This window comes from Rhyacophila brunnea, unplaced genomic scaffold (genome assembly GCF_057557595.1).
Source record: "Rhyacophila brunnea isolate RB1 unplaced genomic scaffold, BYU_Rbru_1.0 scaffold_20, whole genome shotgun sequence".
Classification (NCBI taxonomy): domain Eukaryota; kingdom Metazoa; phylum Arthropoda; class Insecta; order Trichoptera; family Rhyacophilidae; genus Rhyacophila; species Rhyacophila brunnea.
This window is the reverse complement of record NW_028232860.1, coordinates 12,400,842-12,472,930: the sequence shown is the minus strand read 5'-3', so window position 1 is coordinate 12,472,930 and position 72,089 is coordinate 12,400,842.

The window sequence follows — 72,089 nt, the reverse complement described above, 5'->3', positions numbered from 1 at the left end:
GAATGAAGTACACAGATAATTACAAAACAATCTGCAAAGGTTTTAAAAAATATACAACAGCGCGCCATCTGTCTTGAAGTAAATAAAGGTCAGATTATGTTTCAAATAATTTTTAATTTTTTTTATATGGACTTTACGTCACCTAGCCCCGCCCAATCTATCGAATTGTATGAACTAAGGTAAGCTCCGATCGCAGAGCCTAAAACCGAAAAAAATTATAATTTCTATGGTTTTTGATCGAATATTAATAAATATAGACTGTTTTTAAAAATAAAAAGAACTTTTATCTAATGATTTTTGATGTGTATAAATGTTATGAAAAAATACGTAATTTAAACTGACCGCTTAATTTTATGTCGTCAGTGAGTTTTTGAAGTTTCATTAAATTAGTGTATTGTTGTCATTAGTGTGTACCTATTCATTAGTAGTAGTATCGTATTATCTTCTTATTTCTCTTCTTAGTGTGTTCTTTTTATCAGATCTCCACAGCCTACCTCTTTCGAAAAGTCACCCTTCGCCACTGATAAATAATATGCATATAATGATTCTATAGTGTCATATTTCTATAATTGTTAATCCGGCAATGAAAAATAAGTGACTGAAGATAAAAATGATTTCACATAGCATTTCATAAATACTAAAATATAAGGAAACTTTCTACGAGAAACACACAGACTATATGCGTAAGCCACAATCAACAGCCCCTTGTTTGCTCATGTAACACGATGTCAACATATTATATTTTATTTCTTCGGGTACATTTTGTTTCATTAACGAATTACACGGAATAATTTAGAGTTAGACACAGCATCCGAAATCTAGTCGGCGGAACGGGTACTAAACGCGGGAAGCGCGCGATTCGTTCGCTTGTTATATTGTGGTTATAGCGGGAAGTCTGGGGATTTAAATCAACTTTCGACACGTGACCTACATGTTGCAAAATAAACAAATTGTTGTATTATCACTGAAAATAATATATAACAAATTTATAAACGTAATTCTCAACCATCAACATTTTGCCCGCTATCACGAGGGATGGTTTTCCTGGCATCCAAAAGAATTTAGATTTATATGCGCCTGTCAATTACCCACGTGGTCGTAGCCATGACCTATTCTGGATCAGAACTGTTTCCTCGAGTCAAGCCTATCAGGCACCATTAGCGAGGGGTGCAAGATTAGTAAAAAGACATAGACATTTTCAATGATGTACTTTGCATTTTGTTGATGAAACTTTATTTTATTGTATAAAATTTTTCATGTTTATTAATATTGAGAGAGTAATATTTTTTATAATGTAAATCTCATGTTGTGGACGTTCTGAATTTTGATTTGTTATGTCCACAATGTTTTGTTTTTGTAAATAAATCATCAGATGGGGTCGATCCAACGCTCTGTACGTGCGCTCGAGTTATCGCGCGTCAACTCATCCTATCCCGGACAACACTTCTTCTTAGTACTGGTTACGACCTGTTCTGACCGCGCGAGTTCGGTAATTGCACGTTTTAGAACGTGTAATTACTTAACTGGCCCACGGTAATACCAGGCCTAGACTAGGACGAGCGGATGAGTGTGGTAAGAAACAAACCCAAATTATTCTTATTTTCCCATAAGTAAACAGGCACAATCAAAAAATAGAAGGGGCATATTTCCTCCCCCCTTTCGCCCTCACCGGTAGCCTGCCTAGCAAGCTGCCGGTTAGGATAAATCTCTAAAAACTACGATGGAGAAAAATATGAAAAAAGCACTTTCTTCACCTTTCTTTCAAGCATCTTCAGTGCGAAAACCCCTCCAAATACCCCCTCTTATAAAACCCCATGATAGAGTCATAAACCCTACTTTTTCGTCAAGGTCTCTAGCCCCCACTGAGGACACCGCTATTGAGGTCACCCTCAATAACCTCTCCCAGGATATGGAGACGGAATTTCCGGAACTTCAGATTCCCAAATATCCTTTTAAGTGGCAGAGAGTCACTGCAAAGGCCCCAAAACGGCCGCTCTCGACTTCCCCAACATTTGTGCCAACAGCGAACAAATTTATGGCACTTAACCCAGAGGAAATACTCCCAACTGCCCCACCAAAACTCCCCCCCTCTTCTGCAAATCCTCCCAAGGCTCGCAAAACCCGAGTCCCTCCTGTCATTCTCTCAGTAATGGGAGAAAACCATAAGACGGTAATAGACCGTCTCAATACATTCCTGGGTGAAAATAAATGCTCCATCCAAATTAGAGGACCAAACTACTCCGTGCAAACGGAATCAGTAGTTGCGCACAAACTTCTTGTTAACGGTCTACGAGATTCTGGAGCCGTTTTTCACACATTCACCCTTGCAGAGGATAGAACCTGCAAGGTAGTTATAAAGGGACTTCCCAACATAGAACCGAGAGAAATCTCGGAGGACCTCAGAGCGAGAGGCTTTGAGGTAATATCAGTCTCTTTAATGAGATCCAAAAATCCGACCACCACCAGAAATCCCCTCTTCCTGGTGCAAATGCCCCCTGGCTCCGACATGCAGTTTATGTCAAACAAGGTTAGAGAAATTTTTCATGTCAAGGTGTCCCTGGAGAAATTCAGGGGCAAATCAAACAATGGTGGCACTCAGTGCTATAGATGCCAACAGTTCGGTCATTCGGCCCATAACTGCAATAGAGACGCAAGGTGCGTCAAATGTATGGATGCTCATGCATCAAAGGAATGCCCCCGCCCTAAAAGTAGTGCCATAGGTTCCCCAGGAGTCAGGTGCTGCAACTGCGGCGGGGACCACCCAGCCAATTTCAGGCAATGCCCTAAGCGTATTGCCTACGCTAAGGCAATAGCAGCTCGCAGAGCAGCCTCAGCGACTCCTAAGACCAAAGCCATGCCGCACAAATCAGTCTCCCGAGCGGCAGACCCCCAAATACTATCATACACGGCAGCTCTCACGGGACCGCAAACATCTGCTTCCGCAGCAGCCAATCAGTCAAGCCCCCACAGTGGGACCATTCCTTCAACTCTGGTAGAAGCACTGAATTCACTCCTTCATGGAGGGGATGGTGTCACCATTGATGACATTCCAGCCATACTGGAATGTATCAAAATGACTCGCTCTATCCGAGCAGAGCCTACCCTGTCCATGGAGGAAAGGCTTGACAGAGCCGAATCTCTGCTTATTAAATGCGGCATGTTGCCCTAAATGGCTAACACACGCCCACTAAAAATAATCTCCTGGAACGCCCACAGCATTGCTCAGCGCGATAAGCGACCGGGGTTGACTGACCTACTCCGGGTGCTAAACGTGGACATTGCTTTAATTCAGGAGACATTCCTTAAACCAAAAGACCGTTTCTCCGTTCCCGGTTTTGACTGTTATCGTGAGGACCGCCCTCTCCCAGCGAAGGGTGGGGGTGTCATGATACTAGTCAATCAAGACTTAAAACATGCTCACATCCCAATTAAGCCTCTCATTGGATTTGAAGCCACGGCAGTTGAAGTAAACTTAAATGGACGCCTACATGCCATAATTTCGGTATATGGGCATGCCAAAGAAAAAATGAGCGAGGCAGAGGTGGTCTACCTTGCCAACCTCAGAGGCTCAGTCATCCTAGCAGGTGATTTTAATGCACATAATAAGATTTGGAACTGCCATTCCAACAACGCCCGTGGCAATGCCCTCTTAAAGATTACAGAGAAATACGATTTCTCAATCTCACATCCTGACGAGCCGACTCGTGTCCAAGCTCGTTGCAACCCAGCAGTTTTAGATTTTGTGATAGCAAACAACTCCCCAGAAACCGGTGTCCCGAGAGTTGTTAATGCTCTGAAGTCGGATCACCTGCCAATTTATTTCGAAGTTGGAGGCGAATACGATAAAGAAAGTAAAATCCAATTTGACTACTCTAAAGCCAAATGGCACCTATTCAAGAGGCATATTAATCGATGCATTGATCTCACGCCTAGAACCTTTCAAACGGAGGTAGAGATAGAGACAGCGGCCGTCGAACTCACTGAGACTATTCTCACAGCGAGACGTCGCTATATTCCGAAAATCAAGAAAAATCCCATCAGGGTGGATCTTAATGATGAGGCCAGAGAGCTCATCAATACTAGAAACCAGCTACGCAAGGACTGGAACAAAGCTAGACGCACAAATCACTTCATCAAACGTGAGATCAATACTTTGCAAGGTAAAATCAAGAAGATAGTATCAGAACTACAAGCCGAGCATTGGGACAATAAACTCAAGGACTGCAGAATTTATACAGACGACCCGCGGAACTCGCTCTGGGCACTATCCAGGGCGATTAAAACGGGCCCGTCTGTTATAAAGCCCCTCAGAGAGAATGCGACTAGTCGAAATTTCGTGTACTCAGATCTCAAAAAAGCAGACGCACTTGCCGATGCGTTCGTCAATAATACTAAAATCCAGTCGGACACCGATTCAGCTACTAAAGCCTTGGTGAACAACTCAATTCTTGCACTTGCGAAAGAAGACATCGATCCCGATGATGTTAAAATTGTTGAACCGCGCGAGATCTCTAGATCTATCAATACTTTGATCGCCAGAAAGGCACCCGGACGAGACAATATCACAAATTACATGTTGAAACGACTTCCCGAGAAGGCGCGGATACATATTGCTAAGATCTTCAATGCATGTCTGCTGCGCGGATACTTTCCAAAGACCTGGAAAACGGCTCACGTTGTCGCTATAGCAAAACCCAAGAAAGACCACTCTTTGGCTGTAAACTACAGACCTATAAGTCTACTAGATGGCATAAGCAAACTTTTCGAGAAAGTGATCCTTCGACGCTTTCTCCCATCCCACAATCAAGTCCTCCCGGACACCCAATATGGTTTCAGGAAGGGTCTATCAACGACCCTACAACTCTCCAGAATTACCGGGATTGTGATGGCCGATATGAGGCAACGCAAGACCACTGGTATGGTTCTGTTGGACCTCGAAAAGGCATTTGATACGGTCTGGCATGACGGTCTAATCCACAAACTTTTTACCACAAACATGCCCGTGTACATCACAAAAATCATCCAGAACTACTTGAGCGGTCGAGCGCTTTTTGCAGTGGTCAAACGGGAGAATTCATCTCACCGCACTATCGATGCAGGGGTACCACAGGGCAGTTTGATGGGGCCTAGGCTCTTCAATCATTTCATAAGTGATATGCCAAATCCCGCCAACTGCACACTGGCGCTATACGCAGATGACACAGCCATCCTTTCCACCAGCCGCCAGACTGACACGGCGATTAGGAACTTAGAAAAGGGCACTCGACAGCTAACTGATTATTTCAGTCGCTGGAGACTTAAAGTTAACGCGGAGAAGACGGAGGCGATTCTCTTCTCGCGGAGCCAAAAATCCTATAAAGGAAAAATTACTGTTTGTGACATCCCCTGTTCATTCAGTAACACTGTGAAATACCTCGGGGTATACCTTCACCATAGATTGAACTGGACACCTCACCTATTAGAAGCCAGGCGAAAAGCCTTTATGGCGATGGGGGTTCTTAGACCCATCTTCAACCGTAGAAGTTGTCTCTCAGAAGAAAACAAAAAGGCACTATATAGCATGGTTATTAAACCAACCATGCTGTATGCATCCCCAATTTGGACTACTGACATCACCAAATCCAATTTAAAGATGCTGCAAACAATAGAGAACAGATGCCTTCGGATCGTCTACGAACTCAAGCCTCACCATAGCATCAAACGCATCAATGCTAAACACGATGGAATCGACATTGCCGAAACCATAACTAAATACAGAGAGACCTTCTTGAATAGACTGACAGAAGGGCCTCATAAGAAACCTACACTATTTGCCAACAAAATTCAAAATTTTAAGCACAAGCGCAAGGAAGCTAGGCTCCGTCATAAGATGATGCCCCCTGACTCTCCAAATCCTGATGATCCACCCCCTCCTCACTCAATTACAGGTACCTCTTTCACAGCGGATGCGGCCGGCAGTACTCTGACCCCGCCGGATCCCTTCCAGGGTCTAGCGGTAGAGGTAAAAGAATGTTTGGAAGCCCTAAGAGTTAAACTAGGTAGCTTTAGAATGTACATCAGAATGAGACTCGGGCTCAAAGCCCAGGTGAGAGCTAAACTTGTGGAAAACAGAAAACGGGGTATACCCCCTAGGGACTGGGCGAACATCTTTGATGTTATAAAATGATCCACACAAGATCATAATCTCAAGCCGAACATCCCGCTAAAGGATGAACTTTTTGTTTGTTGGACCCATAAGGACAATATTCGGAAGAGGGTTTTTCTTAACTGTTTTCCCTCGAAAGACTTGTTTGAAAAGCGAAGGTAAATTTAAATTCAACAGCTCAATACTTAGCTAGATTACATGCGGGAAAGGGCATTAATGTACTTACAAGACCCAACCCTAGAAATAATAGTCAGGAAACCGAGGTCTGCCTCTCAGACCTCACAAGGTTTCAGTTAGAAGAAAAGGTAGAAAAAAAAAAAAAAAAAAAAAAAAAAAATGACACGACGTGTGTGCATGAGTGATCGGAGCCAAACGTTCGAGACCTCCTCTGCTCACCAACAACTAAAGGTTAACGCCCGGAGTTTCCCTGTTCATCCCACTCATCTAAACCATACATTACAGTTCACTTAAATTATGACCGAATAATTAATGTCAACCTCTGTTTCTTCATGTGCAATAACTCTCATAACTGAGGGTCGTAATCACTCCGAAAAGATACTGCGGAACTCCATATCAGCCGTTACCAATATTTCATATCCTCTACAGGCCTTTTTCAAGCAAAATCACGTCATAAAAGTTATATTAAAACCATATTATACGATATTTATTTTTTCCAAGGGAAAACTTCAAAAATATGCAGCATTAAAGCTGTTCTTATTTAAAAAAAATAATACAAAATATTCATCAGAATTGTCAGGATTTTTGAAAGATGGTTTCATATGCCCTGGCCGAATTCAAATTGGTAATACCCGATGCGGGAAGACCATTCTTAAGCATTTTCCTAAGCCGGCACAAATTTCATTTGAGCATCAATTAGAATAGTTATCTTGCCAAAATCCTTAAAAAACGATAGAAAATAAAGTGATGGCACTTGGTCAAAAAGTAGTTGGTCTTAGTACCTACCGACCCATATAATAAATCATTTGAGTTGCCTAGAGTCATAACTCACATATTCCAAAAATCGAGATTTGTTTTAATCGATAAAACCACTAGAGTACTGTTTTTTGTAAGTCGAAGAAAATTATATATAGACTCCCTTGAATATTAATGAGTGAGTTAGTCAATTTACATTAGGCTTTACAATTTACATTACCTCTAGGCGACTAATTTTATTTCAACTGAATATCAAAATATTGCGTATGCTTGGACCAACCATTACATTCCAATCAAGTCATGTTTTGAACATAATATTTCATAGCTCACGTGTCTTGGGTTTATTGGAACAAGTGCTCCGCCATGATGTGGAGTTAATTCAATTAACAGCGTACATATTTAACGCGGATTCCCATCCACCACCGTTTGTTCGCGGCATTGCCCCGCCTCACCGAAAACAATAATTTATGTTTCCACATAACACACTCAATTCTAGCAAACGTAGCATCGAGATAATCCAACAAGATACACAGTATTTCATTTTATCTATCTAAATCAACGGCATATAAGGTGACTATGGTATTATCTCTTTTCTCAGTCAAAATTTCCCATTAGATTTTGGTTGGGCCAATGATTTGAGTATCCCCATCTCCACCCGCCATGTATATGCACCCGCGGTATGTGCACGGCCGCCTTCCATGACGCTATACTTAAACGTGTCAGAATGAAAAGATTTTAGTGCGACACTTCCTTGTCTCGAAGCAATGCTGCACAGAACTGATGTAACAACCATGCACCTTAGTGCTTAAAGAAAGAGTTTTAGATAATAAAAAGAATCTTGACTTGCTCTGCCGTCATTTATCTTTAATGACATGAAGTGTCCTCTGTACCCGTGTACTGAAACTCTGCCGAAACAGAGGAGTCAGGAGTTGAAAGTGATGAATCTATGGAGGGATCGGAATTATTCCATTATATTCGCATTCATCCTTTCGTTCCAACAACCTCAAATCCCCAATTATTGTCACAAGACCACCAATATACCCTGCTCCACCCACCGTATCTATACAGCCATGGATTATGCATGGCCGCCTTCCACAGCGCTGTATTGCGACAAAATGAATATTTAATTGCCCACTTTTCGTCCCGAACGGAGCCGCACGGGACCGATTATTTGCAACCATACACCTGTCACGGCTCATGATCGACCGTGATGCTGTCACCGACTCCAAGACAGCGCGTAGGCTTGTTAAAGCTATAGCGCTCTATCTGATACGACAGGAACGAGGCCACGTTAACTACAGAGTGATTCTTACAAAATGCATCTGTCTTGACCTTCGTTGCGCTAGATCTGACACGGTTAGAGCGAAAATCACGTCTATCATCCATTTTGAACTTATCATCATCATTCATCCCAAAAAAAAGTGAAATCGTGAAAATGACGAACCGTCCGTTTACCACTGCGTGAGTGCGTGAACACCGAATCGGCGCCAGCCCTCTCAACATAAAAGGTCAGTGTCTGGCATCATGTGTAACCCCCTCCCTCTAGATCCGTAATCCACCAATCAGCATCTTCAAATTACAGTCCACTGTACAGTCCACTGCAAAAGCGCCACCAGATTTTTTTTAAATGTTTCAGTTATTCCATAAAAAATAGAATGAATTTGTATGGTATACTGTGTTATTATGTTCCTCCATTTATTTGTTTTTTAATGACCAGGGTTGGATATTTTGTGTTATTTTCGTTTCGTGCCTGCAAATAGCTCGGAGAGCACATCGCTCATTTTCTATTAGGCAGTCGTTGATGACATGCATTTGAGACGTGTTCCTGTCACATGGGAAGCAGTAAAGTAGTAAAATTGTGCTAGCACAATAATATATTCCTCGTCTTCTCCTTAATCCATATCCGCTGTATATGTGAAGCATATAGACACCAGGTGTAGGTAAAACATGTCGGAGGACCAAAAAGTACAACTTAATACTAAATACTCTGCTTGAATTTAGTTTCTAAAATTTACTTATTATTTTTAGCAATTCTAGCAAAAATCACACAGGTCACAATATATTTATCAAAGCTTGGATGTATGTGATTGTTTCATTTCGTCTCGTCAATACTACAACTAGATAACTCTGAATTGGTCATTGTTGGGAAAATGAAATTTAAACTTTAATTGATAATAATAAAATAAAAAATGGAAAATTATTGTGCTTGGCTAATTGGGAACAATTAGATAATTTTCAATTGTACGACAAAATATTGTAGATATATTATTTTATTTATTTCATGCATTTATGATTTTAAAGCTATCTAAAACACTAAATTAATACAATTTCCATTAACTTCTGACTTGCCTAGCTTTATCATTTTGTAGATAAGTAAATGAATAATCATATTCAATGACTATCTCAAAAACAGTGAAAATCAAGTGATAAGATAATAAAGTTGTAGTACCTATACTGAGGTGACGATTTGTATAACATAGTACCTACACTTCTGTCGTTGGGCCTCGTGGCCTATTTCAATACTAAAATATTATTATATATTAATATACTTATATTATTTTAATTACTATAAATATTGTTAACTTATGTATAACATCCAAATTTGAAATAAAAATGGAACAAAACACTACTCTTATATTATAAACTACTTTTCTATGCAATGTTGTTAGAGACAATATATCTGACAAGTTATTATTGTGTTAATGTTAAATTTGCAATTGTCTACACAAAAGAAGTTTCAATCTACAAAATTTTCTCGTAAAGAAGCGACAAATGCTCGAATTAATTCGAAAACATCTAATTAAACGGTATCTTTTACAAATTTGCCCGGAAGCGAAATCCTTTTCATCCGAAGTTTAATTAAAATTTATGACGCCTTCATAATATAATTTACTATGAAACGAACAAAGATATGTTTCCCAAAAATCATCCTATTGTTTAATTTATTGCAAAGACAATTATTTTCAAAAACATTTACTAAAAGTAAGTTAGTTTACAAGCAACTCACGTCTTAATTTATTTATTTATTCAAACATTATTGCTGAGCCAAAACGGCGTAAATGACAATTCACAAATTTACAGGAGAGCAGTAGTTAATTATTTATAACAATTTCACCAATCGCTATGGCCTAATGGAAAAACAATAGATGACTAAATAATACTAAATAATATACATTTTGCATTATAAGTTTAAGCAAATTCAAATTTAACTTCAATAGGTATCAGCTAAAGTCTAAACGTATATCATTTTTAATAATCTATTAAAATTATTAGCAAGAATAAGTACGTTATAAAAACTAAATAACGGAATGATCCGCGACGTCGGTTAGTTTTTAAGAAATTAATTGATACCTACCTTAATTTAATATACTAAAACCGATAGCCAACATAATAACGCAATTCGATAAGCATTTCATGTAACAAGTACTTATTAAAATTGTCGTGATTCAATAAGATTCCCGTAGCTTAATTGTAAAAGCATTCTGATGCGAATCCAGCAGATACAGGTACGTCGGGTGTCGTATTTTTTCTACGAAATGATTTTTTATAGTGTGTATATACTTGAGATGATTTCAAAATATGTATAAACGTATATTCATTTCTCAGCACTCACTCTGCCACTTTGGTTGAAATTACATCTCATTCGCCAATACAGTCCACTACTTATAATGTTTGAGGCTTTCACGGTTGTTTTTTATCGTAGTAGATTTTTTGGTTTCCACCTTGTGTCATGTGTGATATGATGATATCATCTTTGGATAATGGCACGAATATGCAAGATGAAATAAATAAAATATAATATACCTAACTCTTTTTATACATCTTAATTAACATCATCATGATAATTCATCGATGTGACTTATATACCAGTGTATAATTATGGTTGGGATGATTATTTGACCTAAACATATCGGATAAAAATTTCTAAATTTCAAATGTCCCGCCATTTGCATACAGAACACAAAAAGACAGAAAAAGGAGTCTAAGCGGCCACTCTATCTGATCTTTTTTAGTCAGTCTACGCTTATCAAGCTTTGAAATATATATATTTTTTTAATGTTTAGCATTATTGTATGTGTCATATATTATATCCGTGTAAAACCCATGTACATAATATATTTCGTGTACGAGTTTAAAAGCTGCGAATAAATAAATATTAAAAAAAAAACTTATGTTTCCTTTCAAATACACTACTCCCTAGAGATGAAATCATGACGTATAGTTTTCTGCCGTCTATTATAAAGTAACATATAGCCTAAACTTGAAAAGAATGATATCAAGTTTGTTGTTTTTTTTTTTTAAATGCGACTTTTTAATTTAGTATTTCACAAATGAATGCTATACCAAACAAGCCATGCAGCAATTTTGTTAAGTAATTAGTGATTTATAATTAGTATCACTTGCTTTTATTTCCTTTGATCTTGTTTCAAACAGTTAATATAGCAAAATTTATGAGAGAAGAGCAATGGGTGGATATTTTCATAAATTATCAATTTTCATGGAGATTATTGTCCTTGTCCATGAGCATTAATATTATAATGATTATGGATTTAAAAATAATAACATTTCAACATATTCAGAAGGTTTTTATTTAATATTAAGTCTACCTAATAAGTAACTTATGAGTTATGATACACAAAATTACCAAAAATTGTTCATAATATTTTATTGTAAAGATTTTCTTCAACGTGTTTTTTGTAATAAGATTGTAATAAATAATGATTCATTTCAGATCCAGTAATTGCAGAAAAGTAAGGATAAAAATATGCTCAGAATATCAGTCCTATACGACATTTCTTTTACCACGGGAAAACCTCGGTTATAAATCGCAGTTATTAGTTCGCAATGAATACGACGAAATATTCATCAGAATCCCCACCATCTTTTCATTTAACAAACCTCATAACAAAGAATTTTCCAGGGATTTTGCAAAGTGGTTTCATATGCCCTGGCCAAATTCAAATTAACAATATATTATGATGCGGGTAGACGAATGGTTTTCAATAACGCATCTTTATCAGCCGGCACAATTTTCATTTGACTAGAATGAAGTAGAGTAGTTAGTTTGTGTGCGAAAGTCCTTAAATAAATTAGTAAATTCGATAGTAAATGCGAGGTATCCATAAAGAAATCTAGAAAAAAAAATAAGAAAAATATAACACCTACTCAGTAACAATAAAAAGGTTCTTAGTAAATAGTGTATATCAATTTCTATTAATACTACCAGAACCCAAGGACTGACCCAACTCCGACGTCAATATTTTCTTCCTTTATTTTGACTTTAACTACTTCGTAGCTACCATCAAATCTGATAAACACGCTTCCATTGTATTTGAAACAATAATCTAACTCAGTGGCAACTAACGGCTCGTGGCAAATGTAAATACGATTCTGTGGAATCTTTTGAATATTTTTGAATGTTTATTTAATAATATTATCAATGAAAAAAACCCACTAAGGATGGAAATTTTAGAATTATAGTATAATATAATTAACATTTTTGTCAGGCTTACAAAAAAAAGTAAAAAGAGATTAATAATTTATAGTTACTAGTAACCATCTTATAAAATAATTATAAGGCCAGTGATCACTTATGGCTGTGAGACTTGGTGCTTAACTCAAAACGAGGAAAACAAATTAGCTGTCTTCGAGCGCAAAATATTCCACAAAATCTTTGGACCCACGTTGGAAAATGGTAACTACAGAATAAAAATGAACCACGAGTTGGAAGAGCTGATTAAACAGAAAACAATCATAAGATACTGTAAGTCCCAAAGACTACGATGGGCGGGACATGTGGAGAGAATGCCTGAAGTTAGAGCGCCAATGATCGTGACGAAGTGGCTACCCCAACGGAAGAGACCCAGAGGCCGTCCAAGAAGGAGATGGTCTGACGCCGTAGAAGTGGACTGGCTTCATATAGGAAGACCCGGTAACTGGAGAAGTGTGGCGAGAGACCGGAGTGAGTGGAGGACGGTTGTGGAGGAGGCCAAATCCCACCCCGGGATGTAGCGCCGTGGAAGAAGAGTAACCATCTTATGTCTATGTGGTAAAATATAATCAGTAAAATACCTGCAAAGCTAGTCTATACACAAGGCGGCGGGGGAGTTAGTTAGTTTAGTTAGTTAGTTAGTTGAGGGAGTTAATTGTTACAATAAGTTAACCGTCTAAACTGTCAAAAGGTGCTATATTTTAACAGTCCTTCTCTTAGCTAGGTTAACTTTTAGAGCGAGATAGACAGTTTTGACACTTTATACGGTTAACTAATAGTAACAATTAAACGCATCAATACATAACTATGATAAAGTGATAATATTGCCATCGATAGCCGCCTTGTGTATAGAATAGTTTCGGTGAAATAATGTTAAAACGCTGAAAATGTTGAAATCAAGTTTTTATTAGTAATTCTACAAGATTTGGGTTTTTTCTGTTGACAGTTGATTAGGGTTTTAAGCCCGTCTTCAGAACGACAAAATACATAATAACTGTTGGATTCATAGCTGTCAAGATAAATAATTCAAAAACCGTAGAATTATCCAACTACTTTGTAATAAAATCATTATGATGTAGTTATACCACGTAAACAACAATGGATTAATAAAATATTGACTTTTCGCGTGTTTTTACGAAAAAGAATAACTGTTTGAAGAGAAAAAAAATGTTTACTTACGTCATTGTTCACCTATCACAAATAATAGAACACTAAGCTGTCAAACAGAATCTCAACCAATTGAATGTCAAAGCGCTGTGTTAGTTTTAATTAAGTGATTAACTTGGTCCCTCTCCGCTCAAAAGCCCGCTCGACCTGCCAGTCAATATGACGGGTTTAGCTACGATTCACAACACTGTAACCAGACTATTGAAGAGAACTGTCATAATACATCCACCAAAGGATGTTCGATTTTTGAAATCTATTTTATTCAAGGAAGTAAGCATGGATTCTTAAAAATACCAGGTATTATAATCATTTTAATATAAATTTGTCTTCTATTATATTATAATGTTTGAGACGCATGTCCTTCCTCTTTTTTTCTTCGACGTTTCTTGATGCAATACACCAACACCCATCGTAACTCTAAGCAACGTTTGTATTCAGATAAACAGACCTATTTTCGATATACCTACTTAGAGCGGCGTTCGTATTCATACACCTGACAGTAAAATTCAATATTATCTTTAAGAATGGTTTCTGCAACGAGCTAGAAATGTCCAAAAAAATAATGAGCAAGAACATGAGGTGACAACACAACATGAGGTGACAACACAAATCTATTATAATCAGCTGTTATTACTATTTTCATCACAAAAATATATAAATACTTTTCTATGTATATTTTTTAAATCACTAAACGCCCTAGTTAAAAATATTATAAGGTTATTATGAAATACCGAAATAAGTACATAATTTTTATGTTAGATTAAAAAAATAAATAAGTTTATTAATAAACCATTTCTTTTATTCAACGAATAATTCACAAGATTTTGAGAATGTAACTTTCCATATTGAACATACAAAACTTGAAAATACCTCAGATATATATAATATATATTATACCCACTAGAAAAAACCATATTTGAAAAAAATACGACGCTCGACGGAATTTGAACCCGTATAACCACTGGTATCGCGCCAACTGTGCATTAACCAATTATGCTACGAGTCTCCTATCTAATTACGACAGTTTAAATTGGTTGGTTATACATAAAAAGCTTATAAAATTGCGTTATTATTGACTATCGGTTTTTGTGTATTAAATCAAGGAAAATTAATTACCTTAATTACTAACCAACGCCCGGCTCTCGCCATATATTTTAGTTATAACCTCTAATTGAACTTGTACGTTCAAATAAGATTATGATACGATTCTCGATTCTATCACTTTTGAAAGAAAATCAATTACATCGTTAGTTAAACAATTGGTTCAAAAATCGCACATCTTTACAACGAATGATATTAGTTTTATTCTTATGGTTAGGTTTATAAACTATATTCAATTTCAAATTATTTATTTTTAACATATTGTGGAAATTACAAATTATAAGTTTAAAACGTTCACAACATGACATTTAGAAACAAAGAAATATAAAACAGTATTACATAAAAAGAGATAGATCAGTATAGAGATAGATAGTAAGTTATTAAATAGTAGAAATGTGTAAATACAAAAAACATAAATTAGATAGGTACAAAGAAGTACACCGGATGTGTTTAAGCAGACTCTATTTTAATAATTTATAAAACAACGTCCACCTATACTCACTTCACGTAGGTGGAATATATCAACACCCGAAGAAATTTCGTTGAACATAGTTATCGCCCTCCCAATTGGCATTACCAGTGGCAGGTTGGTTCTGCACCTTGGGAGAATAAACAACCGATGCTCTCTATTTCTAAGATAGTTATCAGGGACACACAGGTCAACACTGCCCAGAATGGCAGAGTTCTCATTTATACCACGTATAAGTCGAAAAAAATACGTAGCCAAATAAATGTTTCTTCTAAATTGCAAACTGCAGTATGTAAGCATGCCTAAGAGAAAGTCAGTTGGATAAAACCACGGATAGTATCTATACAATCTCAAGTAAAGGAGTCTCAAGAATTTCTTCTGAACTTCAACTGATGCGGTGCCCAAACAATAGACCCACTCTCAAGTCTGCTTCGAACTAATTTTATATAATGGTTTTATGTGTCTACATTTCACTGTATAATAATATTTAGCCTTTTAGTTTCAAAGAAAATCGTGTACGAGTTTATTATATTATTTTACCATTTACCAAAGCAAAATGCGGTGAATGCATATACCTACATTCAGAATGGAAAATATCTACTATTTAAGTATTGAAAGATGCACTTAGTATCAAGTGCTTACCCAAATCCTACTCTGTGCAAAGTGAATTATTTATATGCAGAGAAGTTGAAAGGAAATTATTGGCCCAATGCAGACTTAAGAAATAAATAATATTATAATATAAATTATGTACAACTGGCATAATAAATTCTACATCCGAAAAACTGAATCATCAGAATTACCTACACAGAAAGGCCAAGAAGTGATCTAATTGAATTTAATAAGAGAAATCGATTTTCTAAGATAGATAATACGCAACGGAGTATAGTATTAATCATCTGGTGAATGACTAAGCAGTAAACAGATAATATGTAGAAGAATCCAGAAGAACACATTATGCCAAATAATATTAATAAATAAAATTGATCATTTTTGCGAAAGCATGACATGGTAGCAAAAATCTAATTACCAAGACGAGTGGAATAAACAGAGAAGATACTTTTATTCGTTAGTTAATTAGAAATAGGTAACTGGTAATTATGGTGGTAAAAAACTTTTATATATTTTTTTAATTTTTTAAATGATCTTGTATATTGACAATAAATTGGTTTGTTTTACATTTGATACGGAATTTAAATAAATGGAATTAAAAAAAAATAAGACATGGAACAATAATTTATTTATATACTTGACAATGAAGTCTTAACACTCCTTTTCTAACTTGAATTTTCTGTACTACCCCCTCCAAACAATCACACATCATGCCCATATTATTATGTATCTCCTGGGCACATTTAATTTAGTGCAACAATATAACCAAAAACAATCAACAATTAAATATTATCAAATCATAAATTCAATTACTAACCAATATACACAGACCTACAAGGTGACCGCACCTGTACGAATCGTGCGATTCAAACGAGTGACGATAACTGTGACAGTGTGTGCGCGAGTGACTTGGTAGCCAAGGGTCCGAGGCTTCCTGCTCACCATCAATTAAGGTTAGTGCCAGGAGTTGAAAAGTCCACCTAACCCATCCGAACAACCAACCATATTATAGTAATGGTTTGGAGACCTTGAAAAAATGACTGCGACTTAAAATCTGCGAAAATCAAATTTAACTTATAGTATGATTTTAATAATTAAAAAAATCATTTATTCGACTCCGCCATAGATCTCGTCTCCTACTATGAATCCGCAGTCTTGCACACTACGTATATTAACTATAACTAGAACTTTGTGGTCTTCATGCTACCTTATTTTGGGATGGATGTGATATTTCATGATGCTGTTTATCGGGCGGTTAACCTATTTAATAGCACCATTAAAAATTATATTTTTCTTGAAATCATTACTTTGTATTAAATATGTTAAGTTACTCATTACTTTCACTAATATACCTAATATTACTTTATTTACCAATGATTGTAATTATTACATTATCTGTACGTTTATTATTTCAAGAATCCAAATGTATTACGCACACTCTACGTCTCATTAGTGGGTAGCATCCTTGAATATGGGTCGATTATCTGGTGTCCTTATGAGGTTTCCTATAAGCTTATTTTAGAACGCGTCCAGAAGAAATTTCTTCGATGTCTTTATTTTAAAACATTTAACTATTTTCCTTTCGATAATTCGTCAGATGATTATTTTCCGACTGCCTTTCTACAAGGCATGCTTACTTTTCACTCTCTTGAATCTCGTCGGTCTCTTCTTTTGCCTGTTATTGCCGCGAGGGATGGTTTCCAATCCTGGTGTCTTAATGAATTTGAATTTCCATGCGCCTGTCAATTACCTACGTGGTCGCAGCCATGATTTATTCTGGATTGGAATCGTTTCCTCGTGTCAAGCCTATCAGGCACCATTAGCGAGGGGTGCAAGAATAGTAAATGCGCTCCCTAAAGACATAGACATTTTCAATGATGTACTTTGCATTTTGTTTTTGAAACTGTATTTTTCTGCATAAAATTGTATGTTTTTTGTTTTCAAAAATTATATTTTTCTGTATTAAATTGTACTTAAGTATGTTTTCATTATTTTTTTTTTGTTATTATTATTATTATTGTTATTATGTATATTTTTTTCTATATTCTCTTCTTCTCTCTTGTGAGGGTAATGTTTCACTTATAATGTAAATCTCATGTTGTGTACGTCTTCAATTTAGATTTGTTATGTCCACAATGTTTTGTATTCTTAAATAAATAACACTGTTTCATTCTCAATAAATAAATCAATTAATTAGTATAGTTTATACATATAAAAAAAATATTCAATTATATCTGAATGATGTTTGAATATGTACCCTACGCTTATTAAATTTTGTGAAACTAATTGAAAGCTCTTTACTACCGCAAATTAAAATTCAAAAAGCACGAATCGATAAAACATACATTGTTGAATATGATTTGGATTTTATGCTTTTAGGCTTTGCATATTATTTTGAATAGACTGCGTTAAAAATCATTTCGCATCGTCAGTTTGAGTAATTAATTGCAACCAATTATTTACGTATTTAAAATGAGTTAAGTATCACTCGAAAAAATACAAATTCAAACACTCGTATCATTCATAATTATTGTGGAACGACGTAATTATTATGTATAATCTACTGCTGGGTGAATTCAATGTCGTTTTCGTCAGACTAACTGTTGGACCAACCGAATCGGAACATCTGTTGAACCCCTCAGGCGTATTTATTTTATATTTAAGTAGTTATTTATTTAGATTATTAACACATCTTATTTCGAAATAATTTAGAGTAATAAATTAGAATATATAATGTTTCTACGAAATTAAACTAAATTTATCCAATTTCTCATTGACACAGAAGGCAAACACATAAATTAATCACAGTTAAAGTAAAAGGTAAATTTTTACCTGCCCTTTCAAAGAAACTCTCATAGGCTTTGAAATATATAAATTCCAATAGAACTCAAAATTAATTATTATTTCATCTCAAAGTTTTGTTTACTTTTTACGAAATGAAGTCAAATAAAACTTTACGTTGTAAAGAAATTAGCCAGCCGCGAAGGAAACGACTTTAAAATGAAGTTCTACAATTTCGATCTCACTTTCGAAAAAATGTAGGAATATACTTCAAATCGTTAGGCAGGGGTTCTCAACAGCTCGTTTCTAGTCTCTTGCGATAGCATATTGGTAAACGAATGAAAAAATATTATTATCTTTTGACATAAATATCCAAATAAATCAATCAATTCCAAATGCCCTACGTGCACCCACCCCAAATCTAATATTGTTGAAAATGCAATATTTTCTAAAGACTCTTTTAAAATATAAATAATCAACATAAAAAAAATATTAAATTGGTATCAATAGTATCAACATAGTCTTTAAGTTGTACAAATTTATTAATTGAGTTAGCATTTACTTGGTAGAATTCCATTTTACAAGAAATGAAAATATAATTAATATTAAATCTAATCCTACCTATATAATTTAATATTAATTATATTTTCATTTCTTGTTGTACAAATTTCATCAATTTATTGATCCAGTAGTTTTTGAGTTATAACCGAGCACACAAAGAGGTATATTATGTATATTTATTAAAGTTATACTTCTTTTGGCGCGTTTGGGAAATCAGATAAGAGTGTATTTTATGCGTGTAACATGTAACACATAATTTATTTTTTCACACGAAAAAAAACGCACTCGATTGGATTCGAACCACCGATTGTTCGGTTATCAGCCGAACACACTACCTTTACGCCACAGTATGATACTGCAATTGTGACGATTATACAGTATAATAATATAGTTTAAAATTGTTTCGTCGCCTAAGCAGCAAATTTATAATTGTCGGCCATTTGCAATCCCTTACGTAAACAAACGATTAAACGTCAGACTGACAGTTGGTACTTTAAAAATAAAAACAGCGAAAAACCATTATATAATTTAGTAATATATGTTAAATTGTGTAGAAATAAACCAACGGCGTTCCAATAAGCGGTCCTTTTTCTTAAGTGTGTAATTTAACAAGATAATTAAGAGCTAGTCAAAGAATCTAGTTTATCATTTTGTTTTTGTTTTGTTACGCCAAAGAGGTGTAACTTCTAACGCACGTACATAAGTACACACATCGATTTTTTTTTAATATAGGTTATCCTTTTGGGAGTTAACTAGGTATGATATTACAGTTTTAATATTTTTAATCAACGCTGTACTAGTGAGAATTATGAAATGTATTGTAAATAAGCACAATTTGATGAAAACCGTGCAATGTGTACCTAGTATTGTTCACGTAGGTACATTATACTTTCATATTTAGTAGAAAACCTGTGCTAAGTACAGGTAACATGCACCTAGATTTTTAATTAAAATTTTCACGTTTAATTTGCAGCGAAGAATGTAGCAGGAATACTTGAACAAAAATGTTCACCTAAAATTGCACTGAGCGATAAAACCAACTACGTTTTGCTCTAATTAATAAGGGGAACATTATTTTTGGCTTAATTTTAAAATTATTCAGAACCAGAGTGCAGAATATTATCTCGTCTCACTGTGTAATAGGTCCTTGAATACGAAAGTTATGAAAAAAATATGCATGTGCTGTTAGAATCAAGTGCATATTATTAAGTATGAACATATTTAAAGATATTTTAATGATTTAATAATAATCACAGTTTTATATTGTATTAATGCAATTACCTAACACTAGCTCGGTTTGGTTGTGCCAGATGTGCATTGCGTTGTCTCTGCAAAGACCGACCAATTATCCGTGTCAAAGAGGCGCGAACATAGCAACTTGCTGCTCCGTGCGTCGTAGCACTATAATTCGGCCAAGACATCAATTGACTTCAAAAACCAAACACCTTTAGCTTACCTTACAATACAAATATAAACTTCTCCAAATCAACCCGCGCCGCACTACAATCGGTCTTTATCCAGCGTATTACAAGGCCCTACGTCTGAATTTGATGTAGCAACAGTTTTTGATGCTTGTTAATATCTCAGGAGCATCCAAGACTAAGGTCACCACGCACTTAAGTGTTCTTTGACCGAGTTTACAGAGATTTTCTAATAAATGTGCCCATGGGAGAAGAATTAATAAATTATATATAGTACAAAAAACATTAGCTAAAACAATTACGGACAATCAAAAATATGTGAAGAGATCCTCACGTTCGCAATAAGATGCCGCATGTTTGAAGTTATACTTCTTTAGGCGCGTTTGGAAAATCAGATCAGAGTGTATTTTTGGCGTGTGACATGTAACACATAATTTATTACTTCACACGAAAAAAATCGCACTCGATTGGATTCGAACCACGATTTTTCGGTTATCAGCTGAACCTTTACGCCACAGTATGATAATGCAATCGTGACGATTATACAGTATAATATTATAGTTTATTCCGTTGCCTAGGTAGCAAATTTATTATTATATGTACGAAGAATTGTTCCGTTGCCTAGGAAAAAAAATATTATTGTTGGCCAAAATAAAATAAAAACGTTGTGTCGCGTTGTGAATTGTACCTACTCCTTTTTATACGTGATTAGTTGTCAAATCTTAGTTATTAGTTTATGTGAAAACTATTTTCTAACTGTTTGAATATTTATGGTTGATGTGAATTTTGACTAATGCGGTGTGCGATTATTTTATTTTGTTACGCCAAAGAAGAATAACTTCTAACGCGCGTACATAAGTACACACACCAATTTTTTTTTCAAACGAAATAAAATTTGCCTTCATGGTGACTAAGTCGGACGGCCCAGTAGGCCCAACAGCTGATAGAGCATCTTTACCTTTTCGGAGCATATTCTCGGGTATACCAGAAGATATGATCTGCATCCTGTAGTACTCCGTCACATGGAAATGTTGGTCAGGTGACAAGTCCAAGCTTGAAGAGGTTGATAATGAATCCACTGTGTCTAGTCAAAAATTGACTGGTGTAGTTGTCAGGAATCAATTACAGGTAGACATGCACTAACAATATTGGTGTAAGCGTACATGCTAGAGCGAATGAAAATCTCCTTATAAAGTTTCCAATCTCCAGATGGCATACTATAACGGCTTACGTTACAACATCATACGTGCAATAATACAATAGTTCTGAACACAACGCATAAGTTTTCCGAACCGGAAACGCATCCATGCGTCTTCCGGCGAGACAACTAAGCGCGTGTGCGTCCGAAATAAGGACGCAAACCAAAGATGGGACGCGTGCGGAAGTAAAAGCAAAGCGGTCGGTCGCACGCACGACGGGTCGCAAACCAAACCTTCCCTCTGGAACGGATGATAGATGAAATTCCATGGAGTGATTCCGACGTGAAAGTCTGAATATATTTTAATATATTATTATTTAGAAAAATCAACCGTATCATTAGCCTGAATCTATTCACTGCTGGATGAAGGCCTCTTCAAGCTGCTTCCACTTCTCTTGGTTCTGTGCATTGCGTAGCCACGTACTTCCGTAGAACTATATCATTTCATCGATCCAGCGGCCTCTAGGTCTAGCTTGCGGTCGTTTTGTACTTCTTGGATACCACTGGATGACTAGATTTGTCCAACGATTGTCTCTTCTTCGAGCTGTGTCCAGCCCATCTCCATTTAAGGCTTTTAATAGACGTTATTACATCTCAAACACTTGTCTGCTTCCTTATCCAGTCATTCCTCTTTTTGTCATTTCGCGTTATGCCCAGCATGCTGTCCATACCACGTTGTGCAACTCTAAGTTTCTGGATCTTTCTTTTACTTAGGGTCCATGTTTCACAAGGATATGTGATCACGGGAAGCACACACTGGTTGAACACTTTGCGCTTTAGGCACAGTGGAAGGTCACATTTGAAGACATTATTCAGGCGGCCAAAAGCACTCCAGCCTAGCTTTACTCTGCGAACAATTTCATCAAATATACATCCATCTATAGACACTTGTTGTCCCAGATAGATGTAGCTTTTCACCTGTTCGAGCTGAGTGCCATTTATGAGGATCTCTTTTTGGCCCGCAAAGCAGTTGAACATGACTTTCGTCTTTGTTACATTTTTTTTCAAACCTACTTTGTAGCTTACTTCAGCGAGTTCCTGCATTCTGCTTTGGAGGTTTTCTGATTACTTTTTTACCTTCTCAAAATAATATACAAAAGCAAGATTCTCTCGAAAAACAAATCACCCGCACCCAGTAAATCAATATCGGTGGACAAAATGAATCAATCTGTTTGTTCTAATCTCTTTTCAAGAGCACATGCATATACACAGGGGGGAGAGTTTTGGAAGCGGAATTTAAAAAAAATAAAAGCCCATCCAAGAATGTACGAAAAAATATCCAAATTCTTGTTATTTATTAAGAAGGCTATGCTGTAATTCATAATTTAGGAAGGTGCCTCATGTAAAATAACGAAATAGATTACCTCAAATCTCTCTATAAAGGGGTCTAGGACGATTTGGCGCCGGGACAACAGGACGCCACGCAATTCGAAAATAAATAGACGTCAGGTACTTATAGGTACTTTAAACAAATATTTAATATTATTATTTATATTTAAATTATTATGTTATGATTTAATAGTTGGTGAGAATTTAAATTTGTATACGTAAATAATGATTCAATCGTGCATATGTTTAAGTTCCAACAAAATATGAGTTTTTTATATTTTTATATAAAGCCTTAGGCATGGTAATTCTCAATCCGCAATAAAAAAATATTAAAATAATAAAATGAATTAAAACTACAAAGTAGTAGATAGAAACTGATTAAAATTCCTCGTCTACGTTCTGTTTACTTGTCTACGACAGTGCGGCGTTTGTTGTCAATTGTCCTGGCCTCCAGTTGGCCCATTCCTCTATAAAGTTGGTACCCAATTCCATTCTATAAATTTACACAATTGGCGGACAGCAGAGCCAGTCCAAAAACAAACATTTTCTTTCTTAACTTTCTTCTTTAAGCACTACGGTGCATGGTTGCAGCATCAGTCCCGTGCGGCTCCGTCTCGGGACGGAATGAGCACTTAAAATCACTTCTTTCAGACACGTTTAAAGCGTCATAGAAAGCGGCCGTGCATATCCACGGTTGTGCATATATGACGGGTGGTGGTGGGCACTTTAACGTATAATTGATAATAAAATTAATGGAGTTATCGAAGTGGCCAGAATGTCTTCTAAAACTTGTCAATAAATATTTTTCATGTTTTGCAAAATGTTCCCCATAATTGTAACTACCAATATAATATAACAAGCACATTTAATCAAATTAATAACTATTTTTAAATGAGAATGACAGTAACATTATTTTCATTTATTTTGTTCATCTGTCGTTGACATAAAAATAACGTTTTTTAATTTTAATCGAAACTGCGTAGACTTGTGCATATTTCAGGCTTAATTTGTTGGAAAATGTAAAATTATATTTAATATCATAGATTATGGTAAATAAACAATATTATTTTATTACTGGCCGGAGCTGTTGAATGAATCGAGTTATACGTAAGTTGCGACCCGCCTGAATCCTGAGCGATACGGCTGGCGCAATAGTGACATCTTTACGGGTGACTTGGTACCACGATGTGAGGTTATTTTAGATTTAGGAGAAATTTGATTCAGGTTTGGAAAAGTTTTTAAATGTTGCACTACCTACAAGAGTTTTATATAAACATACATTTACAATATATCAGAAATATACCTACCGTTGGTATGTAAATATCTATCACTTTCCATCGAGATCACTATTTATAATTGTTCGTTATTTCAATTTAAAATCACGTTGAACTACTTATTTAGTTTTTTTTTATATGGATACATAAATGATTAATACACACAGAACTGTCTTTATGGTTGTTTATTGTTTCATATCTATTGGTTAACGCTTTTTAGTGAACTGTGATAGGATGTGGATGATTTGCATACTGGGGGGGTTATACTAAGGACGCCAGGCACTGCCCTTTAATGATGATGAGACTGGCCTCGTGGTCTGGTTTTCACTCACTAGCACTACTAGCACCCTGTACGCGGTGATTGACGGCCAAAACCAGTGCACGTAATGACGTGTTAATGTTTTATAGGTTATAGGTGTTTACATTCAAACAATTCAAGAATGACTGCCTATTAATAGTAGGCCTGGCAAGGATAAAGGTGTTAGGTGGGTAGAACATTTATATTGTATCAGGGCCGCCATAATCGGGCAAACTATCTAGATATTTCAATATTACATGATAGTATTGCTTTATTATTTTGGTAGTTTTCTGTATATTGCGAACAAACAGTAGGTATGCAAGGAACGATTATTCAATTAAGAGATTATTTTATGAACTGCTTGATTGAAAGGTTTGATAGCGACTGCTTATTATATCTAATATAATATTATAATATGAAACATTCGAGAGGCAAGTACTTTTTGACAAGTTATATTTTAATAATCTTCAACAGATTGACAGAGATGTATAAAAATGTATGGTATCTGGCGATAGTGCAGAACTAAATCCCATTCAATAATATTGACAGGTAGCACTGCTACCTGATATTTTTCTACTAAATTATAATTATCTATTATTATAAGAACCCGTCGAAAACATACAAAAAATGTTTAAAAACGTTGTGACGGATCGTTAGTTTAGACACGAAAGCACTCACCAGGAAAGTTTAAAAGAAAATTTTCTATAATAAATAATCTAACATTCTTAAACATTACCTATGTATATTCAGTATTAAATAAAACAAAATAACATTTCGATTTAAGTATCACATTTGTTTTCTAGCAATACACAGAGAATTTCAGAGACAGGCGCAGTAAGCACTAGGCTAACGTATATTATGTTAGTAAGTAAAAATTGACTTAATACCAAAATAATTCGTATTTTTCCAAACCTAAAAACTGTGTAAAAAAACATTTAAATATTAAAATATCTATCCGCAGAGTGACGTTAATAAAATGCCAGATTTGACTGACAATTTAACAAACAGATAAAAGTGACAAAGTGAGAATTTAAGAAAAAAACAGGAATTTTCTCCTGGCATTCTGCAGTCAAAAGACTTTTACATCATAAATATTTATCATGGTCCCCGCACAGACGGCGTGTTCCCTCCTTTTCATGTTTCCTTAAATTTTCCGAAGAGTTCCACCCCAAAAGTTAGGGTGCAACATAACATTAGAATAGGGGTGAATACAAAGAGACGAGAATACAGGGAAAAGTGCCTCACTTGCCAGCTACACTGCAATTTCGCAATGAAAATTATAGACAGGGCACTTTTGCACAACTTTCAAAGTGCCATACTACCATGTATATTACGCTGAAAACATCCGCCGATGCATCTATCTATAACCAAAGCATATTTTTAAGGCTTGTGGATAATATTGCGAAAGTTTTCTTCTAATTTTGTAGAAATATTATATCTATAGTAAGATGGCAATCCTCAATATGTCCCTTTTTCGAAATTGTTCAGTAAAGCAGTTTTAAACTTTGAGGGGCTCGAAAAAATCAGAGTTTTAATTTTGAAAGCCTTACTTTATTGTTAAATGTCTATAAAATAGTTATTTACAGAGGGATATTTTTAAAATTAAAGTATCAATAGAAAAAATGTTAAAATTTTCCAAATATCTCTAGGCTATCATGACATATCATATTTTACTATCAAATCCAGGTGACAAAACATGATAATGTCATGGCAATTGATCAAATTACAGTTTTTTTTTAAAGAAAGAAGATTGCATGTTCTGAAAAACATATAATTTTATTGTAATAAAAAAAATCACATTATATAACGCGAAAGACACAAAGTTTACAATTGTTTTACATTAAACATCACCACTGGTTGGATCTAAATCTTCTAACTCGTTAAACTCTGAAGCCTCTTGCTTTGGGTATAGATTTACAGGGTAATGAGTACAGGCTTAGAGACATATTTTATTCTGCCATATTGAGAATTACAAAAATGGTGACCAAATATGATATAATATTATTATCATATATGTCATAAATTGCCTTTTTATCTGGGATAAAAGTGTCAAAATGTAGGAAGCCAAAATAAGTCACGTCATGACATATCATAGTTTTCCATCTTAAGAAATTCAAATAATGGAAAAATCACATATTGACACAGCCTATTTCTCCGAACATATACGACCTAGACATACCATATTTTGACAGTTTGTAGATCTCACCTAGACGAATCTCGTGGTATACATAACACAATTATTTGCCAAAAACGGACATATTGGGTATTGCCATCTTACTACAGATATGTCACTGTTTATTATTGTGTAGGTCAAATGCTCGAAATGTAAAGCCTACGAAATGTCTTTAAATATAAACCAATATTGAATGCTCATTTCGGTTACATAACACGCTTTAAATTTTACAGACGTAAGTTTGAAAATAACATATTTACAAACACGTATTAAGTTTATCTCATATATTTTCTCCATACTTACTCGAGAATTAAAACTTGTTACTACTACTGACACCCAGGAGGTAACACACTTCCCAATATTTCTGTTCCCTGATTTCAGACATTTTTAGGTCATCGTTCTCTTCGAAATAATATTATTTTCAGCGCCCATCCCCATTATAAAAATTTTATCTTTATCGAAATTAAATAATACAATTGTGACAGTATTTTTTTAAATATATATATATATATATATATATATAAATATATATATATATATATATATAAGTAGATGCGTGAAATTTCAAGAAACTTGTAATTTAATAGTCAACCAATAAACTTGGACTGTTATCATAAAATTATTTATTAAAATTATTAAATAAATTAGGCTAATGTGTCAAATTGGTAATTTTTTACTCAAAAACGCTAAACGCTTGGGGTTAGTAAAGCCCTTTTTCCCTGATCCATTCAACATCAACATGAAAAATCATGATTTATTAAATTGAAATAATGATAGTACATATTTATTTTGAATGGTTATAAAAATTATTTCTCATTGTAGTTTCTTTTTCAGTTTACATACATAAATTCAAACATGGTTTAAACTGTTTTCATTTAAAATATTAGTTTTCCTTTGTCATTGATTTATGGTTATGAAAGTGAAACTAAAAAATTGCATATTATTATAATGAATAAATTAGGGCAAGTCATATTCTAATTATAAATTTACTTATGGATAACTTCTCACGCAACACGCGACAGATTTATTTCACTAAGCTATAAAGATATTAATGCTTTGAATTTTAGTATTCCAATGTTTTGTGATCATATTATTTCCTGCATTTCCGAAGATATTTAAATTAAGAATGTCAACGGAATGAATATACCAAACAAGACGTAAACACCACCCGTCTGCATCATCCGTTTACACATGCACTATCCCTTATGACAACCAACAATTAGACAGCCTTTGAAGGGAGGGCGTTTGTTATCTCCTAAAAATATCTCCACTTAATTCCGGTCGCACACTAAATCTCGTCACGACTGCAACACATCAAATTTGTCGATGTGATTTTATTGTTATTCACAAAATACAAGTAGGTAAGTAGCTAAATGTACTTTCGCAAATAGCGTCGATGCAATATTTTTGATAGAAAAAAAATATCTGCCGTCACATGCAATAAATTTTAATCGACATGGGCTGTATGTCCAACAGAAAAATTTGCAGCAACGCATGCGCAGATGCTACTATTTGTGGTCAAATATTCATTGGCTATGTGTGCGGAAGAGATTTGCAACATTGCTGTTAGTTTTGATTTATGTCCATGTAAGTCCAGTCGAGGCAATCTTTTATGATGACCGGATAAAACTCTTGTTTGCCAAAATAGATTACCAGCATATTTAAGTTTTCATAAGATTTTAAAAATAAAAATGTCAAAAATTATAACAAATAAAATAAACTCATTCTTATTCTAAAACAAGCTAGAAACAAGGTGACGAATTATCAGTTATTTATATATTTTTTCCTTTGTGATGCTGTTGTATTTTTTACTGTGTTTGACTCCATTCGAAATAAATATTTTAATATATGTCTTCTTGTAAGCCACTATGTAAAAGTTACGTACGACTATTCTTGCAAGCGAAACTATTGGTAAAAAATACAACCTTATTTCAGCTACGAATAAGCTTAAAGCTTGGAAGAAAAAATCTGTTAAGCTTCGTCTGCGATCATTTTTAATTATTTCAGTTATCTATTTTAATACACATCTAAAATATCACAGGTACTTGTTTTATTTTAATTAATTAAAAACACCTCAAATTATAGCACTTATTTTGAAAAATATAAAACTTTTAATTCCAGCGTTTTTGAAACTCAAAATAGGCAGATTTATATAATTCATGTAAAGTAAAAATAATTTTGAATTAAGGTACGTACCTATTAAATTTAATAAGAACTAAAAATCTTGATTAAAATTTTCTAAACAAATTCACTGATCGGTCTTAAAACTTAGGTACTCGCAAATTATATTATCTATGCTAATAATAATAAGTAAATTGTTCATTAATTCAAAAGAGTTACTCAGCTCCTCCGATAACAATTTCGAAAACTTTATAATATTATTATGACGACTTACTAAGAAATAATAAAATTTTCTGATATAAAAGATAATATATTTCTTTATTGAAAAGACTACAGAGATTTTTATTTTAGATAAATTTTAAACATAAACTAATAATATTCATATTGAATATACGTCATCGTTGATGAGCAGATTTCTTTGCTCATTTCATTAATGTTGACGTAAAATAATATGAAGTTGGTTAATTAAAAATGCGACAATCTCTTTCACCATGAGCTATCATACCGGGAAAAGATGACAGTATAGCGACGAGATATAAAAAACGCGCTATCCGTGGAATTTTCCAGTTTTAATAGATTTTATTAGAATTTGTATAGAATAATTGATTGGTATAATAACTTTATAAGATATTCACGACTTCGTACGAGCACATAGTTGCTAAGCTATTTTTGAATCTTTTAGAATTTTATATAAATAGATAGGTACGTCATGATTATATTTATACGTGTTCTGTTTAGATATGAATTCGATATCAATGCTATACGACCATTGGTTACATATACATCATCTAATGGTTAACTGTGATACGACCCACTATATACGAACAATTATTCATACAGGATTAAGTAGACACTGCCGCAATGCACTAATAAATGTCTCATCTATGACGATAGCGTGTTTACAATGTTTTTCTTACATTCAATATATTCATGTGTGGAAACCGGCCAAAAGTAAAAAGGTATAAATAATTTAAAAATACTTCAGATATATGCCTTCTAGAAGCAATCAAAAAAAAAACACGATGTCGAGCGGAACTCGAACCCACATACATTGAATTGTTGTTTTTATTTAATAAAACGCATTTTTTTTGTAGTACATATTCCACTTTTAATCAAGAGATTAGGACTGGTTTCGTCCGCCTCAGAGGGACATTTTGAGAGACATTTTCAAAATGTCCCTCTGAGGCGGACGAAACCGGTCCTAATCTCTTGATTAAAAGTGGAATAAGTACTACAAAAAAAATTGCGTTTTATTAAATAAAAACAACAATACAATGCAGTTCCACCATGAATTGACAGTTAACAAAATAAAAGACACATACATTGAATTTGCGCTAATGTGGTTTACCAACTAAGCCACTGCATCCTACCGAATTACGTCGAAATTAGCTAGTATTAATACGTATACTACTGAAACGCTTCACAGATTGCGCTAATTTTGGTAATCGGCTTTTGTGGTTTGAAGCATGGTACGAGGGTGGGTCAATAATTCCTTAGAAAAAAGCATTAAAACACTTTTTATTTTTGTATTTTTTTTTTATTTCTCAACATAATCTCCTTGGAGCTCAATACACTTGGTTAGACGTTTCTCAATTTTTTTTAAACCGTCAGAAAAATAAGTTTTCGGAAGGTCCTCAAAATAAGCATTTGTCCGATCGATGACTTCTTCATTTGAAAAAAAACGTTGTCCACTTAGCCATTTTTTTAAGTTTGGGAAAAGGAAAAAGTCACTGGGGGCTAAATCTGGCGAATACGGTGGGTGGTCGACCAATTCGAACTTCAATTCTTCAATTTTAGCCATTGATCGTAAACATGTGTGAACACGGGCATTGTCCTGATGAAAGAGGATTTTTTTCCTGTTTAAATGAGGCCGTTTTTCTTCAATTTTGTTTTTTAGCTGGTCCAATAAAGATGCATAAAAATTCCCTGTTATTGTTTTTCCTTTTTCCAAATAGTCAACGAAAATAATTTCACGTGCATCCCAAAATACAGTAGCCATAACCTTACCAGCTGATTTTACGGTTTTCGCCTTCTTTGGACATGGTTTGCCTTTGCAATCCACTGCTTTAACTGTTCTTTCGTCTCGGGAGTATAGTGGTGTATCCATGTTTTATCTACAGTCACAAAGCGACGAAAAAATTCATCCGGATTGCGTTGCATGAGCGACAACAGGGCTTTAGAGGCCACCACCCTATTGCGTTTATTATCGACTGTGAGCAAACGCGGCACCCATCTTGCAGAAATATTTTTCATGCCCAATTTGTCATGTAAAATAGAAATGACGCTACCTTTTGAGATCCCTGTAACCTCAATTATCTCACTCAACTTTAATCTTTGGTCACTTAACACCATATCGTGGATTTTATTGATCATTTCTGGTGTAGTCACCTCTACAGGACGTCCTGAGCGTGGTTCATCCTTTGTTGATGTACGACCACGTTTAAATTCATTTAACCAGTTATAAATAGTTGCAATTGAAGGAGCAGATATGCCGTGAACTAAATCCAACTCATTTTTTATTTCCTTTGCTGTTAACCCTTTTATATTAAAATGTTTAATAACAGCTCTAAACTCAATTTTCTCCATTTTCCATTTTTCCATTTTCCACAAGCAAATTTTTTTTTTAAATGTACGAGAAACACACAACAACCCGACCAATCTGATTGAAACTTCGCAGCATACTGAATCGGTAGTGCCGCTGCATGAAAACAAACCGCTTGCCGCGCCACCTGTCGGCTTTTCTAAGGACTTATTGACCCACCCTCGTACCAATAATAAAAAATATACTTGCCTTGAGTACTAGCTGACGTCAGGATATTTCCAAATTTCGGTTTTCAACTACTTGTATTTACTTGTTTTAGAAGCTTGTTGTAAAGTACTTACTCCATTTTTATAAACAACGAACCATCGTCGAACTTGAAAAAAGGTATTTTGATATAATAACATTATTTCATGAATACCGAATTTAAGCTTATTTAGTACCTATATAGGGAATAATCATAAGTTCTGTGGAAGTACGAGTACACGATGATTCAATACTACTGAGAAAGATTGAATTATCGTGGAGAGGACTTCATTTAATATTAAATTGATCTAGATCTAGATCTCATGATAATGGTTAGAACCTAAGTAAAGTTAATAAAAAAAATTCTTACTGCGAAATGCAAAATTCAAAATAGAATAAACTTACGAGTGACGTCAATTAAAATTATACAGGAATAATTGGACAACACAAGACTCTGGTAGTATTCCTTAGAATGTGACAAGCTTTCACAAAGTTATTCACAGTCTGGGATGTAAGACGTAGTCAACTAGTAAAACGAGGTTTTCGTGTACATTTTTTTGAATGATACGACCTCTTTGTATTCCAGACAACAGTTTAATAAACCACTTCACAGTCTAGTCAGAAATAATGCTTTTCAATTAAAATTAATAAACAACAGAAAAGAAACTAGAAAAAAAAAATGAAAAGAGTTTTAAATTTAGCTAAGTACTTACATAATTTACTCTAAATTAATAATACTAATCAATAACTGAAAAGTAATTATGAAATCGACTTATTAGATAATTATTTTTTCTGAAGTGTTTTTAAATTGTTAGATATATTTAATACACAGAAAAACAATCGTGAGGGATACGGCTGCCTAAATAATCTAGAAATACAAAATAAGTAAATTTAAATTGTTCATCATTCGTTACTTGTGATCATTGTAAATCATCGATTATTATTATTATTAACGTTTCTCATTTTAGTAGTCATAATTTTGTTTATATTCAGACTGGCGTCAAATATACATGATATCAAATATCGTTTCATAAAATCAAATAGGAATGACGACATCATAATACTACTTCTGTATATTGCGAAAGATTATGTACATAAAGGACAGTGAAAGTTAACTATATATCGCATATAAAAAAACATACTTTTGAATGCATACTAACATCATTTTTGACGTAATCAAAGTAGATAATTTAAAATTAAAATATACAATAGTCTGAGTATTATAGCGCCTGTACACGTGCATCGATTTATTTGCAGCAATAGTGAGTATTTTAAACGATTGTGAAAATAACTGTTTACACTTAATAGTGATGACTGTTACTCCAATCTCATTCTTCATGAGTAAGCGGGACGCGATGTTGTCATTTTTTGGTACTATTTGACAGGTCATTAAAATCGGTTAACCTAAAAATGAGTTTACGCGGGATATTTTGTATTTTTGCCGGCAGGTTTGCCACTCTAGCCACCGGCGCAGATCGGAAAAATTCCAGCTGTCGCAAGAAAATTCAGAAGCTTCCGAACTTGAGAACACGTGCATTTATATTATGGCCGCGATAATACGTACTGTCACTAGTAAATCCATGCAAGAATAAAGGGTGTATTTTGCTTGGTGTTTTGAACTGTTTCGGACTTGCACAAAAGGTGTAGGTACGTCATTCTGGCTCTAATATTGTATTGAAGTAAGATCATCGGTCATGTTTGCAAAGGATGCGACCTTACAATCTGTTGGGGCAACCTTGAACCGCTACCAGTAAATGTATGAATGAATGGAAAATTGACACCCCAAAGACATACCATCTGCGGTGCCATACATATATAGTATATTTGGCGCTCTTAAGTATGATTCTGCATCGCCCTCTAACACTAAATTATTTAAATATAATTATATAAAAAAATAAACGTGTATGGCCAGCACACACGAGAGAAATAAAACTTTTTGTTTTGTTGTATAATATAGTAGTGGAGATAATGATGATTGCAGGAGATTGAGGAGATGAAGAACCTACTACTATAACTGACTCAAGCACATGGCTACTTTATTTATATTAAATTAAAGAATCAGCAAGTTTGGAAAGAATCTCAGTTATCCGCTTTCTCAAATTTATCAGATTTTTGTTTTGTTAGTTTTTAGTAGATAGAGCCATCGTCTAGAATGCAAACGACTGTTTTATAATTCCACACGAGTTTATTATGTACAATCTATTGTCATATTGTAAGTAACTCTCTATAGTTATTGGATAGTTTGGTTCAAAAAGACGTTGAAAAAAGTATTTTCCAATCAAGGAATCAAACCTCCACCCACAGTTTAAGAGACAGACACTCCGTATACTATACCACAATATGATACGACAATAATCTAGAAAGGTATTTATATAATAGTTTTTTCAAAATATTATTTATTTGATTATTTAACTGAATAATTAATACGTTTCTATTCTTTAAATGAATATTCTATATATTATTTGCATTTTCTTAGTCTCGAGTGGCCCGCCAAGTTCAGTTGGTACTCAAACCATTCTGAAAATAATATTCAGTCGGGGAACCAAGCTTAATTTTTGCCTTAAGAGTGCAAAACAAGTTTTCTTCTCTAGTATCATTATTCAGATGCAGCACATCCTTCTCGGAATATTTGCAAGTGCATTTTGAATTCAGGAAATTGAATGCAACACGACGCATTTATTAGCTTTAAACATATATTCAAATAATAAATTATAAAACATATTGTTTAGGGTGTAGAAATATGGAATAAAATTAACGTAATTGCCATGTAAGTACCCACGAAGGTTTGAAGCCGAGCTTGGTTTATTATCTACATTTTACGACTCAATTTCTATGGGATACGTTGCGATCGATCAAAATCCAATCCTTAATCAACGCGTTAGATATATCTTGTCTAACTAGGGGCACACTTCAAATTTCTTATATTTAATGGCCTGATCATCATAAAGTAATAAACCGAAACCGGCTTCCCATCCATGGCGACTGGATTTCACATTTATATCTTAATAATTTATTCACGCTTCAGATCTCACATCGCGAATGCCATAAAACGGGGTAGTTCTATTGACCGCCATATTCAGCAAATTTGCGGCGTCATACTGCCAACGTGAAGATCTCTTCACTTAGAATGTTTGGCAGTTTTGTATAAGTTTTAATGTGTTACTTAATACAATTTTTAATATTGCTTCTACGTGCTCATCTCTACCATGGGTACCTTAACTTAAAGTCATGTAAATTCAGTCAAAGTACATTTGAGTACATGGTGACATTAGTCTTTGGCAACTGCTCCTGAGACATTCCCAGAATCCCAGAGTCTCAAAATGACCGCCACAAGTCATGTAAATTCAATCAAATCACATTTGAGTGAATGACGTCCTCAGTTTTGGGTAACTGCTCCTGAGACATTCCCGATCATAAAAAAATGATGATTCACACCCAAACGTCAGAGTCCTGTGATGCGCCCGATTAAGACCGGGTGTGGCGAGGGGTGGGTGAGGTTTTTTGGGGCCATTAACTTCAATTATGAATGAATAAGATACCGCAATTTTAATGTAGCTATGGCGTATACTATTTTAGCATTAGGGCCAACCTCTATAATATGATGAATTTTAGACGATTTCTATCTGGTAAGTGATTAACGGCCCACAGGCTCAGCGTACGTCAAAATGGAGCTTTTATGTTATTTTCAAAGCATGATCCTGGACATTCCTTAAACGTTGTAGATAATCTATTTATAATTTATATTACATAACATAGTATTCTTTTAAACCTCTCGCTCTAATGTTTTAGAATATAGTCATATTTCAGTACGTCCATGTGGAGTGGTGTTAAGATTTTTTATATTTATTAATTTTTAAAGGCATTTATAAAACCATTAGTAAAATTTATGTTGACATTATTATAGTGAAATACTTAAAAAAAAATATATTGATAATCTCTGTGATCCCAAATTTGACAAGAACTAGGCATTTTATTATACAAAAAATGGGCAAGATTTACAGAAAGGAATGTCCAGAATCATGCTTTGAAAATAGCATAAAAGCTCCATTTTGACGTACGCTGAGCATGTCCCCCCTTAAACATTTAAATAGGTTCTAATAATATTTCTAAAGATTATACGGTTATTTACACGACTGCACGCCACAAGCGGGCAGTGAAGAAAGGAGAACTGTACCAAGGCAACAGAAGATTTATTTTTAAAATGATGGAATTCATAACGAGTATGAAAACAATTTCGTTCAAAGCGAAAAGCGATGTCAAATATGCACGGAGCAGTTGGGCATTCCGACGGTAAAACTTCAGACTTTCAAAATAATTTATTCCATTGTACCTACGCACCTCTTTGAAGAATGATAATTTTAAGTTATGTTTCGAAAATTATTTCTCAAATTTAATGTTACTGCAACTCTCTTTGAGTGTTTTGTTCAAATATTAGAGGCTGTGGATTGCAGTTTGCTCGATTCCAGGATTACTTATGTTTTTTTGATTATTTATTTAGGTCAACAAATAGAAAAATACTAGAAGAATTAGTACAAATATGATTTATATAAAAAAGAGTTAGAGAGAGAGGTTAAGAGGAGAGAGGCTGGTGATGGTCCCAATAAGAGACGGACACAGAAAACATAATTAAATTAAATATTAAATAAAGTAAGTGGCGGCGCTTTTTATAGTGGCCTGTAATTTGGGATGAATGTGAATGTGGATACTGGAAGAGGGTGGTTTAAACGATAGTCGATCCAGGCACTAGCCTTCATGTTGTTCGGCTATATGGCAGGAGCAGGTCCCGGGTTCATGCAGTCACGTCCTAGTAAGTGGATGGTTCTGAGTTTCACTCTTACTTTTACACTTATGAATATGAATGATGATGACATGTTTGTATAAATGATGAAGATCGTAGAGATGTGTCATGTATTACACACCCTATGCCGTGAACACGGTGCTTGATAGGTGTTCTATTTGCTTGAGTTCTTAATAAGACTCGAATTGAATTATTGCTTGGACGACGGTCACACTATAGCAAGTTGGCCCGGTCATGGTCCACGATCAATCACGGTCGACTGCGTGAATGCGTTCAGCGCCTGGATTTACGACAATAATTTGGATTATTCTTCCACGACGCTACATCCCGGGGTAGGATGTGGCCTCCTCCACAAACGCTTTCCACTCACTTCGGTCTCTCGCCACACTTCTCCAGTTACCGGGTCTTCCTATATGAAGCCAATTCTCTTCTACGGCGTCAGCCCATCTCCTTCATGGTTAGCCTCTGGGTCTGTTCCGTTGGGGTAGTCACTTCGTCATGATTATTGGTAGAAGGGAAATATTGGGATGAGGGTGACCGTAATTGGCCCAACCAGTAAGTTATGAAAAATACATTGGAGAAAGCTATAAAAATAATTTAAAGAGAAAAACAATGTTGGTAGTACCTAGTACTTTTAAGAAATAGTGGGAATGAAACATATAATACAATGAAAATACTTGTAATTTGTAATGTACATGCATATAAATTATAAACAAATATATTAATAAACAGATTAATTATTGTCGTACATGTACCTACACATTTTATTCGGAAAGCACTATTACCACTATTATTATTTAGGTAATATTAATTAAATATTCCCTATTTATAGGGAATGATGGATCCTACGAGGACAACCTTAAAATTACTAGCAACACACACTCGATGCGAGCGCCGCACAACGGCCACACACGTAACTTACTTCTTTATTCTTATAACCAAATCTGGGTCTGTTTCCTTCAGTTTGATAGATAATTATTCCCGACATAATCTAAATGATGTAATAAATGTTGTAAAAGTAAAGCTGTATTTCAATGCAATATATAATACCCCGTTTACACTTGCATGGATTTACTGCTGATAGTTTTCGCGGCCATAACAAAAAAATGCACGGGTAAACATTTGTATTAACATGTAGTTTGCAAGGTTACATGCATGAATCAAAAAAGTTCGGAAGCTTCTAAATTTTCACGTGACAGTATGACTTGTTCGATATTTGCGCCTACGCAGTAGAACGATAGTGGCAAACCTCACGGTAAAAAACGAACTACACCATGCAGAGACTCATTTTGAGGTTAACCGATTTTCACTACCTGCCAAATAGTAGGTGATATAAAATGACAACATCGCGTCTCGCTTACTCTTGAAGAATTAGATTGCAAGACAGTCAGCACTTTCACACGTGTCAACGGTTATTATGGCGATAGTTTAAAATATACACTATTGCTGCAAGGAAATCCATGCACGTATACAGGTGCTGTAACGTATTAATTACATTAACATTTTATGTATATAATTACATTGTTATTATATACATAAAATAATATTAACCCTTGATCTGCACATTATAAAATTATTGCTGTGTATTGTGTGTTACTAATAATTTTTACATATGTAGGTACATTAGTTGATAAATAATGTTTTCGTAAGGTACCACACAATAATATTAATAAATAAATTATATCAACGGCGTCATACCTTTTGCGAAGTATCAAATTTGTATTGATTTAGTATGAAATAGGCGCAATGTTGATGTTGGCATAGTTCCAAGCGAAATCAGTGGATAAGACAAAAGATTTTTTTAACTAAGTGCTGTGTTATACTTTATTTAAGAGAGCTGGAAAATATCAAGTAAACAGTTCTAAGAATATGAAAAACAAATCTTGAATTAAGTAAAAAAAAATTTCTAAGTAATTGTTATTACTTCAGATTTATATCTAATTCTGTTAAAACGTTTGTATTTTTCCTCTCTTAACTTATAATAATGTACGATTAAAAATTATTTTATACGTCTTGTATAGTCGTACTTTAGTATATTATAAATATATATATTTTTTTAATTTTATTTATTTAGAAAAGAGTATTACGGCATTACAGCGATTGGCCAATGCGCCATAATACAAAATTATAAAAATGACTGAATAACAAAATAACAACCAGTATAACAAGAAAGTAGAAAAGACAGTATATGCTTATGTAGATTTTATTAGAGTAAAATGATAAATACTATTATAAATTTTATCTATTAAACACGTCCACAAACATGATATTATTAATAAAAAAAAACAAATCAACCTTAATGGTTACATCAAATAAGTTAATCGCACGATACACAGCATCATGAAACATCACATCTGTTCTGCGACGAGGTATCATGAAGACCGTAGTGTTACGAGTGATATTGGTGTGAACATGAAAATTAATATTTGCCAGTATATACGGATTGTAAATGAACCCATGTATAAGTTAAAAGAATATTAAATAATATCTATGTTTAGGTATCGATACCCCAAATAGAGGAACAACTCATAAAACCTTGTTCCAAGATAATGGCGTTTGAATTTTTTGCGGTAATTCTCATTTTAATTTTAAAGCCTTGATTTCGATGAAAGTGTATGTTTTTTTTTATATTTACAATGAAATCTTACATTTTAATGAAGAATTAACCAATAAATTTGATTATATAACGGAATTACTGATTAATCTCAGAAAGGGTTATTCGATTTTATGACACATTAAAGAAATTTTTGACTGTGTTTTTTGCTGAATTATAAAGAGAAGATTATTCTACATCAAATGGCATTCTGAACTCAAAACCTTTAAATTTTGAGTTATTCCCCTATTGGAACTGGGGTATCGGTATGTATGACATGGTTTGTCCAAATATTTCTATAAAATAATGTTATTAACTTATTAGTTTCATGTCTTCGTCTTTGCCATCGTCAATATCACGGTGTATTAATTTAAATATTAAATTACTTGCAAAGCTTATAATTATACTAATATATTTATTTTGAGTAGGTAAATTGGGTGCGTGTGGAGCCCAACCGTTTTTAAATCATCATAAAAATCAGTCCATTCCTTCATTTTGCATATCTGACTACGTCTACTTTCCATATGCTACGCGGAAGAAGTATGTTATATGAGGTAAGAGATCTTGGCATAATTTTTAACTCTACATTATATTTTCACTCACATAACACCTCTGTAGCCTATACGTGCAAGAAAGCTTCTATCACTCATCGTGCAACAAGCTAAGTCATTCGAGAATCCACGTATTGTAGGTATACTCGATATTTCGTAAGTGGGTAGTATTCTTGAATACGTATCTATTATCTGGAACCCTTACGAAGCTTCCTAAATGCTTATTTTATTTGTCACTATTTTCCTTTCGATAATTCTTCAAAAGATTATTTTCCGACCACCTTCAATGCATGCTCGCTTTTCACTCTCATGAAGCTTGTAGGTCACTTCTTAAGGCAGCGATTTCCAAATTAGGAAGCGCGCCTCCCTGGGGAGGCGCGGAGTGTTGCAAAGGGAGGCGCACACAAATGTAGCCACAGGTTTGCAGTTTGCAAATGCATAGTTTATAAAGAACCTGGGGCCCGGGTATAACAGACATCACAAATTTAATCTAATAGTTTAAAAAAAGTCACATGCGCTACTTTGTTTCAAGACTTTTTTTTAAAGTCCCTCCACCAAACCCGTCCCGTACCACCTTCGGTCTTAATCGAGAGTATCACGGGAGTCGAGAGTATCACGGGAAATCGAGAGTATATTTTAAATATGTAATTGTGCATTGCAATTTGATGTGATACCTATATGATGATTGATTAGTACGGCCATGGCAACTTCGCCGCCAGACTCCACAAGTTTGGCTTGATAGTAGATGGGCCGGGTTGTACCTGCGGGCATGACCACCAGGATGTTGAACACATCCTCTTTGAATGCCCGCTAATGGAACTCGGACGAACGGAGCTGTTTGCCAGGGTCCGTCTTCACACGGGCCCAATTGGTCATGGAGATCAGATAGCAACCGAAGCCAACTTTACGGCATTCGAGAAATTTGCAGCATCGAATGGGGAGCGGGATAGTCCTGACTCTTCTGTAGACTCATCCATTTCAATTCGTGACACTCAGTATGCGGGTACACAAAGCGCTTAACGTCAGCGGACGGCAGAGCCAGTCCAAAAAACAAAAAAAAAATCTTTCTTAACTTTCTTCTTTAAGCACTACGGTTCATGGTTGCAGCATCAGGCCCGTGCGGCTCCGTCTCGGGACGGAATGAGCACTTAAAATCACTTCTTTCAGACACATTTAAAGCGTCATAGAAAGCAGCCGTGCATATCCACGGATGTGCATATATGACTATGTACCAAGTACCTACTTAATAAAATCTTGTTTATTTTTATAATTAATTAGGTTTTTTTTCTTTGTTGTTGTAAGTAGTACATTTTTGGCTGTTTAAAAAGATGTCTGTATTATTTAATGAAATAAAGAGGGGAAGTCGCCAAGATTAGATTTTTTTAAAGGGAGGCGTAGTAACATAAAGTTTGGAAACCACAGTCTTAAGGCATCTGCTCTCACGAAGTTTCCAATTATAAAGTCCAAAAAAATGAATTTATAAATGCACCCGTCAATTATCTACATAGTGTCTTGTAGATCAAAAATATGTTCTTATATCGGGTGTGACTAATAAATAATGCGGCCCCCAGAGATACATATTTTCAGTAAAGTGCTTTATAGTTTGATTTTGGAATTTTATTGTACAACACTATTTTTTTTTCTTCACTCTTCCGAAGGTTCTGTTTGCTTTATACTTTTATTTTACTTTCTTAAATATTATAGCTAGTTGTTTTATTAACAAAATATTTTGTTTTATTGTTAAATTGCTGGTTTTACAATAAGTACAAACACGAGTGTGAAAAAGAGCAACCTATTTTCGTACATGTTTATGATTTAACATTATTATTCGAATCGCATTCGTTTGACATGGCAAAAACCTTATTTCGGACACAGGTAACTACCTACTTGCCGCGCGGATATAGGCTGGAGTGAGGTCAGGCGGTCCGGTTTCTAATCCCAGCCCCGTCTCGCGTCGCGGCCTTTCGTAGAGCGGAGCCGATTCAGCGGTTTCCGGTCTGAAAAGGGTAGCTTAGTGCCCCGTTGCCTACGTCAAATTTTCCAAATAAGCGACTGTTTTTTCGATAGACCGGACTCACTTTTTCAATTTGGAGCGTGCTACTTCACTTTTCTCTTTACAGTCTCCTTCTCTCTGGCAGGCTATACTTGAAATGTATTGGAGCATAGATATTGAGAAATACGACAGGTTTTTTTTTGACACAGATACACATCGTCACCCCAGTTATAACTATGTTGTATGTATGATTTATTGGTATTGATTAACTTAGTTAGTCTCATTTTTTCTTGTTCTTCTTTAACTGAATACGCATCTTAATTGAAGCAAATAAACGGTAAAAAGAATTTAATAAAAAAACATTTGCCACACGTTGTAAAATATAATATAAATACTGTATTTTTATGTAATTATGTAGGTACTTACACATATTTTTCAATTTCAATTTATTTATTTTTTAACATATTGTGGACATTACAAATTATAAGTTTAAGACGTTCACAACATGACATTTAGAAACAAAGATACATAAAATAGTATTACATAAAAAAAGAAGATCGATCAGTAGATAAATTAGATTGGTACAAGGAAGTATACCGGATGAGTTAAGCAGACCCTATTTTAAGAATTTATAAAACAACGTCCACCTAAACTCATTCTCACGTAGGTGAAATATATTATCAACACCCGAAGCAATTTCGTTGAACATAGTTATCGCCCTCCCAATTGGCATTACCAGTGGCAGGTTGGTTCTGCACCTTGGGAGAATAAACAACTGATGGTCTCTATTTCTAAGTTAGTTATCAGGGACACACAGGTCAACACTGCCCAGAATGGCAGAATTCTCATTTAAACCTCGTATAAGTCGAAAAAAATACGTAGCTAAATAAAGATTTCTTCTAAATTGCAGTATGTAAGCATGCCTAAGAGAAAGTCAGTTGGATAAAGCCACGGATAGTATCCATACAACCTCAAGTAAAGGAGTCTCAAGAATTTTTTCTATACCCTCTCCAGCATAAGGCCATACTTCAACTGATGCGGTACCCAAACAATAGACCCACTCTCAAGTCTGCTTTGAACTAAAGAATTAAATAAATGTTTTAATACCATAACATCTGAAAAGACCCGAGAAGTACGCATGACGAAGACCAACATTTTAAGCGCCTTGTTACAAATCGTAACTATATGGCTAATAAATGTCAGTTTACTCTCAAACGTAATGCTAAGATCCCTTACAGATGATATTCGTGACAGAACTCTGCCATACATCGAGTATTGGAAAAATAACACTTTTGAGGCTCTGGTAAATGAAAAAAAATTGCATTTATCAATATTAAATTCTAGTTTGTTACGCCTGCCCCAATTTAATATATTATCTATATCAAGTGTGAGCTGACGACAATCGTCCAAGATGACAATTTCTAAAAAGAGTTTCAAGTCATCAGCGAACAACAAAAACATAGAATTTTTTATTACCAATGCTATGTCATTTATGCCAATGGCCCTAAGTTTGGCCCCAATGGCCCTGCAATGGACCTAAGTTTGAGCCCTGGGGGACACCAGAAAATGTGTAAAAGGTCTGTGACTGATAAAGGTCGTTTACCGTAAGATATAAGTGTTATGTGATTAATGACAAAGTTTTCCAATTGATATGATATTAAAATCATTATTATACTTTTAAAATAGATAAGTTTCCATGCACTCTAATCTTTTTAAAAAGAACTCCACCAAGCTTTAAAGCTTTTCAAATGGGAAGACTTAAAGCACAAAATAATGGCCAAGTTGCGCTTTCAAAGTTTACTTTAAATCTATAATACTTTTGTACGATTTGAATAGTTAATAGAACCATTCAGGAAAAGTTGCTGCGAGAAAACTAGACTTGAGGCTTCGTTTGAAAACCAAAGAGCTTTGGCACTAACATGTTTTTATTATTCATAAGTGAGCTTTGAATGTTCACGTATAACTTTGATAAAATCTATCGGAAATGTATTGTAGTGGTATATTTTATGTTCGTATTTGAAACATTATGTAAGTTCTTATTGTCGGTTCTTATTGTCGGTTCTTATTGTCGGTTCTTATTGATTATTTTTATTAACTTCATTTGGACTATATATTATGTAAGTATAAATTATCATATTATTATTTGAATTTTTTTTTAAATTGTCATCGCTTTATTTCATGTTATACCCAGAGATTTGAAATTCGATAAATGTGTTAATACAATTAAAATACGTTATCTTAAGGTTTTGGGTCGGCCAGATGATACAAACATAGAGTTAGTCTTTACGTATTTTATTCTGAGATCATTATAATTTAACATAAGCCACAAATTTTATGATTAAATTGTAAAACTAGAGGCTCCACATAGGCAAAGTTTAGATTTACTTGCAATGACTTCTTTATAATATTCATATAATATCGAGTCACATTAAATCGAAATATAGTCAATAATGCATGCATACATCACAATACAATGACAGTTTAACAAACTATTAGCAAGTGCAAGTACGTTATAACTACAATTTGGGGTGATCCTGACACCGGTTAGTAATTAAGGTAATAATTAATACAAAAGCCGACTGTCAAACATTACCGCGATTTAGAAAGCGCTTTAGAGAGTATTGTAAAACCTACTACTAGTTAATTTCGTGCCCGTTAAATAGGACGCACATAGTTTAACTGATAGAACACGTGGCCGCGAATCCCACGGGCACCGGTGAGAATCCCGCTGGGCGTCGTATTTTTTTTTCAAAAAGATTTTTTCTAGTATTGATAAATTTCTTTGAGGTGTTTTCAAATTATGTATGTACAATGACAGTTGTTAACCTCTTAATTAGTTACGTCAAACCGCGTTCTGCTATCATTATTGTGGCTATTTTCTTAAATGCTAATTTCCCGACAATTAAAAAATATCAAGAATGGTAAAAGTATGCAAACGGCACTATATAAAATATATAATAGGCACTATATAATCGTTGATAAAATGTATATTATGTAATGGTTACTTTGTCACTGGTTAACTGAATTATTAACGCATAGCGGATTCAGTATATCCAGTAAAATAGATTTATAATGGATCTATTTTTTTATTAATATGGCAATAAAATTATTGGATTTAAAAATGGATCATTATTTGTTTATGGTTTTAGATGTCACAATAAAAGAATATAGTAAGAAGGCGTATGTATTTAATATATTACATTATTATTTGCGTACCTTATCGAGTCGATACTCAATATTTAATTTGCCGGAATTAAGTAGATGACATTCAGAACTATTTATGTAATTTAAATTACAGACGTCAGATTGTTGAGCAACATTTAAATGTTTAATTGTCATTTTTGTCCATCATTTGTCAAACAGCTATCCCAATTTCACTATTTATTACTTCATTCTATCTTTTATTTTCCCATTTCCATTATTCAACGAATAATTCACAAGATTTGAGAATGTTACATTCTATATTAATATCGAACATACATAACTTTAAAATACCTCAGATAAATAGGTACCTGCTAGAAAAAATCACATTTGAAAAATGTGTCGGAGTGAATATATCTGAGGTGTTTTCAAGTTAAGTCTGTTCAATATTATAATAATAAGGAATGTTATATTCTTAAATCTTGTGAATTATTTGTTGAATAAAAGAAATGGTTATTAAAAAATATTCACAAGTAGACGTTATAACTAAATATTTGGCGAGAGCCTGGCGTCGGTTAGTAATTAAGGCAATTAATGATTCCTTAATTTAAAACACAAAAACCGATACTTTTTTTTAGATTTGATAAGCATTTCATATAGTACCGTACTGGTTAAAATTATCTTATTTAAGAAGGAGACCCGTAGCTCAATTGGTAAAAGCATATTGGCGCTATACTCTTTTATATATAATCTGAAGTGTTTTCAAGTTATGTATGTCTAGCTGTCAGTATATTAGCGATCAAATATCTATTTTTAATGTATCAAATTATTCGACCGCAATAATAATTTCTCAGCGGCTCATATAACGGTAAACAAGTTTACTGTTAAGCTGGATCAGCAGATTGATTGGCGATATGAAATACGGTATCGCAATGGAAAATTAGTCTAATAATCCTTTCCCATAGTATCATATTATATTATGACTCTAATAATAAATAAAATTCACAAGCTACTCGTATTTAAACCGCTGACTCGTTCAATATAATTATGTACGGGAATATAATGTTTATGTATTACTTTTGACTGTATAAATAACAAATAATGATTTATCAAAATGTCACTCGAATCTAAGTACCTGGCTCGAACTATCTCAGTAGATAATAATATGTACTGTCATTTTTATTTATACTATTGTACCGATCGTTACGCTGCAAATAAAACTCGCTCCTGTATACATCTTCGACTTCTTCATCATCATCCTCAACACTATAACCCACACATCGACCATCACAGTGGTGACACCAACATATGTTTTATTTTCCCATTTAATTTTGGAATAAAAAGGTTATAATATTAAATAATTTTGGAAGAATTATAACTACACAGCTGCTATCGTAATTATTAAAACACAATTCGTTTTCAGCTATCAACATTTTAACCTAACGAACTTCTGATAACTAACACTAAAACGTTATTATTTCATTTTATATAAGTGCCCAGTAAATTTTATTTTACCACTTGCGATGTAAGCCACGCAGAAAAAGTGCTCAACCTTTTACAGTTCGGAAGCAACCTTTTTGCTTTTAGCCGGATCGCACATACAAATTAGTCTCAACTGCAAAACTGCAATAATATGTCGAATATGTCGATGTAATTTGATTGGCATGCACAAAACACACTTGACATAGGCTGCATGACAAAAACCGCTCCAAACCCACATTCGGTCTTAATCAAGCGTATCACAACACCTTACAGCTATGTGTAAAAAATCAGCAGTTTTTTTTCGGTTGGTAATATCTCAGGTACAGTTATACAAGACTAAGGTCGCCATGCATTCAAATATGCTTTGCATGAATTTACAGAAACTTTCTAAAAAAAGTGCCCATGCAAGAGGAGCACGGTGAGTTAACAAAAATAAAAGATAGAAACCAATAAATATATACCTAATACAAAAAAAATAAACAAAGCTTAAAAAATACAGACATACAATACTACTCGTATATTAAGAGATTTTCGCGTCCGCAATAACACGCCACAACATGTTTGCACATTTCATCTAGCAGTGTGACATCATTGTTTCGGTTGCGTGCGTAGAAGGGAGTTGCAACATTTCTGGTAGTTTTGATTTATGCTCATATTGCAATCAAGATGATTTTGTGTGTGCCGCCTAATATGATTACCCATACCCAAACCATTCCTAAAATGTACACAGTAACTGCTACGAGTTCTACAATGTACGGTAACTTCTAGTCATCGCAATGTGCCTAAGATAATATTATGTGCAAAATTAGAAATAGGTATAAATTTCGAAATAGACACTCTTTTTTTCGTATAATATAATATATGTACTATTTAAATAGTATTTAATTTAAGCAAATTAAGGGTACAAGCTCATTGAATGAAAACTATCGGTTTTTTTCACTTTTTAACACTGCAACATGATGCCATAAGTAGTGTAGTAGTGCACAATGGCCGAGCCCTAACGTGTCTACTAACAATACCAATAATGTCATGGGTCCTTGGGGTCAGAATCACGGCTAATTCAGATGTTGTTTTTCAATGTGTGTTTGGAACAAGAGAATAGAATTAATAAATTTACAACTGATTAACATACATTTTTCGTAAAAATAAAAAAAATGTTAATACAAATTATGATCCTCTTAGGGACATAATTATTATAACGTTACACGATTTTGGCTATTTTTGACCCCCTCCCCCAATGGTCACATAAATATAAACATAAACTTAAAAAAAACATTTTTTTTCCTTAAATCACCAATATTGTGTTTTCAGATCCTTTTTTATTTTTTGTTTACTTTGACACATTTTCTACGATGCTCCCATACCCATTCGTCACAAATCGTCATTTATTATATCAGACCCTCTCCCCCCTAGAGCGTGCCGTCATTATGTGGACGGCTCTTTAGGATTGAACATGGTAATATGATGTAGTAGTAAAACAAACAGTAGTGTAGTAGTAGTAGAGACCACATAAATGTATTGTGACCTCACCTAAAATTGAATCCGTCGCACCTAGATGAGACAGCAATACCTCATGCATTTGACTACGAGAGCCGCACTTGGAGCTTTGTATTCACATAATAATTATGTATGTAATTACGAGAAGTGCAAGGCTATGTGTTTTAGACGCCAAGCCATATTTATTCGAGATTGATTGAATTTTCCTTCGCGATTGACCGGTTTAGAACCTGTGCCAATGCACCATACAGGCATACTTGTGTCGTGAATGTGTGAGTGAATTGTTAAATACTTACAGCGCCGTAGACAATTAATAAAATACTACGCATATCGCAAATTTGAATATAAAAAGCGTTTATGTCTGAGAATAAATCAGGGAGTTAAAATACCTTTTTGAAATACAAAATTCAACGATATGAGACTAGTGATGTTTGTCTGTGGATACCTTATCCGATTCGAACCTGTAGTTAAAATATGAGCCTATTTTAGAAACGATTACCGATAAACTGAGCACAATAATAATTGACGTTGTAGCCTGATCGGTGTATAGTGGCGGTTTTTGAGGCGCGTTGACACAGGTTTAGAGGAATCCTCGCTGAAAACCTTGCCTATATAAAATATCACCATTAAGCAATAAAAATCCATAATTATGTTGACTGGATTTGTTTACACTTTGTCATTTGGTTGAATTTTTATAATCAAGCTGTGAGCGCCTCATCTGCAACATAGAAAATCTCCACTGCCTTCAATTAATTCAGTAAACTGATATCCCTGTAGCGTTACCGACTCAATAAGTCCATGGCAGGCCTCGGCATATTAAGTTGTCTCGCATTTCAATACACGTTCATAAATTAACATCTTTTTATAATTAACTCGAATAAAAACGTCAAAAGTGTTTCATCAGTCACCTACACAAATAAATCTCCCAATAGTGACCCCGGCATGATAAATAATTAGCTCAAAATAAAACTTATGACAATGTTGTTGACAGTGGCCTGCCACGGTATGCTTAAATTGCTAACGTTACATCCCCATTACCATTTTACTATGGAAACTTCACCATGCCCATGAACATAACTGAGTAAGTACCTTCGAGGAAAAATACCAATATATTATAAGAAAGAAATAGATGGTATTGTACAATTTTACCATTGAGAAGAAGGTAAAAGAATTTAATTTGAAAATCATCAGGGGTTGATAGGAATTCTACTTCCACTCCAGCATGCAAAATTGATAATAATTATATCATTACAAAAACTTAAGTTTAAGTTTGGTTACTCATATTATAAAAGTTCATATCGTATAGCATATCTTATTACATGTGGGAATACATATTGGTAAATTTATGTTATAGATTATCAAGACAGTCTCGCAGTATAAATTCCTCATTAAAAAAATCACACAAGCAGTCATAGACTGCACCCCAAAAAAAGGGATTAATCCCCAATTTCGCCATAGCAATCCAGTAGAATGGTGGGATTCAGAGTGTGATAAGGTAAAGAGAAAAAGAAAAGCTGCCTTAAAAAAATGGGAATTTACCTTAGATTTTAAAGACTTAATTGAATACAAAAAGAATGCTGCCATAGCTAAAAAAACTTTTAAAAAGAAAAAGAGTGACTGCTTTCGAAAATTTGCAGAGACCATCAATTTTAGCACAGACCTTAAGTATACATGGGAAAAAGCAAAATTTTTTAAAAACAAATGGATAAAAATTAGACCCGATAGTATTGAACAAAATATGCAAAATAAAGAGAAAATTGAAGCTGCTCTTGAAAAACTATGCCCACCGTGGGTTTCAAGTAACCCTAACATTTTCCCTGTTACCAAAAATAACACGCTATTCGACACTTACTTTAGTTTCATAGAATTCAGCATAGCATTAAATTCTCGTCAACATAATTCCGCACCTGGAACGGACGGGATAACGTATGAAGTCATTAATATGCTTCCCACTCCAATAAAACATATATTCCTTGACATTTTTAACCTCATGTTTCATAGCATGGAATTCCCTGACGAATGGAAAAGCATATTTATACATTTTATTAATAAACCTAATTCGGATAGCTTAAGACCTATTGCACTGACCTCATGTGTCTGCAAAATTTTAGAAATCATGGTCGCAAATAGATTTCGCTGGTGGCTGGAAAGAGAAAAAATTATCCCAGATACACAAACCGGATTCAGGAAAGGTTTTTCCTGTGCGGATAACCTAACAAATGTTGCAATGTATATTGAAGAATCTTTTAATGAAAAAAAACATACGCTAGGTATTTTTTTGGATGTGATTGGAGCCTTCAATAACGTTCAATCAGATATTCTCGTTGAAATATTGGCACAAATAGGGTGCCCCTTTAAACTCGTTAAATTTTGTTTTTTCTTGTCTACGAGAGATTAATCTATACTAATTCAAACATAGATCTCCCGAGGACACTGTATAAAGGCGTTCCTCAAGGAGGAATTTTAAGTCCGCTGTTTTACATTATATACGTTAGCCACATTGTTCGCAATATACCGAAAGCTATAACAGTCTCCCAATTTGCAGACGATATATCTTTGTTCCTTAAAACTAAAGACCCCAATTAGGATAAAAATATAATGGAATGTGCACTAGAAACAATTAGAAATAATCTATTTAAACTGGGTTTGGATCTATCTCAGGAGAAAACGGTATTTGTACATTTCAACAAAAACAAAATACTGCCGGGAGAATTTCAAATTAAATTGAATGATATGATGATTAAATCAACTGACTCAGCCAAATTTCTAGGTATTTATTTCGACTTCAAGCTTTCTTTTTCCGACTCTCCCGACTTATTATTCAAGTCCAAATTTAGCAATCAAAATGTAGTCCAAATTTTTACGGATGGAAGCAAAATTCCCGATTCACCTTTAGTAGGTGTAGCAGTGTTCTTCCCCCAATCCAACACGTCGGTTGCCAAAAGTGTCCACAGATTCACTTCCATCTATACAGCAGAGTGCTTAGCCTTATGCGAAGCCACTAAAATTGCACTTAATTACAAAAATAAAAATATCAACATTTTCACTGATTCCTTAAGTCTGATTCACTCGCTCGAAAATCCAAATTTCAGCATCAAAACTAATGACTACATTCTTAATATTAGAACCAACATTTCTAAATTTAGCAATAGTAACGAACACGGTACAAGTATACAGATATACTGGATTCCAGCACATAAAGGAATTAATGGCAATGAAATTGCTGATCAATTGGAAAAAAAATCTGTAAAATACCCATCAGAAAATATAAGAATTCCATACACAGATTTTAAAGCCCAGTTTAAACAAACAATGAGCGAACATAACGGTAAATATTTAGAAAATCTTGGAAAAGAAAAGGGAACACACTACTATCAAAACTTTTATAGTAGATCTCCTAAAACTTGGTTTAGTAAACATTGTAAAATAAAGCGAGATGTAATAGTGACAATAGTTAGAAGCAGGACAGGGCATCACAGTCTCAACGAATCATTGTACAAAATTAAAGTGGTAGATAGCCCTCAGTGTCAGTGTGGACATCCCACTCAAGATCTTAACCACATTGTCTGGCAATGTGATGCCTATGACCAGGAGAGAGAAGTGTTATTGAATAAGTTGGGGAAATGCAGGTTATACCCTCCTTTTACGATTAATTCGTTCCTGGCAAAACCAAATATTTCAGTTATGAAAATTGTACATGAATTTCTCCAAAAATTGTAACGTAAATGTCTAGTGTATAGTGTAACAAAAATGTAATTCTGTATCATTAATAATGTAACTATTTATGCCTGTCGTTAAAAAAAAATGTATGTATACTTTTGTAAACCATTGTAAAGCAGAATAGCCTTCCATTCAGAGAAGAGCTCAATTGCTTCCAAATAAAGAAGAAAAAAAAAAAAGATTATCAAGAATTATCGCCAAATAAATGCTTCTTCTTTAGATAGTATAATTATAGCTAACTTCTTGTACATTACATGTCCTTACATTACGAGCTGGAAGTAAGTCATGGTTATCATTGCGAAAAATTTGGTCGAAGTATGCTGCTTGTCTCCGGTTGACTTATTCAACTTATTGGATTCTTTGAATGTTTTGAAAATTATAAATAGTACCTTTGCTAGTTAAATAATCGATTAGTCAATAGTATGCATGACTGCTTATTATATTATGTTAAATTTAATCATTATTGCGAACCGGTTGTTGAAGAATCGGAGTGACATCTCAGTATAACAATACAACATAACTTTGTATATACATTCCGAATTCATTAATTCCGCTATCAGCTAAAATATAAATGAACATTTTATACCCAGAGGAGTTGTAAAGATTTTATTCCGACGATTGTTTTATCGAAACCCGAGTAATATGTAATACAAAAGCGTGATTTAAATCTGAATGGTATTTAAAATATCATTTCTGGCAGTAATAATTTGTATTGTTATTATTCAACAGCTACCAAAAACGGTAGGCAGTTAAATAAATATTAAAACAGAAATATTATTTGGTATAACAGTCGATTAGGATAATACGCGACCCGAGAACTACAGGGTTCTAAGTGAACAACTGCAGCAAAAAAGTTATGGGCTGTTGAAGTTTTGAACGCTTGTATTTTGTTAATTGTGAATGTTTTCAATTATTTTTTTGATTGAATATATCAATGATGGTACTGCTATGTTGTAACTATCAATAAAACTACGTTAAAACTAGTTTTTAATGGTTAATTTTATATATCATAAATTCAGTTAGAACTTTGACCACCTGAAACTCAATCCAATCACCTTTACTACAAGGTTCTAACTGAAATTTGTATGGAAATCCTGGTGATTCAGGACACATAGTTTCACTTTTCATGTTAAAATAAATAAAATTCTTGAAAGTTATCTAATATAATATTCTTTTCCGGAGAAAATGTAGGTGAAAATGGGAAATTTGGAAAACCTAAATATTTTTTTGTATTTTTTGTTTAAAATGAAAATTATGTTGAAAATATAATTTTATAAAAATACAAAACTATTGTTGATGTAAAAGCCCAATGTTTATTGTTCAATTTCAACTGGCTTGTTGTCTTCATCTACATCAGATACATTTATTGTGCAAGATTGTTGATATTATTATACAAGATTGTTGTTACTAATGGCTGAGGGAATGTCGTGTAAAAATTCTTCTATTAAATTATTCGCCTCAGTTTTAGAATAAACTTCAAGCCAGCAAGAGACGTATCTTTCAGATCCATCATAACATCATAATGATATTGTATAATTAATACACTAAATCTCTATAGTGTGAGAATTCTCAGGAATAGGGATTTTAGAATACAACATAACCATTTCTTCACCTCATCTACTGAGATTTGAAACATCTCAAACATTTATATCACTTTCAGGAAAACTTCTAAACCTAAAACATTAAATCAATGAATGAAATAGCCTTACAATTCTCTCAATATTTAGATATTATTATTAACAAAAGGTAAAAGAATAAAGTGTACAATATTCGTTCGACATTTACATTATTAAAATAATCAATTATGTAGGTATTGAAATTAACGGCTAGTGAATATGTAACTGTAACGTCGTTTGTAACGAAATTTAAAAAAATAACGATAATATAATTAAATCTTACTTACGTTTCATAATATTATTATTCATCTATTAGTGAGTTCACAATTTACTGTTGATATCAAATATCACGAAAAAAAAATTTGAGGTTATGTATCTCGAAGCTATAGTAGTTTATGTAAATACTCATGGCTTATTGTTAAATACACCGCATTAAGACTAAATAATAAATTTAAAATACAAAACAACAAGATTTTACTTTTCATATTACAATTTAAACCATTTTAACAACTTTAAATGTATTCACAACCACGAAATGTCAAAGCACATAGAACTTTGTAGAACGACGAATCTTTTTAGATTATGATAGAACTCTGTAGTACCACAGATATTTTGTAAAGTGCACATAGAACTTGGTAGTATTGGGGTTTAATGAAAAAATATAAGAAATATTGACCTCATATTAATATAGTATGTAGATAATGTGACTTGGAAGACTTCCTCATTATTACTTTAGTTTGGCCAAAAATCGTCACTTAGAACCTTGTAGTTCTCGGGTCGCGAATAGGTGGAATATTTTGTTTCTGTTAGCGATGAAGTCATTGTTAATTGGTCCTTCTACGGTTTAATAAAACAGATTAAATCAAGTCGTCCAGAAGTACAAAGATGAGGCTGTATAAATTCTTAAACAAGGCGAATATTTAGCCTGCTGTCAAAGCTTTAGTAAGTATATATTTTGGCTAGGGGAAAATCGACTAAACTGTCATTATTCGCATCAAATAAAATCTAATCTATTGTCCTGAAACGACCAAGTAGATAGATGGCTATGTTTTTTTTCAATTATCAAAAGGCGAATAGAGATAACCACTTTGACGCCGATCAGCTGTGGCTAGTCAGCCATCTTTTTTTCTGAATGTCGGGTCTCACAAAATAATATAAAGGGCTATAAATTCCATGAAGATAATATTATTATGGTCTGTTGAATTACTAATTTTTATTTAGTATTTTATATTGAATAAACATATTATTAGAAATAGCAGACAATTTGATGTTATAAACATTTGCATTAAGATCCGTGCGTTTTATTAAATATATCTGATACTTAAAAAAATATTTTTAATAACATATTTACAATAAAATATACACACTTTCAATGTTGATTTTTTTTTACCAAACATGCAATGTGGCAGAGGAAGATAATATAAACCAATGGCTCATTTCCATAGTGCTACAACTAGGAAATAGTGGTTTTGAGTAATGGCTGATCAAAGTTTTGACTCACTTATATTGACTAGTAGAAAAGTGACAAAAATATAGGCCCTAGTAATTTTTTCGAGTTGTAATTTTGTGGAACTGAAGAGGAGCGATATACGAATATGCTAACATAACTCAAAACTTGAAATTTTTGACTTATCGTACTGTGGAACTGAGCCATCGCAAGTATATGCGAGATGTAAAATAATATCGATGTCATTTTAAAATGCGTTCAATAATAATAATTTTCGTAGTTGCTACTTTAAAGGAAAACACAAAAAATCTTTTACACGCCTCCCTTCTGAAATCATTTTGTATTATTTAGGTTATATTAATATCTACTTTTTATCACTCTTTATCCCATTGTTGTATTATATTTCGGCATTTTAGTTTCAGTCTTTTTTCTTTCTACAAATTATAACGTTAAGTTAACATAAAAATGTTACGTAAGTATGTACCAATATATTATATTTGACGGGTGAACTGTTCATCCGTAACTCTACAAAGTATTAGGTACTCTAAGGCGACGCCAAATAACCCGGCGCCAAAATCACACACGGGCGTCTCTGGGTGTACCCCGCGTTTGCAGGAGATTTACATACGTCGGTCGAGGAAACCAAAAAAAAAAAATGCTTCCCCTTTTTGTATGTACACACATAGAGAGAAAAGAAATGCGATTTTTAGAGCCAGTTAGGCGTGCGTCGAAATGACGAGTGGCGGACGGTTGTCACGCGACGTGATTTCGCGCGGTGAACGCTTATTGAATGCGACATCTTTCACGCCTCTTAAGGAGGCTTTCACGCAGCTGACGTGATGTCATTTGTTCTGATGTGTCAAAGCACTGTGGTTTTTTTTATAGTTTTACTTATAATACAATATTGCTTTTTTTTGTGATTGAACCTGTTGACCTATTTTCAACGCAACTGGTGCGTTGCCATTAGTTGTCCATTAGACACTATTAGCATGTTAATTAAATTTGGTAATTAAATAGTAATTAACAGGTCCACAATGAATGAGTTAAGTGACTAAGAATGAACACAACGTAATAGATAGACCCCGTCCCGCTTCACATCCGGCCTTAATTGACCCAAATGAAATATCTACAGTATTTAAAAAGAGCATTAGCGTATTTAATCCTAAATGTTATAGTATGTAACAGTCTTTTGTGAGGAATAGTTATTAACCATTCACCCAACCGACAATCCCTGCTGTGGATCTAAAACACATTAAAAAAAACAACGTTATTTTTTCTCTAGCGGCGAGATTGAGTCCGCAATCCATAACAATAGATGGTCACTCTATCATCGCAGCTGCTTTCGGTAAAAAACAGTGACGAAGGGTGAGGGTAGGCCGTTAACATTCGACATAAGTAATGCATACTAAACTTTATCAGGCATATTCTTTTGTTTACGTTGAACTAAGAATATAAAAAAATAAAAGATTATACATTTAATGCCTGCCTAAACCAAACCAATATAGTGGAGGGAGGCTGTCGTGATCCGACAAAAATAGTGTACCATTGCATACGCAATTGTTTTCATTGAATTAATAGTATAAATTGAAGATGATGTTGTTATTGTTCTTTAAATTCATGTTACCCCTGCCGAACCAAAACACAATAGTTAGAAATATTATTCTATTTATAAAATATTTAAAATGATGTATATTTTAATAGCATAATTTTAAATAGCTTAGACAAATAAGTTTTTACTATTTATCACCTTTTATGACTTGGTTACGCAGGATATGTTAAATTTATTATTTTAAAAACTAACCACTATTATCTGAAATGTGTAGTATAAATTCAATGAAAACAAATACGTACGACAGACAAAGTTTTGTGTGCACTAGTTATGTCGGATCTTAATAAGTAATAGTAATAGTATAACTCCACCCTTTCCCACCGGTATAAAGTAGCAGACATCCATACAATTAATACTCAAGCCATTTAAAAAAAACTTATATAAGTACATAGTAGGTATAAACATCCAAATGAAAATCTGAGAATGATTTTTGTAAATTACTTATAATATAAATATCGACGGTTTAATCTGCAAACCAACTAACTGCACTTTTGACCATACAGGAGATTTTCTTGTTCTTCACACAAAACAGCCAACCGCAGGTATCAAATTTTCAATATCGTAAATGGGACAACTACACCCTTTATATAAATTTTCTTTATATATAAAAGGGAAGCTAAAATATTGTAATAATTCATAGTGCAACTTATTTCTAAAAAAAATCAAGTACAAGTTGCTCAAATGGAGTTATCCAGTTTGCAGATTAAGCTGTCGATATGTATATTCAAATTAGTATAATATAAAAAGGGTTGAACAGTTGCTTTAACCCATAGCTTACGGGCCGCACAAAATTGTGTTTTTGCTAATTACTTTTCAAATGCACATTAACACGTTAATTACAAAATTAATTAAAAGGGCCCATAAGCATTGTGTTAATAAGTGTTTTTCTTTGTCTGTATTAGGGAACATTACTACCAACCACTTCGTGTGATTTTAGGATTTTTTTAAAGTTATAGATCATTACAATATAATATTATTGTGTATAAATTATATTGACGTATTTTTGAAGGTATACTTATTTTGGCGCGTTTGGGTAAACAGATCAGAGTGTATTTTTGGCGTGTGACAAAGTTGCGCGCGCCGATGTAACATGTTTGGCGTGTAACGGAAGTTGCACGCGCCGATGCAACACATAATTTATTATTATGATTATATTCATTTCGGTTTTAGGGGTTCATGCGCATGCGCATAGTGTCATTTAGTTAATCATTCAATACAACCAAGTAAACAGCACGTGTTGTAAACATAACCGATATTGTGTCATAATAAATATATATGTTTATAAACAAATACCTGGAGACTAACATTCTACACTGTAAATTTATATTCATACAATTTTATTTATATTGGAGTGTATATTTATTTTTCATTGTAAAGATTGTGTATCGAGATTTGAGACCATATTCATGAAAGTATTATTTATGAGTAAAATTATATATCAATAAATAAATATATTTTGTGAATGTTGGGTTGGTAAATAATTCAAAAAATATATTAAAATTTGATTTCTTATTAATTCATCATGGGCACTTCTGAATCGATTATAACCGCCATATGACAAAGATTACTTTTGGTCCAATACAATAATTAAATTACAATTATCATATGCTATATGAGACACAGATGAATCGCGTACGTTTTCATCAACCTAATCCACTGTAATATTAATAGACTCAGGTAACGGCTTATTTTGTTTTGTTACGCCAAGGAAGTATAACTTCTAACGCGCGTACATAAGTACACACACCGACTTTTTTTATAATAGTTTGACTATAATATGTGGACTTATTAGGTTTATTATTAAGCTTCTGAATATATTGTGTTTCCCTATCAAAAAAAAATATACTTAGTAATATTGTGATGGAATAACTATTACTGACACACTTTTTGTATATGTACTAATGATTGAATTACTCATTGTCATGTCCCTTTCGGCTTTCATAACCTCAATAATAATGTATTATAATAAAGGAGACGTTATTACAGGTGTCATAGTTTCATTTCTAAAATACCATTATAGCTAAGCCAAATTATAAACAAAATGTAGTGATCATCACCCACATTAGTACTCCATTATATTACCAACACGTGAAATAGTAAACGGGCCGTTATACCTTTACGTTCGCGTTACAGCTTAAACAGCCTCTTTATAAATACGTGTTATATTATTTCCTCATATTATTTTGGGAGATAAACGTTTTGCAAATTCACGTAGCGGTGCCCTCAAAGTTTTCACTGCGAGTACGTGATTTAGGGACATGCTTCACTGAAACGTGTGTTTATTCAATTTAAACTTCTTTATTCACGCTCCATATACCTAACATGCACAAAATATCAAAAAGAGCTTTGCTTTATCTTCTATTATTGACGTTAAAAAGCTTAATAAAGCACAGCATAAAGCATCTAATTAAATAACTTAATATAATAAAATCAAATTCTAACAAAAAAATATGTCCACATTATACGTGCAACTTCACACAATAGGTACGTAATACGTAGCATTTAATTTATAATCCAACCTAAAACCATATTAAAAAAAATATTATAAACATAAATATTTACCAATGGTTAAGGTTATAGGTACACTTGTAGGGGTCAATGCCCTACCATCTGCATGACTAAATTTATAATTACAATGTATCTTGCAACATAACACTGTTGAAATAGCAGAACAAGCGATTTATGTGATAAAATCAATTTTTAACAGAAAGCTTATTTAGCAAAATAATTATATTAAACAATTATTTATAATTTACAAAACATCATTATATGCACAAAATTGTTTATATGAATCAATCGTGCCTAATAATTAAAAAGTGCTTAATTGTCTAAAATTAAAATCAATTATTTATAATTTACAAACAAGCCATGCATTACAAAATAAACTTAATAAGCATGATTATCAAAATATCCAAATAGTGATAGCAGCATTTTCTATTGTATCGAATCTGTATAAAACACTCAATTACATGAAATCAATATATCAGTCAGTTATCAAAGATTTGACCGTAAGGTTATAGTTCCGCTCCGCCCGATCGACTTCGCAATTTCTTATAACGCATACACGTGCTCTCACCCATCTAAATTATAATCTGTAAACGTACCTGTAATAATTAAATTGACATTTATTTGGAAGGAGATAATAAAACCAGGGTTCATTTCATTCACGCACCAAATTCTGAGTTATTCATTTTTGGAGTCAACCTACCCCCCTGTTCCCTATTTCATCTCCTAACAAAACACTTTTAAGATCCGACATAAATAGTGCACATTAAACTTTAAACGCCCACGGTGGCCGCGCGGCTTAAGCGTTGGACTATCACGCCGTCAAATCCTGAGTCTAGCAAGTACACAAATTGTTTTTCAATTTGTGTGAGTCAGGGTATGGACCTAATAGGTTGAGCAAGTGGCTGACATCCATTTCTCGTAAAAAACAAAATCTGTTAATACAAACCTCTACTGTGTGGAGGCCCATATGATCCTATTAGGATCGGACATGGTCGAAAAAAAAAAACGTTGTCAGTCATTTGTAGATATTTGTTTTTATTGAACTATATTTATTTTTTTCCAACCATGTCAGCCACTCCTGTTCGAGTCCTGGGTCTGGCAAGTACACATATTGTTTTTCAATTTGTATGGGAGTCAGGGTATATACCTAATAGGTTATTGAACTAAGACTACAATTATTTACATATGGAGTTGGTTAATTTAAAAAAAATTAACCATGTCTAAACCAAACCAAAATAGTTTTCGTATGCTTTGGGCGATCCGACAAAATTATGCACACTTTTTCATTCATAGTTGTTTTATCACCTTCTCCTGTAGTAGTGAATGGTGTGTGGTATAGGTTTGTAAGAATTTAATATGATTTTGTACCAAGTGTACGGTGTGCGCGATTTTAATCCGGCTCTTGAGGAGGGTCGGGGGAGGCTTTCCCTCAATAGCTATTTGCTTGTAAAAAAATTAATCTTCAGTCTAGAGCCACCCTTTCGACCGACGCTCGCCCACGTCAATTTCCTTTTATTATCTGGCCATTCTTCCGTTGTCGGTCATCATGGGATTCCGTTTCCGGCACCAGACGCATCACAACTGATGATGATGATCATGATGACATATTGTAATAGTTCTTCAATATTATGTATCTATTGCCGTAACCCTCACTTTTCACCAAAGTGACATTTTGATGTCAATGGACTTATTGCATACTCTTACACGAACTCACCTAGTATCATACATCCCAAAAAAATATTTAATATAAGAATAATTCAAAACTATTTTTAAGCTATTTGTAACTTGACAAAACTATTCTAGAATCTAGCCAATTGCTGTAACCCTCTCTAAACGTAAGCCCTAAGGGGGCAGGTTATATGAAATTATGGTGAAGCAGGCAAGTATGGTGAAAAAGTATGGTGAGGCAGGCTGGTAATCAATTTTCGGCAAAATTTCGACGTTAACATTATATTATATGGGTACGTTATAATGACCAAAGTAAATCCTCCGTGATGCCCTGCATTCTTTTTTATGGCGTTGCTATTTCTCTCAAATTGTCGGCTATTGTTGGCCTGCTTCATTCAGTTGTATGAGCAAGCCGATTTCTTGTCCTCTTTTTATTTAATACTTCTATGCGTAAGCCATAGAATAGGAACAGAGTAAGCCACTCAATTTGTTATAAAATAATAAATAAATATTGTATAAAATAATAAGTAAATCCAATGCCCACAGTTTTTTCACTTCCTGAACAATTTGATATTTGAGGGTTACGACAATAATTGGCCTGTACAGTGACGATGTTATTCAAATTATAATAGATTTTTATATAATTACTTGGTAACCTTCATATAACATCGTTCACGTAAGCAAGATTGTAACCGACCATATTATTACCGGTTACAATTTAAATGTAAAATGTAATCGTAACAGTTCGACCACAGATCTTACATGACTAATAGTATAAATACTTAATAACTTTTGTGTTAATTTTACGTAAAATGGAAGCATAATTATTAGAAAAACCCTGTATCTGCAAAAGCTGCATTTTGACTTTGTAGGCAGGTATCTGAAGTGACGTATAGGTCCAATACACTGACTGATCAAAATAAAATTACATTTAAGATTTTGGTATAATTAATTAATTGTATGACTGGTTTAAACTGTTTCGAGGCCTATTTTTAATTCTTCTGACGAATCGATCGCATAATCTGCATCAAATATAATCGCCGGTATCAAGAGGCTCGAGTGAGGCGGGTTCCAACAATTCCAACAATCGTGGAGCGGATAACGATATTTATGGAAGATCAAGACAATTGCAACGTGAATATTGTAAATTTTGAACATTATGATGTATATACCTACGAGCGAGCGTAGAAGTCCGAGTGACGAGTAAGTAGGACTGTTTATACTTAGTGGTTTATTCAAGATTCTCTTTCGCTCTAAAAACCTGGTTTCCTATAAAACCTCTGTATCTATTTACTGTATAAATGGCATTTAGTCGCTTTCCAGAATGCCAGAATTCGATTGAATCGAACTAAATGCACGCTAGGTTGAGATTTTCGTAACCCTTCCATAGGTTATGTGCGAGTAAGGTCCAACGTTAGAGATTCACTTGAAGAGCCTTCACCCATTATGACGACCAGTCAGTGCAACACGACGCGACGACTGGTAGGTGAGCATAACCATGCACAACGGATACCGGTGTGGAATTAATACGGTGAATTGGGATAATATTATGTATGAAGTCACAACGGCAATAGCCGTTAGCGTGGGAACTCTAAATATGATGAGACGCTGCATAAAGAAAAAGCGCTCATATGTCTTCGTTTATAACAAAGGTACACCCAGTATTCTCAGCCAGCATCTATCTATACTTAAAACTCAGTATAAATACGAGTTATAATTTCTAAACTGTAATACGAATCGTTGCATTAAGGTAGTAAAATTAGCTTATAAGCTTAAAATAAAGCTAAGCAAAAACTAAAATCACAACGTTGACCATTTTCTATGGAACTGCAGTCGAAAGCTCCAGTTTCATGTTATTATTCCGAATACAAAGCGGCAGTCGCAAGCAGGCTGTGCTTTTTTGTGTGAAAAAAGCTCGCATGTATTATTCCGCGCGCATTCGTCGTCCACTGACGTAGCGCAGCTTTGACAAGCCTGTCAAAATACGACAAACTTCAGGACGTTTGATTTCTACCTCTATATAATATTATAATATTAAAAGGTCCGTCTTTCTCCGTATGTGGTGCGATCGTATGAGAGGAACAGAGGATGTTTTGTGTAATAAGATAAATAATGATCCGATTCTTATGAAAATGTCTGTGAAATGGAATGCAGCCGTTTAAAACAGGGCTACCTTTATAATAGAATTATGACTGATAAATATATTACATTTATATTTCCAGCAAATAATAAACATAATATATATGTAGGTACAAATATATTCGTATAACAGATGCTTATATATGACACAAGAAACAAAAACACTATGTCTCACAAAGTCCCAACAAAATAAACCTGCAGGGCTATTCCAACTAGTTAACACGACACGTTTCCCTTGTTTACCAATTTTATTGCATTTAGAACTACTGCTGCGTCATACTGAAAACTTGAAGATTTATACACTTAAATTGTTTGGCAGATTTTTACCTATAAGCTTTTGTTATGTAGTTATAAATTTTTTTCATTATTTCTTCCCTTTGGCACTCATAAATTAAAGCGGCAGTCGCAAGCAGGCTGTGCTTTTTTGTGTGAAAAAAGCTCGCATGTATTATTCCGCGCGCATTCGTCGTCCACTGACGTAGCGCAGCTTTGACAAGCCTGTCAAAATACGACAAACTTCAGGACGTTTGATTTCTACCTCTATATAATATTATAATATTAAAAGGTCCGTCTTTCTCCGTATGTGGTGCGATCGTATGAGAGGAACAGAGGATGTTTTGTGTAATAAGATAAATAATGATCCGATTCTTATGAAAATGTCTGTGAAATGGAATGCAGCCGTTTAAAACAGGGCTACCTTTATAATAGAATTATGACTGATAAATATATTACATTTATATTTCCAGCAAATAATAAACATAATATATATGTAGGTACAAATATATTCGTATAACAGATGCTTATATATGACACAAGAAACAAAAACACTATGTCTCACAAAGTCCCAAAAAAATAAACCTGCAGGGCTATTCCAACTAGTTAACACGACACGTTTCCCTTGTTTACCAATTTTATTGCATTTAGAACTACTGCTGCGTCATACTGAAAACTTGAAGATTTATACACTTAAATTGTTTGGCAGATTTTTACCTATAAGCTTTTGTTATGTAGTTATAAATTTTTTTCATTATTTCTTCCCTTTGGCACTCATAAATTAAAGTCGTGTAAATTTACTCAAAACGTAGTTTAGTACATGCCGTAACTTCTCTTGAGACATTTACAGCTATACAATAATATTGATGTTTCACATCCAAACTTAGGGTCCCGTGATTCGCCCGATTAACACCGGGTGTGATTTGGTATGGTCTTTAATTTCAATACCATAATCTTTCTCCACTCCATCTGCTTCAAAGACGCGGTTATCTAGCTCGCGATTTTCCCTTTCGCTCTATTGAAAAAAAGTCTTTTCGATAGTTGGGTATAATATTATATTATTTTTTCCTAGAGACATGGCCTACCTGATGGACTCGCCCCACTTTTACATATATGATCACTGTAAAAAAATGTATAGTTCTTATTTTTACACACCTCGTAACAATATGCCATCACCATCTGTCATCAATTTCTTCACGTTCTATGATTCCATAACAAACAAAAAATATTGATTTAGAATATAATATAAAATAAATAAATCAGTCATTATTTATAAGTCGTTAATAAAATTTTTTAGCTCTTACAGTAGCCAGGAAAAACCGGTTGAAAATAGATTTTATTTTGCAAGAATCATTTCAAAATGCATATTGATTACTAAAATTGACATAACTCGTTTATTATTCGTTTAATTAAAAAAAAGTCCTTTGTACATTTGTAGGTGTTGAGTTGTTTTATTTAAAATTTATGTTGACTATGAATGCATAACAGTAGATTCAAAGCTTGAATTATATTATATATCAAATAATTCTTGAAAGACATATGAAAGCTACGTACATCTAATCTATTTATGATTTAGAATATTATTTGATTTTAACCATTTCCTGTAAACTGCAACAACGGCGCCAAGGTAACTCCGATTGTCTTCAATAGACTAAAGGAAATTAAAAAAATCGATTATTTAAGCGTCATTCTCTTAACTTAGATACAAAATAAATTAAACCAATTTTACAAAGAATCGATGTTAATAGCACATCCCCATTTCCCATACACCGGTACTTTGATAGATTAGTAAAAAAATATTTAATGTAGGTATGTAACTTTAATTACATTATTTATTTGCAAATAAATTTCAGGAAAATCTTGTACCTACGAATATAATATTAATCATTAAATACACTGAGAACACAAACCATTCGAAATCATAAAATTTAAATAAACTATCACAACCCTCGATCATAATTCCCAGCATATCATTCAAAGGAATATGCTATTTGGAGTTGGACCCCCATACAAGCGATATTAACACCGAGGGAACACGCCATTAAGGGGTATTGTCCCTTGCCAGCGGGGACCGAAAGTTGGTTTTTGGGACACTTAACGTCTGGTGCAGTGCTTTCATGTTGAATATACGAGCTTTATGTCCTAGCAAAGAGGCCATATCGTATACCCGCTGGTCTTTGACTGAAGAAAAGGTTTATCTTTTTATGCACGGCGATAGTATGGACACTGCCGTTTCCATCGTAAGTTTAGAGTGACTAAATATACAACCTCTTTTTGTGGAACTTAAAAATTTTTACGTTAAAAAATCTCTATTTAAATTTCTTTACAAGTAAGTGTCAATACATAAGTGTCACGGTTGCCGACGATGTTTAACTTTCAAGTGAACTTGGAATCCGCATGGTTATGGTGGGGTGTGAATTCAGACAACTTAGAGTCATGTAGACTGTAGAGGTCAAACACTGTATTATACGATGACTAAATATAACTTTTATTCAATTATACGACTGTGGAACAACTTACCAATATACAAAAGCTTATACAAAAACTTAAACGCTTTGATAATCGATTTCTCCGCCGAACCTTACATTGTTATGACAGCGTTACAGTTACTCGAGTTAATTGTGTCCGACCTGGTCGCCACACAGGCGAACTAAAATCCATTTTTTTTTAAATGCGGCGTCTTATTGCGGACGTGAAAATCTCTTCATGTATGTCCGTATTATTTTAGCTTTGTTTTTTTTTATATTTAAATTAATTAAAATCATTTTTTGTTAATTCTCCATGCTCCATGCTCCCCGAAAGTATTTGTTAATTCAGTAAAAGCACACTTGAGTGCGAAGCGACCTCAGACTTGGGCATCTACTCCTAAGACATACCCAGGGGTATCCACCAGTAATGCTTTACATCTGAACGTAGGGCTTCGACATATACTCGATTAAGACCTAGTATGGTGCGGGGCGGGTTGGTTTGGAGGAAACTATTAGGTAGTACGTTAAGAGGCTCACAATAATATTGAAGACCTGAGAATGAAAACAGGACAAAAACCAAAAAGTCTAAAAACGGTTTTTCGCAAAAAGAGAGTCCAATCTCTTTGGTTTTTCGGTAATTTCATATTAAAAAACTACACTGTTCAAAACCACTTCAACTATCATGTTACATTCACTTTTTGAATGATAGAATCACACATATTTTTTAAATCAGTTTATAGGCTCTCCTGTAAAATTCACTATTATTTGGTCTTTGTCCAGTTTTCATTCTCAGTTCTGCAATTATTTTTAATATCACCCTATCTTAGTAGGTAATAGTTTTTTTAATAAACTCGTGAATCAGTTCGTTCAATAATTGAATGGTAAAGATTAAAAATACAATTACATAATTTCATAATTTATCATTTCTGCGATCCTAATACAACCATTGATGATGACAATGATTGTGCGTGCGTAATTGGGAAGTTTATTTTTTTTAATTTGTTAAGTTTTTAGATGGTCACTCTATCTAAATACTTACCGGTTACAATAATATGTAAATTCAGCCATCCCTTATATTATATAATAATATATAATGATCCTAGAAATTGGGAGCTTTCAGCAATATTAAAGTCAGTATATTCAAATATTGACGTCATACGCACTCCCAATAAGCCCTTACATTTTAATTTAATTAATTCAACCTACAATAATGATATTACAAATGTAATGTTAATACGTCAATATTAATAGTTAGTGATATTAAATCTTTTTGAGATGCACTTTAATATTTTTTTTTGGTACTGTTCGGTTATCAGGAATACAGCGGCAAACACAATTTGAAAATAGCCGATAAACTGGATTATTTGTTAGGTTTACCTTGCCAAACCTAACTTAACCTAACGTAACCTAACCTAAACTAACCCAAACTAACAAATAATCCAGTATATCGGGTATTTTCAAAATGTGTTTTCCGCTGTATGCCTCATAACCGAACAGTACCTTTTTTATATAAATTAAGTACCTACCTACATACAAGTGGCGAAGGGTGGAGGTAGGCTGTTAAGTTACAGCATAAATAGTGCACACTAAAATTTTTTAGTCAAACATATTTATGTTCATTGAACTAAGATTACAGTGTGTAGATAGTGTTTGTTAGTTTTTAAAATTGAATTAAACCCTGCCTGATCCAAGCCATAGAAGATAATAGTCAAAAAATATTCGTTTATCTATAAAATACCTAAAATTATGCCATTAAACCATACTTACATAATTTTAGATATTATTTTATAGACAGAATCGATTATGGTTTGGTTAGCAGGGCTTAATGAATTTTGAAAAATAGTTAACCAACACCATAATAATATGTAGTCTTATTTCAAGGAAAACAAATAAGTATGACAGGAAAAAAAACACTGTTTCTGTCAGATCGCCCATAGCATACCTAAACTATTCTGGTTTGGTTTTGGTAAGGTTTAATTGAATTTTAAAAAGCACCATCTGCAAATGTATTCTTAGTTCAAATAAAATAAATAGGGAAGTATAACTGTAAAGGTTTATTTTGCATTGTTTAGATCGAATCTTAACAGCCTACGTCCACCCTTCGCCACTGCTACCTACATACTGTTTGACATTATTACGTGTTTTTATTTTCGTATTACCTTAAATAGATGTTTCTCAGACCTATTGAATTTTCTTCGAATTATTATGTATTACCTATGAAATCCAAGCTATGTACATGTAAATATCCAGGACTAAATTTAATAACGCAATATTGTCCTTTTTTTTAAACAGGTCCCATTGTTCATAATAATATAGCCGGCAATGGATATTCACAGTGCAGTCCTGTCTGTTGCATAATGCAGAGCCGCTCTCCTCCGTTGGGCGCTTTCATTATGCGAATGCCGATTCTCAAATTTGATTACCGATCCTCAGTGCAAATGTGAGTATGTAGAATTGAGGCATTCATCTTGTAAATATGTAATAAACATGGATTTGAAAACTAGGTTTTGTTTCGCAAAAATCACCAAAAATTGCAGATCTTAAGTCCCATAGATTCAATAAAAAATCTTACTTTATTGTATATAAATATTTTTATATGTTTAAATATATAATTTATATATTTAAAAAAGAAACATGGACCACATAACAATTTATTAATTAGACGGTCACAAAATTACATTTGGAATAAAAAGTACAGCAAAAAACAAAGCATAAAATAATTTTATAGCTAAAGACAGATTTTTTTTTAAAATCATCAATAATTCAAGTACATAATTCATTATGCACCCGACATTTTGTAAAATTATTTTATGGTTTGTTTTTTCTTTCCTAATTTGATTTACGAAATGATATATTTTGAACTTCTTGAATTAATAATAATCATGGACCATGAAGGGAAGGCAGCAGAAGACAATTAGTGCCTTTGAAATGTGGTGTTGGCGCCGAATGCTTCGTAATTCTTGGATAGAACACAGGACGAACCAGTCAATCATCCAAAGACTGCAGATAAAGGAACGGCTCTCGATAATGTGTCTGAGATGCATTCTGCAGTTTTTTGGACATATTGTCCGGCGCGGACTGGATAACCTGGAGAGACTGGTTGTTTTGGGTGGCCTCCAGGGAAGGCGAAGCCGAGGATGAGCGTCTGCGCGCTAGAGTGACCAAGAGAAAGGCATCATTCATTATACCCTGACAGCAGCAGAAGATCGAGAAGGATAGAAAGTCTTGGTCGCTCAAAAGATGTGCAAAATTAAAAAGCGGTCATGATCCTCAGCCATGAGTGTACGACCAAGAAGATGTGATCAACAAGTCATTTTTTAAATAAATATTATTCGAAGCTTTTAAGAAGTTTAACGCACTGCCTGTTTCTAGATTCCAGCAGCTTTTTTTACAACTGAAAGCCCCAGTATTACGTGGCCGTATGTAAAAATTCAGATTTGGCGTATCGGATTTGCTACGTAGCCGCTCTGGCCAGAATCGCGCATCGAACGCATGTGCAATGAGCTCCTTTGCAATGCAATTGTATCAAAAAATTCAAGAAAATACTCTCATTTCGACTTGCTCCGAATACATTTTTTTCGCCGTTTTTTTTCCTCTTTGAATAAATCGAACCTCCGCTACAAAGTGTACGACTGGTTTTTTTTATTCTTTGGGCGGTTTTACATAACTTTACTGTTCGTATCCTCTTGTTATTCGGGGTTATTGGCTTTACTCACATGCTTTGGGCTCATAAAAAATATCTTACGAGTCGTCGTGGAAAAAAATGTGAATAATGTATTGTGTTAACCTGAAAATGGCATGCTCATCTATCTCACAAGAAGTTGCTATGGAGAAGCTTGCATAAGATTTTGTTTTAAATCGATTACTACAGGTTGCAGTTAATTTTGTTAAGATTGTAGTTTCTTGAAGTGGTCGATATTTTCCTGTGGCAAAGACTCCATACCAGGCGATCATTTAAAGCAGGGGCAGTCAACCTTGTCTCTACCGCCCACTAGTGGGTGTTCTAGCTTTCATGGTGAGCGGTAGGGGTTTTGAAAACATTTTCATTATGTTTTCATAAAATTCCCCGTGACAATTCAAATTTCAGAAAATATATAATTATATCACACTTCATGCTTATAATATTGCAAATTAAAAATAAAAATATATTTTTAAATACAATAAGATGTTTAATACAGATTTATTCTGCCAAACTTAACGAAAGTCTGACATAAAGTATTTAGTAAGTAATTATTATTATATGCTTTAACTTGAACTCTGTTTTATATATTTTATCAATTAAAGTTACTTCCCTACTTTATAAATCACCATTACTGTGGAACTGGTGGGCAGTTAGAAAATTTTACTACTAACAGAGATACAAAAGTGGGCTGTAAGTATAAAAAAGTTGATTACCCCTAATTTAAAGCCAACCTTATTAAGAAAAATATTTTTTAATTGCATATTGATATATTTATAATGATTATTTTTTTATATTTTATAAAAATAATTTAATTTGCCCACGGCAGATGTCATAATTTATAATATAGGAATGTATTTCATAGATTACAAAACAATCTGCAAAGGATTAAAAAAATATACCTAATATAATATATAAATAATAATATCGATATAAGGGTTTTTTTTATTATATATGAAAAAAAATACATTTAATTCTTCAAAAAACATTCTTTTATAGAGATACAGCTTAAAGTGTCTGAAATTTGAAGCAACATAAGAATCACTGGTTTTTTAATTAAGTTAGCTACAAGTTACTTTGCATTGCAGACTCATTTGAAGAAAACTTAACACTTCAACTATAGTTTCAATTTCATCAAATTAGTTAATATTTGCATAATATGTACCTACCTACATCGTTCCATAATAATATAATATGAGAATATATTTCTAAATTAAATCATGAATACTTGCAATAGTGTATAAATAAATTCGACTTAAATTTTATATCTCACGCATTTTATATAGTATAGCCATATCAAAGCAGATATTTGAATATATAATTGAGGTGCGCAACAATCCCACTCGTCGATTTAATGCAGGTAGTCAAAAGCAATACATTGACCATTATTTTTTAAGATAAATAATCACGCAAAACCCCAATACATCCGTACGTAGATTATGTTAATATACCGATAGATTTCAAACTAGACCGTTAACTGCCAAAAAATAAATAATGAACACAATCACGGGTACACACGTTAAAGTCGAAAATAGAACTGCCTTTAAAATTCCTACTATGGAAAGCTTAAAATGCTTCAAATATATATTATGAGCACGTCGTGTACTGTCATGCTGTCACAGCGAAAAATTTAGTCTATCGTTTCGTCATTCCGCAGAATATTTTAAATGATCACCATCTCTTTAAATTCAACGAAGAAGAGTGCCAACTCTAATGTATTAGTATTTTGAATTATTATTCATTATTTATGTCAATTTCAACTAATTTTAACAGTTACTACGTATGCATTCGTTAAAATTACTTGCGATATATTGCATCCATCGATAATATTTTGAACAGAACTCAACCTGCAGACCATAGATAATAGAATAAATTCTTATAGAAAATACATAGTGCCAACCGCTAAAAATAACAAAAACACGCGATTTTATAAGTCGAAAATGTGTAGGCATGTAGAAAATGATAAAAAAAAAGTTCATTGAGTCATCCGGGTATCGATGCAGTGCAGTACGCGTGAGTTGACTGTTGTTCTGGTGATTTCGGCAGATTTTGCTAACTGACAATGTTCGTTTAAAGTTTCAAAATGTGATGGGAGCATCAGTCTGATAACATTTTAAATATCAATAAAAACAACATTACATACTTTATTCCTGTAGCGGTAGCTTACTGTGACAGCACATGATAACACATAATGTGATCATAATGCATTTGAACCTTAAGACTCCTTCTCTAGAGTCAAAATTCTTTGGGTTAATAAGACATAATTGTACCAAAATAAATGAATTACCTAGTAGTTTTGATTAAATAATGTCATTCTCAAAGATGAAATATCTAATTCAGTCAGTTAGTTCAACATTTAAAAAATCTGTCACTAATGGAAAATATGTCCTCATATTGCTTTTAAAAGTTTTATATTATTAACGTATTCTATGTAGTATTGAACGTAAGGCTTAGGTATTTTATATTTTTTCTTACTTCCTTTCTGAAATAATATTGGTAGTGAGGGATTAAAAGACAAACTTTAGTCTTTAATAATTATTAGAAGAAATTACTTTACCTATTATTTTTAATTATTAGTTTTATTTTTTTAAATATTATTTGTCTACTCACTGTGCAAACATTAGGTAGGTACATGACGTTAAAAATAACTTCGTTCAAAAATTGTTTAAAAACAGAGTCGATTGAAATATTTGGCTATTTAAAAAAAGTACATATTCTGAAATATTTGACTCGGCTGTTAAAAGAAACATTTCAATCAGAAACTCTGTGGCTTTGTTGAGCAGAAGGGTGACATCCTGTGACAGTTAATTTATTCACCGAATGAGGGTTGAAAATTCCTGAACAGTTGCCACGGCGACTCAGGATGACACCTTTATTTACATCCTGATCTAAAACAAACTATTCATGACCCCTATCTTGCGGTTGTATATTGTTCACAAAAATATATCAATGATCATAGATCTTTTTTTAAATAATTTATTTTCAAACGTCATCACTCAACTGTAAGAACCAATTAACTAAAATTCGTGTACCTGAATAGCTCATTGG